A 71365-nucleotide genomic window follows, 5' to 3' on the forward strand; every position below is an offset into this window, starting at 1 on the left:
TTCCCTTCTAAACATCGCTAATTCATACTTCTTCATCTGCTCCCGTTCTATCTGTTTCTGATGCTCCATATCTCTCTGGTTTCTTTTATTGTCCTTCATCATTAATTCCAATTCTTTCTGATTCTCTTTCGTTTTCTTCTTCTGTTCCACTTCCAGACGTGTCATCTCCAGCACCTCCTTTATCCTCCAGTAGTCTATTGAGTCAAGATCCATAACTGCATCCTTACAAGCCTCTTTTGACCTGGGTGCTTTGTTACACAGCATTCTTTAATTTCTCTCCTCAGACCCAAACAAAGTTGTGGCGCTTGTTCTGCAATCAAATTTTGAAGCATTTCAAGGTGACTCACTGATTTTGTTCCGTTGTTTCAAAAATCCCACTAACATGTATCTCACACATTCAAATCTTACAAATTCTCCTCTCAGATACACAAACCATTAAGAAACCATAACTTCAAATCCCACACCACTGAGGCCAATTTGTGAATCTGCTCTCACATATTTAGCTCCTATATATTAGGATCATACTCTGCTACTAAATTTTGATCCCCACTCTCACAGTTTTAACTCCTGTATAGGAATATTTCATGGCTTTGGATCCCACCAGGCTGCCAACAAATTGTGACGTATCCTGGGCAAACCTACAAGCTCCTGTCCCCAAGTTCTCACTAAAGTCAGTTCCTCAGCTACTCCTCTAAGTCCAGACTAAAAATATATGCTACTGCCTATTCTACCTTTAAGAACAGCTGTCCTAACTCTGTTACGTATACTTCAATTATGCCTCTCATCTCGTTCCCCCTTTCCCTCAGACTCTCACAGCCGAATCTCTCTCCTTTCAACTGTCATTTTCCAACCGACGCTCTCTACCTGTCATTCAACTTTAACTCCACCCACCATTCCATTCCACTTCTCTGCTGTCTGTCCTTATTGCACTCACTCTTCTGTCACAGCCAAGCGTGTGCGGGGCTTGTGATGTGTGGTGTGGCCCTAACCAGGAAGGTGCTGCTATCCTGCCATAGAATCCCCACCACCAAAGCCTGAATCCCCACCTGAGTCACACAGCAGTGCCTCCAGTGATTTTTTTTCTTAAAAAAAATGTTTAAGGGTACTTTCATTTTTACTCAAGAAAATCACCATTTTATAGTTCAAATCGGGGAAAATAAATACAATAAATGGGCAAAAGTACAAAGAACATGCTTCGGTCTGAGACTCAGGAAACACTGGAAAAAGAAATGAAGCTGCCATCAGAGGTGGTAACAACGAAACTGACCAATCACCATGCTAGAGTCCAACTCCTACTTCACACATTAAACGCCCGCTTCTGTCTGAGACTCAGGAAACACTGTGACAGGAAATGAGGCCACCATCGGGGGTAGCAACAGAACTGATGATTCACCACACTATTCAACAGAACTAACGATTCACCGTGCTAAAGAAGAAACTAAAATATTTAAAAGTTTTAGTTTCTTCTCCCGTTAGATTCACAAAATGTTTAGGGGTATGTGTCCTCCCAGAAAAAAAGCACTGAGTGCCTATGAAGCAGCAGCAGCAGGTTCCAATTAGATTTCACTGAAAGCCACCACTTCCCCACCAGCAATGGAAGTTGCAAGGAGGGGGCACCACCTCTTGGGGTTCTGCTGCCTGAAGTGGCTGCCTCAGCCTGCCTCATGGCCAGGGCAGCCCTGGTCTCAACAAACAAAGGAATTGAGGAGGGGGTGAGATCCAAATGGGGTGGTTTGAGGTGGGAGAGGTTTTGGCAAGCAGGTGATGGTAGGCAAGGCTGGTGAGTGAAATGAGCAAGGACACAGCATAATAAATATATATATACACTTCCATTTCCAAAAGTGTGCAGGGAAGATGGGGAGGTGCTGCTTTGTCTTTGAAGCTCAGACATCAAGCAACTGAAAATTGGTCAAAACTGTGTGAGTGGCGTTTTCATCAATAATATGGCTCATCCTCCATCCTCCACACTTTCCCCATCACTTTGCTTACAGCAGAAAGTCTTATCTTACGGGGAAGAAACGGCTTTGTTACGCAAGAGCTCCAAATCAGCTTAAGTTGTGCAAGGTGAATTTGCCAGCATGGGATTGAATTCCCCTGAAAACAGTCTGAGAGCATACTCTATCCCTATCCGTTCTGATATTGCTGTCTATGTACACATGTACATGGGCACTTGCTAAAGCTGGTCGGGAACTGAGCCAAAAGGGAGAAGATGCTATTTTGTATTGCAAATGTGTGCCGCTGCATTTCTGAGGGACACCTGAAAGGCTGCCAACAACGTATTTGACTTGTGCATTCCTTAAGCCCCTCACACTGAAGGAACAAGTGCTCCCTTTCCACATGTGATGTATTTTGAGACAAAAGGTTTCTTTAAGATGTCCTCCCCCCCCCCCCTTGCAAGCCTTCAGGCTCCTCCTGATCCTTTTTCAAATTACAGAGATGATGGTATACCAGGGAGAATTGTGATTAGTCTAAACTCTCCACAGCTGCGAGGGATGGATGTAAAAATTCCACTTGAGGATCCACAACTTCTGGACTCAATTTACCTACATGACACCACGACCTAAACCAAGGGAGTGCTTGAAAAAGACTTGGAGAGGCATCAGGGCTATTCAGTTTCTTCCATAGCATCAGCCACTGAGGAGCTCACAACCGCCCTGCCCAACACGTCTGTCATTATAGGGCAGTGATATTATAGGAGCCTTGAGAGGTGGAGGAAGGGGAACGGAACAACAATATAAAAAGCTCCAAGTACAAGAGAATCTAAAGAGGGCTTGCAATTCATTACTTATGGTACCAAGAGGATTATAAAACACCTTGTAACTGAAAGGCTTCGCCTGTAGCTGTTAAGGACTGCAGGCTTTGCTTTTTCTTTTTAAAGAAAGAAAAAAGAAAAAAAAGGAGTCTGACGAATGTTGAGCGATCTTGGCAGCAGAAATCCAGCAATAGGTTTTCTGTCATTCTGCTTAGAAGAGACAATGATTCTTAGTTCAGAGGGGCTCTTCTGATTGTTTCCTTGGGTTACCAATCAAACACAACATAACAGAGCATTCCCTCTCTGTCACTTTTATGAATGAATAGAAAGAGACAATAGTGGCCACATGCCAAGGACTTTGAACACACAGCACACCAAACAGCATTTTATACCTGTACACATTTGGAATATTTCATGGTACCTGTGCAGGCCCAAAGAATAATAGTTATTATAAGGCTGATAAAATTCAAGAGAGGAGAATGCACATCTTTCTTAATTACACTTCCTGCATAAAATATGAAGCTGCACTGGTTTGCAAAGAGGATGGATAGATAGATAGATAGATAGATAGATAGATAGATAGATAGATAGATAGATGGATAGATAGATATGTAATATATAGAATGAAAAATGGTAAGAGTAACAAACATGGAGGTAATTTGAGCTAATTTGTTCCTCATAAACTATATGCTCCATCATCATAGCTTAATAAACAAGTGTAGAGAGAGAGAAATGTGTGGCCTTACTATTCAATAGTTGACCACCTTTCTATAAATTTGTCATTCTTAGTGTTGTATATTTTTAGTCCTGAAATGGAATATAAATTTAAGTCAACGGGGCAACTATATGTCATTTGCCCTGCTAGCAAGGTAGGCGGTGCTGTTGCTTGCCTTAGTATATTTCATAGAATCATAAAATCGTAGAATTGTAGAGCTGGAAGGACCCTAAGGGTCATCTAGTCCAACCCCCTGCCGTGCAGGAATGAGAAAGAGCAGAGGAGGCCACTTTGAACCCACAACCGCTCAGCCACGTTGTTTTATTTTGTATTAAAAAAGGAGTGCTCTTATTCTAAAAGAAGACATCACACAAATGTGCAGTTGCAAATGTGCAGGGATTAAAAAGCTGTGGCCTTCCAGATGTTGTCAGACTCCAAGTCTCTAATATCATCTAAGTGGCGTTTGCAAATAGTTGTACCCCAAAATTGATTGCTACAAATAAAGATGGATTCACATCGAACCTGGGTTTGAAAGGCATACATATTATAGCCATCTTAGTCCTATAGTAACTTCCAGGAGAAAATTCTATGCACCCTTGCAATCTTACACACCTGTCTACACACGTCCCACAGGCATCAGTGGGGCTTAGTCCCAGGTAAGGTTGCATAGGGCTGCAGCCTTGGAAAGTCAGTTCCATGGAGTACAATGAGGCTTACTTCCGAGTAAGCATTAGAGGATGCTCTGTGGTCCAAACAAGAGAAAGAAAATGTAGGAAGCTGACAGCAGGAAGAACAACTGCGATTTGGTGCAGAATAAAAAAGGGGGGGTGTGCTTGTCGTAAAACAAAACAAGTATCAATTCAAAAGAGCAATTTAAGAAAAAATGCTTATTGTAAAGCTATTTTGGGAATAAATTTATAACTGCCCTTGTTGGAAAGCCAAATCCCAGTGCTCTCTGTTGCACGGTGCATCCTTATACTGTACATGTCTTCCAAAAGGTTTATAACAATATTTTAACCATAGCTGTCAACGTTTCCCTTTTTTTAAGGGAAATTCCCTTATTCCGAACAGGATTCCTCGCAAGGAAAGGGAAAAGTTGACAGCTATGATTTTAACTGTGCTTAATCTTGTTAAATCATTTTAGGCGGTTGTGGCGGCGAAGCAGCCTAACAGGAGACATTGCACAGGCAGACGCTGCATTCCAAAGTGAGCTCAGTTGTTGTGCAAAAGGCAGCACGTATGTTCTGTAGTCGTGGCCGAGTGGTTAAGGCGATGGACTAGAAATCCATTGGGGTCTCCCCGCGCAGGTTCGAATCCTGCCGACTACGTGCGAGACAAAAAAAAAATAAATTTTGTTTACGCGCTTCGTGAATGTGACGTTCTGCTTTTAACTTTCAATCCCAGACTTTAAGGAATAGGTTTTGTTTATTTATTTAACCATTCTCCACGGCGGCTTAGACGTGGGGGCGGAGGGGGCGGGGCGCGCCTGCCCTCGCCCTTCTCCCACCCCCCCCCCGCTGCTACCATGGCAACGAGGGGAAGGGGGGTGAGAGACGTGAGGAGAGGCTAAGATGGCGGACGACCTAGATGAGCTGCTGGACGAGGTAGAGAACAAGTTCTGCCGCCTCTCGAGGCGAGACTGTTCGGAGCGAGGCCGGCCAGGCCAAGGGCGGAAAAGGAACCGCTTCCGCGAGGAGGAAGAAGAGGCCGAAGCCGAGGCCGCCGCGGCGGGGGAGAGGGCCAGGTGAGCACTGCGCATGCTCGCACCTTCCTCCCCCCCCCCCGCCCCTCCGAGGTGCCCCTAAAGGGGAGCGCAGTTTCAAAGAGAAGTATTAACGACAATTCCGGTTCCCTGTTAGCGTGTAGTACAAACTTCAGAAAGCTCCGAACCCTTTAAAAATAAAATCCCTCATTATCTAAGCGTGTTTAGGTTGCACTCACCAAGCGAAGTTACTATGAAAGTAGCCCAATTGAATTAAGTGATACTTCAGAGTAAGCATGCAACCGTTTGCGCATCTCAGGCTTTTCCCACCTTCCACCCACCCAGCCTTTGGGCAACCCACGCAGAGAAAAAAGAAAATACAGCAAGGGCACCAAAGAAGTGCTTCGGCGGAACATGCCTTTCCCTTGCCTTCTTTCTTGTGCATGTTGATACTCCTGGCCCGCACAGGAGCGTGTTCGAGCGGAAACCAGAACTGAGGGTTGTGCGCGACTCTTCCGCGTGTTCTACCTCTGTGGGTGCCGCTTAGTCTCTCCGTTCTACTCCCTCCCGCGTTTCCAGGCGACGTGACGCGCGACCACCCAGCTGTTACTGCTGCCAGATTCTTAACTTGCATGAACACCCCAGCGTTTCCCAAGTCCTTCAGACTATCCCCATCTCTGCATCTTTTTAACATTCTCCAACACCCCCTCTGGCTTATCTCCCAGACAGTCTACCCCTCTTCCTCTTCCACCAACTGCTCCACTGAATTATGTCAAACCCAGGGAAGATGCATCTCAAGCCACAGTTGCAGGCCACAGTCTGTGCATTTATTTATTTTATTTCATAAAACTTAGGCACCTCAAACAAACTAACAAAGCGGTTTACAGAAGATAAAACAGTAAAATAAAATATTTAAAAAATCACAACCCTGCTTTCAAACATGCAAAAGTTAAAATACTAAAACAGCTTAAAATTACCTCAGCTTCTAAGCAACTGGGCAGGCTTGCATAAGTAGCAAGTATCATGGATGAACAATCATTGCTTCCTCTCACCTTTGTGGGAAACTGTGTTTGGCCACTGTGCACACTGCGGATACTTGGAGACAAAACATGTCGTTTTCACGTGTGACAATTGCCCCTGGGGTTTTAAGTGTCTGAAGCAGCTATCCCCATACTGGCCAGTGTCTTCTAAATAAACTTACCAAGGGATGCTCCTCTTCCATTTCTTTCCAGATTTTCCAAAGTATTGACAAAAGGTGCTAGTGAAGAAGAAGACATAGATGACATAATTAAAGATATCATCGACGAAAACAGCTATGCCAAAAATCTTGTGGTAGGTCGACAAAGCAACCTCTGAGGAAAGGGAAAGTCGCGGGGGGTGGGGGGAGTGTCAGTCAGAACCTTTGAAGAAGAAAGCCAGATGAAAAGGGAAAGTGTTGAAAGTCTAGAGTAAGAGTAGACAACCTTCCCCCGCAGTCAAGGACGGGGTTCCCTCAGGAGTAATCAGTCAGGGCTGCATGGTGGTTGTGGGTAGAAGCAAAGCCAAGGAAGCAGAGAAAAAGTGTCCTGGATTCCCTAATCTGGAATAAAGCTAACAGTGCTTCAGTTGTCACATCAGATTAGAATTTCTAGTCCTATGCATCAGCCAGAGCCATTTACTCCAGTCCAGAACCCAAAGTTCACATTAAGAGAATGGGTACTGGAGGGAGGAAAATGCTGCCTGACTGATGGAGCAGTGTGGTTCCCCATGCAACCTTGCTGCAGCTGACTGCAGAAATGGGAGCCATTTGTGAAGCCCTCGTGTTGTTTGCTGTTTTTCTGCCCTCTGTCTTCCTCCTCTTCGAGTAGACTTCTGGTCCTTGTTATTTGGAAATAAAAGCAGGAAAGCTTTTCCGTGCTGCTGGTTTGTGTTAAGAGGTCCCCATCTCTCTCTCTCTTTATTAGAAACATAAATCTAAGTCACCTAGCCCTGCATCTGAAAATAGAACTACCTCCATTCAAGCTCATGGTAAGAGGTAAGTAAAAATTACATGAGTGAGAAATGCTTTGAACAGTAAACAGCTAATTTCAACTTAACTCTATTGACAGTCAGTAAACAAAAGAATGCATGGGTTGGATCAAGAGTGACTTAGTTGCACTAAGACTGCAAGCCTGTACACACTTACCTGAGAGTAAGTCCTATTGAACTCAGTGGGATTAACTTTTTGCAGTTAGTTCTCATTGAAGTCAATGGGACTTGAGTTATTTACATTGCACCATTGGGTAGGTCACTGCCCCAAAGAGCTTACAATCTAAAGTTCAGGATAAGCAAAACAACAGTGGAAGTGAAGGCAGGGGCAAATTGGAAGAATGGTATGGCTATTTCATTTACATGGGCATAGGTTTAGGCTGCAATCTAATGCCAGGTTATCAGAGACTAAGCCCCATCGAACACGGTATTTCCATATAGCTATTCCTAGGATATCACTGTTCGTCAGAAGCTAACTGTGTATGTTTTCTCAGAAGTAAATTTGTCTATGTTCAACATGGGAACGAGAAAGTTCTGCCAAAAGATCCATATAGGGTACATGTATTTTGAGGGTGGATTAGAAAGAAGAGTCTTACCCGGGATGCAGTTTCAAACTGCAGTGGTACCTTGGGTTACAGACGCTTCAGGTTACAGACACTTCAGGTTACAGACTCCACTAACCCAGAAATACTACCTTGGGTTAAGAACTTTTCTTCAGGATGAGAACAGAAATCTCATGGCAGCGGCTGCAGTCGGAGGCCCCATTAGCTAAAGTGGTACCTCAGGTTAAGAACAGTTTCAGGTTAAGAATGGACCTCCGGAACGAATTAAGTTCTTAACCTGAGGTACCACTGTACAGGACAGCAAGGAAGAAAGGGAAGATTCATTTGAATCATTGCTAACTTTTCACTTTGATTTCAATGGGACTTAAGTGTAACTAGCATAGAATGCATCAAACCCTATGTCTTCAGTGGACAGAATGTTATTGCTTGTTACATTATTGCTGGTTAGGGCAGCCAGATGCAAAAGAGAACAGGGCTCCTACATCTTTAATAGCTGTGCGGAAAATGGAATTTCAGCATGTGTGTTTGGCAAGCTACGCTCTACTCTTTAGCTTCTGGTCTCCCTAATGCTGACAGTTTTGTGAGTATGTGGGAGCACCAGTTGATGTTTATGAAGAAATGGTAGCATCAGTTCTTCTTTTAACCATATAGAATATGCCATGAAATGAGGGCAGGGGAATTTTAATAACTTTTCAGAACTTAATGCTCCATGTTGATGATGATGTTTGCTTGATTTCTAGCCCCTGTTGAGTTTTGTAGAAACCCTCAGGTTCTGGAGTATTTCTCTTACAGTTGGGTTTTTTGCCCCCAAGATACATGTATCATGCAGATAATAATATTGCCATTTCTTCTGAATTGTCCTGCCTTATAGTTCTACAAACAAAAGGTTTGTTGAAAAGGTACACATGCTCACTAGCGTAATGACACCTGAGAAATCAAATGATGCAAACTTTGCAGGCAAATGGTTTGGGGTGGGGTTTTTTCTTCTTCTTCACAACTATTTCAAGGCTTTCCAATTTAATTCTTGTAGATGTTGCCCTGTATATCTTGGTGGAAGCAGCGCGCCGCATGGTATAGGAACAAATATTTCTCAGAGGTAGGCATTTAAAAATAAATAAATACTGGCAATTGCATTATGCGACCTTCATATTTCTCTTACTGCTATATTAGGAAGGAACATACTGTAAGCTGCTGCTTTATACTGAATCAGACTGTTGGTCCATCTGGCATAGTATTGTCTACACGGACTGGCAGCAACCCTCTGGCGTTTCAGACAGAGGCATTTCTCAGTCCTTCTTGGAGATGGCTGGGACTGAACCTGGGAGCTTTTGCACCATCTGTGACCCTCTCCACCCCCACCCAAGCTGCTGCACACAGTTATCTCAGCCTGTGGTCTGGTAGCCACAAGGAGTCAGTCTGAGTTCACTATTCAGCTGCATCAGCCAGTGGCAAGGCAGGTGAGAAAAGCCCCCAGCGCATGCAGGATTCAGCCCATGTTTGTTTAGATTTCTGTATACCACTAGCATTCGTGTGTACAGATCATGCTTACCCATGTTAAAGAAGCATATGAATCAGAAACACAGAGGATCTTGGATATATGTTCACATAGTCTCACAGACATGATCCTCTAGCGAGGAGGGAAGTGGTGAGAGATCAGCTGTGATGTGCCATAAAGCTCAGTTCCCATAAGGATTTTTCCTAGGCTAACTTATTTCCGTAAAATGGAAGCACCCAAGCTTTTACCCATACATAGAAAAAAGGGTGAAAATTGAATTAGTAAATACCAGAGCTGCAGCCTTTAATCAACTGAGGTTTTATCTTATTGAATGGTAAGAACCAATTTTATTTAGTGGAGGTTAATTTTAAACAGTAGCACTGAAAGCTTAGAGTGTAACCGTTCTGTTAAAAGGTTAGTCTAGTTCTGGTGTGTTAGGATAGGAAATGTGAAACAGAGTATTCCTTTCCTTTTAACAGCTGTTTATTAAATTGTGAGTTTTTTCACACTTCTGTCAATATTTAAGAAATGCACCTATTATGAGATTGGATAATATGCACAAGTTTAATAAGTTAAGAAATTAGTTGATTGAACTGTTCCATGTGTTTAAATCTATAATGTTTGTAATCTTTTTTGGGCAGAACCTGTGATCAGCTGCGGTGTACTGCATGTGACTTCCGTGTTTTGCAATACGATGACTTTCAGTGGGATCAGTCATGTGATTACCTCTTTTTCAGGTATGCCTTGCGGGTAATATTGATAGGAATATTTGATGTGACCTATATGGTAGTGGGGTATCATATAAATGCTGTGGTCTGTACATGTTCGGATATCAACTTTACAGAATTGCAGGTGTGGATATTTCAGTACATAGTTTGGGGGGAAGCCTATAGCAGAAAGACCCAAAGGCTTTCATTTCAGTGACAAGGGTAGAGTGTCTTTGTCTTTGTTCCACTCTGTGGCTAACTGGGCAATGATTGGCTGTGTGGTTCTGAGGGAGTTATTGTTGCATCATCATCATCATTATTATTATTATTATTATTATTATTATTATTATTATTATTATTATTATTATCATCATCATCATCATCATCATCCCATCCATCTGACTGGGTTGCCCCAGCCAATCCAGGCGGCTTCCAACAAACGTAAAAGCATAATAAAACAAGAACGCTGTTGAAATTGAATATTTTTGATTGGTAGGAATAACATGCCTGAATTCCGCAAGTTGAGGACGAAGATGCAAACCAAGAAAGGATCGAGGGCCTACGCTTGTCAGTGCACTTGGAAATCAATAGATGAATTAACAGACCTCACTGTGGATCGACAGCTCCGCTGGGTTTGCAGCAAGCACGTCGAATGAAGTTGTCTTTGTCATCCACATGCTCATTTCTGTATGAAGACCATCTGTTCATTGCTCGGCATCACGAGTGATGAATTGAGTGTGTACACTTAGATCTTGATAATCCAAATACAAACTCTGGACTTTGCCTTGTCTGCAATTCCCTTGTGAACTAATGGAACTGGGGGGGCATAGTAAGCTGGAGACCTTCCTCGGCGAGGACCAGGCTGGCAGAACTGTTGAGTACTTCCAGTGTAGCAGGAAATGAAGCTGAAAGGAAGCAAGGTCTGGGTCCTAGAAGGCTTCCCACAAATGTAGAAGCGAGAGATACACCTGAAAAGAAAGAGAAATCTGTCTAAGCTAATACCTGGGTTAGAACACTTTTTGAATATGCATGTGGGATATTTTGGCTTTGGCTTTTTACCTGCAGATGTGTATGTAGGGAGCCAATCTTCAAATTAATATCATTTCGGAGTTGTTTTAGCAAGATGCTGAAGCTTGCTTTCAGAGCAAGAGCAAATAGCTTGGACAGTCCAGCAATGGGAAGAAAAATGACACGACAGCTCCAGCATTTTAATAAGCTCATTTCTAGTTGTGAGCCAGGTTCTTAGGCTGCAGTCTTCATGCACGTCATCCCAGGAATCAGCCCCACTGGACATGGTGGTACTTGCTTCTAAGTAAACATAACTAGAGTTGAGCTAGGGTGGAGCTCTTTCTGCTCCCTTAAGTCTGCAATCCTGTGCACACTCACTTGGAACAAAGTCCCACTGAATTCAGTAGGACTTACTTCTGAGTAGAATGCATTGGATTGAGCCACTCAAAGCTGTTCGTGTAAATGATATTGCGACGGAGCCTAAACAATTTTTTTGCAAAGATATTCAAAATCAATGTATTTCTTTGCGGGGGACAAGGGTAAACGTCCTATTAGGTGTAGGGTTATTCCACCTTCACTGGCACTCTGCAAGTTTTAAGTTATCAGAAAACTGTTGTTAGATGTCTATTTCAGTTGTCTTGAGACTGTCAATGCACCCACATTTTATGTTTTAATCTTTGTATCAGAATACCAACTATAATCAAAGTGGTTCAGAACTCTTGCATCCCCATTTCCATCTTAAAAAAAGAATTGAGCCGATGGGTGATGCCCAGTGTTAGTCAGACCCAGAGTGGACATATTGAAATGAACTGGACTTGCATAACTGAATTCCCTTGATTTCAGTGGATCTGCTCAGAGGATGACTTAGCAGGGTTGTATGATTTTGAGTTGTATGATTTAGCTGATCCTGAATTATTTTCTCAACCAACACGTGTAGCACTATTCCAGGAGTTTTTTCCGTAGCACTGAAAGTTTAAAAGCGCATTGAAGCGTAAACAATTGTAGCAAGTGAGTAGTACTCAGAATGTGGGAAACAATAGCACATTTGGGGGGGGAATTGTTGCTCATATGATCTCAAAACACATCATCCTATGCAAGGAATTTCTTTTAGACCATGTAATCTGTTTAGAATCAGAGTATAAATAACTTGGATATACTTTCTTTTAAACCAAAATATGGAGTCTAAAAGTCCACAAGGCAGAAATCGTTCCATCTAATTTCTCTGTAATGCTAGAGTTATTAAAAGTTGTATTCTTGGCATATCTGAATAAGTTGGTTAATTTTCATATATTAATTGTCTGTTGTATTTGTTCTTTTTGGCCCCCATGGTGTCTTGATAGCTAACACATGCCTGAAATGTTGAATACATGCATAGTTTTGTATTTATGAAATAAGGAATGTGAAACCCACTGAATAATTAGTAAACAGCACTATATAAATACTGATTATCATCATCATCATCATCATCATCATTGAGAGATGGAGTTGGGAGTGACTATAAATATTGGTTACTGATGGGAGGCAGGGTTTGGTGTGACTGATCCTAGCCAGATATAGCTGGCTGGACCTAAGGTGTTTTAGACCAGGAATGAGGAGTCCAAATGTTGGACTCCCAACTCCCATCAGCCTAGCCCACAGTCAGGAAAGTTGGGAGTTGTAGTCCAACAACATCTAGAGGGCATCCCTGACTTGGACAGTGGTTGACACAGCAAACACCACTAGATTCTATCATCTTTAAGAGCTAGTTCTGTGCAGTGTAAGCCAGGAGGTTCCTCAGATACAAATTCACTAGGTGACCTTAGACAAAGCACTGGTCCTACACGCACACCATCTGCAGTATGTGGAGAACAGCACAGACCAGTCTTATCAGGTGACTGTTGGAATTACTGAACTATTGTGCTTGAAGAACTTCAAAAGCCTAAAAGGTGCTATATACACTGTTGACCTGTGCATCAGTGTGTTACAAACAAGTACAGCAATTTGACTTCTTAAACAAGACTTCAACTTGGGGGGTGGGAGGGGATTAAAAAAAAGAATCTGATCCAAATATGGATTGTAGATGAAATAGAAACAGTAACTGGCAATTTAAAATGCTGCAGACTATATCTGAAAGATTTTAAATATTACACATTTTACAGAGCACAAGACATTAAGTATGATGTATTTAGGTGCCCATAAAGTGTTTGATCATCTTCATTGGTCCTTTTCATTTTGTGTCTTGTAAAGAATAAATTTTGGTAAATATTCTACACAGGTAATCGGAGCTCTGTATTGTTTAATAATGACAAGAGTCCACGTCAACCGATGTGTTTGAAAATACATAGGCGAACTGAACAGGGGTGTCCCCTTTTCCCTTTGTTATTGGTTCCTTCATTAGAACCAGTAGCTGAAACCCTTCGTAAGAATACAAAAATGTTGAGTGTCATAACAAATGAGCAAGAACATAAAAGAAAGCAAAGCTAATGCACTTTGAGAACTGAATCTGGGAGGGATGGTATTCAGAGTAGGATATTATATGCTTTTCATTTGACTTACCTGGTTGATCTTCTGTTACACGCTCTGTGTGGGTCACTGACGTATTATTCTTTCCTACCTGTATTACTATCTGATAATGGAAGTTGTACTTGATGTTGTGTTTGGTTTTTTAAATTAAAACACACGCTATAAATGCAAAGCACAATATTATCCCCTGCAGTCCTGTAGTTTTCATTCTCTCGATAATGTTGGCAGCTCAGGTCTCTGAAACCTGCAGGATTTAGGGGCTAAGTGGGCATGGACAGAGTTGATTATTTGGTTCTGAGCCATCTGTTGGGAAAGCAGTTGACCTACATAGGCAGTCTGAAGGGAGGGCTTCAACAATGCCACGTTTGAAGCCAAATAGGATTCTTTCCCCCCTCAGAGTTGCTGAAAGGGGGGCTTATTTACATATCTCATGGCGAATGAGATACCTGAACTGTTTGCCATGAAAAAACTCCATGAATGGGATTGCAAAACCTTCCAGCGACTATTCAGGGATAAGAGCATCCAACTGCCAGCAGGCCAAGTATATGAACTAGCCCCAGTATGATTCATAAAAATATCAACCTTTTCCATGTTTTTCCCAGCGCACTTTAGCTTTTGGTCAACCCGGCTTTGACCTGTACAAGTTGGTTTGCTGGATGCTTCAAATCAACATTCATACTAAGAGACCCCGATCACACTTAGAAATTGATCTAACACATTGCTAGCAACGTTGGTCTGTGTCCACTCCTGACTTTTATTTATTATTTTTATTTATTAAATTTCTATACCACCTTTCACCTGAGGATCACAGGGGAGTTTCCAACATACGGAAAATGTATAAGAAAGTCCTATTCAAAATGGGAACCTTAGAGTGTTTTTATAATTTTAATGCCATCTGCGAGTCTGGTACTTTTACAGAGTACAAGAGGATGGGTGTTTGCTCTGAGGAGCTTATAAAGGTCACATCTACACCTGCTTGCAGGAGGGGGGATAAAAAGCTGTCTCAGTGGGGCAAAAAAGTTCTGCACCCCTCCTTCAGAAGTAAAAATTTCCCCTGTTATGTCTACAGTGGTACCTCGGGTTACAGACGCTTCAGGTTACAGACTCCACTAATCCAGAAATAGTACCTCGGGTTAGGAACTTTGCTTCAGGATGAGAACAGAAATCACACAGCGGCAGTGGGAGGCCTCATTAGCTAAAGTGGTACCTCAGGTTAAGAACAGTTTCAGGTCAAGAAGGGACCTCCAGAACGAATTAAATTCTTAACCTGAGGTACCACTGTACTTTGGTTCTTCTAGTATGTAACAGCCCATTCTGCCTTTCATCTGGCTAAAAGCACACATACTAGATTCTACATTCCAGTCCACTATTTTAACGTCTTAGAAGGGTTTTTTTTTAATGTTCTCAGATCACAAAAAGGAGGATTGCTTGTCCATGTAGTTAAAGTAAGCATAGTATTCCTATTCAAAACTGCAGAGGGCAGACTTACACCAAGGTACCGTAGGTCTCTTGCATTTGTGTTTATTTGCACAGGAAGTCTTAAGCACTTCTTAAAAGCTGACCCAGAGCTCCTTCAAGCCACTCCTCTGGCTATAAACTGAGTAATATGAACCCAAGATATCAAAACCTAGTTTTCTGGATGTTGCATAATGCCTGATAAAAACATGTCAAACAATAGTTCTCCCCTCCCCCCTTCACTTTTTGACCTCAGATAGGGGTTCTCACCACCACCCCCATCTTTCCGTTGAGTAATTTATCAGTTACTGAAGCTGAATGTTGTCAGGAAAGACAAAAGAAAGTACATCTTCACACAGCACATGGTTTATCTCTGGAACTCAGCACCACAAGGTGTCATCAAACTGGATGACTTTAAAACAGCAGGGTAGGCATAAATAAAAAAGAACATTAAGATCAAACACAAAAGGGCAATATGAGGTGGGTGGGGAATCACTATTCTTATTTTCCTTTGCTAAACTATCCATTTCTTAAAATAAAAAAAAAAAACAGGTTGTTTTCATACAATTAACTGATGACAGTTGTAATTAAGTGTTTGCAAGTGACAACCTCCAGGAAACGTACAGATTACAGTGCTTTCAATCTCATAACGGGAGGGGGGTGCGATCCTGTGGTAAAATCGACTGGGCTGAGTAGCTTAGGATGCAGGAGATCTCTGTCTTGGTTGGCATTAAGTTCCCAACCCCGGCTTAGCTGAAGAGATGCCAGTGTAACTTGCACATCTTGGCTGAGCCAAAGCTGGACCAGAGAGAGAGAACTTAGTCTGGATCCTAAACCCAGCTCAGTCATGCAACCTGGCAAACCTGCATTAGAACATTATTTAAGGCTTGTTTTCCCTCTGTCAGGCTCAGGCAGAGCAGCAGCAGTAGCTCAGATGCAGAACGGGGTTTATGATCTGGTGTGGCATTATGGTGGCTAAACTTAACACCAGCTTCTTGTGCATAGGATTGCTCCCCCACTTTTTTTTTTAAAGGCGGGTCACGGGTGGATATAAAGAAGGCTGTAAATTAAAAACGAAATTGTGTGTCACCAACACCTGCTAAATCAGAGCTCTGTCAATTTTAGGGAAATTTGAAAACTTACATCCCTACGTAGAATCAAGCTGAGAAGTTTGCACAGAGATGAGTGAGAGGATCTTCATCTGCACATTGAATCATATGGGGGATTCGTTTATTTGGAGCATTTGGACACAATCCAGCAGATGCATATTGAAGACTGCAATTCTAGACACACTTACTTGGAGTACAGCCCATTGGATTAAATGGGACTTCTGAGAAGACGTGCATAGAATTGTTCTGCAAGTGTAGAATAAGCACTGAGGCATTTCCTTGTGCCATTCTATTTCTCCTAAAAACATAGTTACAGGAGAAACCTGTAATGCAACTTTCTCTGGTGTCATACTACAGAATTGTTTGGAATAAAGGGAATAAGGAAGCATCAGGCACATAACTGTAGGATTGTGGCATTTGTCTTCACTACTTGTGTTTCTTCTCTCTGGGTTCCTCCTGTTTATTTGGTTTGCTTGCAAAAAGCTTACATGGTGTTGTGTCCTGTCTCCAGTGATCATTAATTCTCATTTGCTCATGGGGTGGTTGTATGACAATTAGCCTTCATCCTGACCTGCTTGGGAGCTGTTTACACAGCTTCCCATTTGTTCATCCTACACTTTTCAATGTATTTTTTCCTGTCACTTTCCAAACTGCAAAAATCCCCTTTTTAAAAAGAAAAATGGTTTTGATGTGCCAGGGCAACAGAGCACTTACCGGTAAATCCATTTCAACTGTGCAAGCCTAAATATCAGGCACGTGCTTGGGTCCCTCCTGCAAAATACGGTCATTCTGGAGGCCACACACACACTAACATGATCCTTTTCAGTACATGCAGGATTCCTCTTGCATCAAAGGAAACACTTGTTCATATTTGTTAGATCCTCTCCATCTTTGTTGCCTTCCCTAATTCTACACTATTTCTCTGTTTTAAAAGCACAGCACTTTCCAGGGGCAGAAATTGTTGAAAGCATTGGTGTTTTTGCTGTAAGGGGTGGGTGCGGGGAACGACTGTGAGGTCTGTCATAATCCAGATGTGCAGGAAGTTACATCCATAAATCTCTGTGCACAATGAGAGGAGAATACAGAATGGATTAGAGCCTGTTTTAAATAATCTCGCAGCGAATTGTTTAAAAAATAGCATGGTATGTAGACTATTGCTAGGCCACCATTGGGGCAGAGAGTACGTTTGTTAAAGTATGCAAAGGACTGATGAAATCACTTGTATTCCACCAGAGCCATTTTGTGAAATTTGGGCATCAAGCCAGAGAGAAGCTGCCACTTTGTCAAAAGCAAGGAGAGCTGCAGTGGTGCTAGTATGTGTGAGAGAGCTCAGGGCTGCACACTGAAATAAACCCAATATAATCCCATGGATTAGTTTTAGTTTACATGAGTGTAACTGAGCACAGAATTTCACTTAAAATCCCATGACAAATCCTATTAACCTCAACAAAAATCCCGGTTAGGCTATGATACCTGTTAGACTTGGGAAGTTTAACAAAGGAGGTCTCGTTCTGCAGACTGCAGCTGCATGCTAAGTATTTAGAAGACTCAAGGCACAGTCCATGACACAACTTTGCATAAAATTTGCTTGTGCTTGTTTACAGATGCAAATATATGACAACTTTCAGAGGAGCAAAACAACAGTTCTTGCTTTTGCTCTCGGGGTGCCAAACTTTTGGGGCCAGAGAGGCGCATTTGTGGACACAACACACATGCAGTCTCTCGCACACCACAACCTATTGGCTACAGCAGAATGCTTCTTTCAAGTCTGATTTAACTAGAAGAGGCAAGGTGAGTGACAGTGAATGCCTCTGTAGGTGCAGGTACACCCACGGGCACCATGTTGGCAACCCCTGCTCTGAGTTATGGGTTGCCAACAGGACTTTATGGTCCCAAGACACTGTAAACAAATTGAGGTGGTAGGTTGAGGTCTTACCTGCATGGTGCTTTGCACTTCTTACAATCACTGCGTCTGTGGTCTTCCGTTTCCTGCACTCTGTTCCCAGCCCATGAACAGCGCAGGATAGCATCTCCCAATTGAAGCCATAACGTGACACAGGATAAAGTGCACGTTAATAGAACCTTGCAGTGCTGTGGCTGCATTGCTAACATTTGATCCTACAATCTTCACCTGCACTTAGCCAGAGAAAGAAGAGGACCATGAACAGGGTTAAGTATGTAAGTTGAGCCTATGGATTCCCTCTTCACAGAGCTGCAGCATACATATAATTGTTACTGTTGTTCTTCAGAGGGACAGAACAATATGGATAAAAACCCTTTTCTGTGGGCAAAATTATTCCCCTCCCTTCTGTTATGCTACTGACTTTGAATGGAGGCTTGTGGGGCCATAATACAGAGGTTAAAAATATGTATTCACTAATTGACTAGAGACCGCCTGTGTTCACATTTCATAGAATCAGAGAATTGTATAGAGTTGGGAGGGAACCTGAGGATCATCTAGTCTTGGCTTCCTTAACCTCGGCACTCCAGATGTTTTTGGCCTACAACTCCCATGATCAACTAACAGGACCAGTGGTCAGGGATGCTGGGAATTGTAGTCTCAAAGCCTCTGGAGGGCCGAGGTTGAGGACGCCCAATCTAGTCCAACCCCCTACAATGCACAAATATGCAGCTGTCCCTTATGGGGATCAAACCTGCAACCTTGGCGTTATCAGCACTACGCTCAAACCAACTGAGCCATTCAGGTTTGTCTTCCCTCTGCAATTTAAATCACGTTGCATCATACTGTAGCGTTGGTATTTATTCCCACTTCCCCAAATATGAGATGTTTAGGAGCAGCATTGCAGGGTTTCTTTTCTCTTGGATGATAGAGCGCGTTGGTAGCTTCCTAAATCGGTTGTTTTCAAATAAATAAGCAGAGCCTATTGGGAGCAAGCAGACTCCTAAGGCAGGCAGCGCAATCACTAATCCTGTATGAGGGTCCCATAGAGCCCCTGAACCTCAAAGATGCTTCAGCAGAACCAGTTCCATCTAAAAAATGAACATCTTGTCTCTCACCCCAACAATCACACAGCCAGTTCCCTCCATTTTTCTCTCTCTTTCACACAGGCACACAGGATCTCAGTCTCAGATCTCAGCGGCAAGTAGATTTCCCATTCATCTCCTTGCCACCACATCCTACTGAGGAAGCAATCAATTCCTCACCATCAGTAAGCACTTAGCTTAACAAAGGAAAACCATCCTCTTCCCATCTTGCAGCATGACCTTCCTTGCCCAGATATTCTCCTTCACCATTATTCTCTGATTAAAGGGAATGGAATTTGGCCTCGGCCAGTGCATGTAGGATCACGTTCTTGCGACTTTGCTGTTTACACACAGAACACTTGACTCTGAACACACCCAAGCTAAGCTATGCAAAATGAGCTTATAAACACATGACCAAAGTTAAGTCAGTTCACTGATTTAGGCCAGTGTTTCCCAGCTGAGTGCTCTCCAGATGTTTTGGTCTACTGCTTGGAGCTTATGGAAGTTGTACTCCAAAACATCTGGAAGACATTCAGCTGGGGCAAGAAACAAACCCACATTGGATCTCCAGCACTGTGAAATGTTGACTTGGGGTGTTTCAATGAGGCTTTTCAGATCATCCTTCTAATTTTCCTTCTCCCCCCACCCCCCTCTGCCCTCTGTGTATACAAACTGCTGCTATTTTTTGTTTGTTTCTTTACTGGAGGAGAGAGGTGATTCTACTGCAGGAAGAGCTCAAAATTGCGCCTTTCAATTGGAACTCTGCAACAGTCATAATTACACTCTGAAAGCACACTTAATGGCTAGGCTTTGGGCTCTCTTAAAACCAGACTGATGTCTGTACATGTTGGAAATCTACATAGCAAAAAAAAGCGGGTGTGTTAGATCAAAAGAGTCCCTAGAGACAAGGGGCACAAACCAGCCCAATTTAGCAGTAACTAAGTGGAACTATCTAACTGTAGAAATGGAATAAGGTTTGTTGATCTGCTGCTTTCAATGGGACTTTTGGTGGGATCATACCAGCCTAGTGGTTGGGCCAAAAGTGGTTTGTTCTAAGGTTTAATGGTGGAAAAATCCATGCAACATCATTCCAGGCTTTAAATTGTTGTTGTTGTTTAGTCGTTTAGTCGTGTCCGACTCTTCGTGACCCCATGGACCAGAGCACGCCAGGCACCTCTGTCCTCCACTACTTCCCGCAGTTTGGTCAAACTCATGCTGGTAACCTCGAAAACACTATCCAACCATCTCGTCCTCTGTCACCCCCTTCTCCTTGTGCCCTCCATCAACCCACTACTATCTTTCTCCTTTGAGATTCAATCCCTCATGGATGTCAAAGATTAATTTCTGGCAGTCCCCAGCAAGCAAATGCCACCTCTCCCATAGCTGTCCTTTATACAGGAGATCCAGTGCTAACCTTTCATTACAAAATGTCAGCTGTTTTCCAGCCCTCCCCTGTAATTTTATAGTTGAAGAGATTAACAGAGAGATGCCTGGTTCCTATCTGGCCACAACAGTTCCATTAAACAAGCTGGTCTTGATCCAGTTGTACTTTGTGGTATATATGAACACCAACCCTGAGTTGAGGATGTTCTTTCCAGTCTGTTATCAAGATTATCATCCAACAGAAACTAAACTAACATAATGACATGCATCGGACCTGAATACATTCCCCTATATGTGCAGATATCCCTTGCTGGACCAAGAAAAGAATACTAACCAAATTAAGCGTAACAGGCAGCACAGAAATTTTGGTGGGTCTATTTTGTCTTCATAAATAGGAAACATTGACTTTTGGGGCCATGGTTAGAGATTCAGACTGAATGGTGTACAGCAGCCACAATATGATGACCATAGAGCAGAAAGTAATTTTTGCACACATTTAAAATTAAGCAACGTTTTATAATTCAAAGCTCTCTTCTTGAATTTGCAAAGTTTGCTTTTGAAATCTGTTGTGTTGAACATATTAAGCTGCTTTAGGTGAATCTGAACCATTTGGTCCTACTCTGTCTACTCTGACTGGCAGAGGCTCAGCAGGTATTCCTCTTGTACCCGAGATCTTTTAACTGGAGATGCTGTCAATAAGTGGGAAGAGCACTGGAGAGATGAGGGAGACATCATATATTTTTTATTTTAAAAAAACTAAAGCAAAAAGAAACTGAGGGGATGATTACTACTGAAGTGTGACTAAAAATGCTTTAAGGTAAAAAAAAAGTAAAAAAAAATTGCCTGCACAGATTGTGCTGCATCATATTATAAAGTTGCAAAGTGAGAGCCAGTGTGGTGTGGTGGTTAAGAGCGGTCGTCTCGTAATCTGGGGAACCAGGTTCGCGTCTCCGCTCCTCCACATGCAGCTGCTGGGTGACCTTGGGCCAGTCACACTTCTTTGAAGTCTCTCAGCCCCACTTACCTCACAGAGTGTTTGTTGTGGGGGAGGAAGGGAAAGGAGAATGTTAGCCGCTTTGAGACTCCTTAAAGGGAGTGAAAGGCGGGATATCAAATCCAAAACTCCCAAAGGGTAACATTTGTATGCCTGTATCCTGAGTCTCTCAAGTCAAAGCCCATGTACAAAAGCTGCAGGAGGCAGAATTCCAGACTGATAGAAACTCAAACAAGTTGGAAAGTGGCAAAGCATATTCAAGAACCTCTAGGCTTGCTCTTGGCTTGAAATCCCAACCACATTTATTTTTTCCAGAAGGAGGCAGAAGCTATATTGATTGCTGAGGAACTATACAAAGCAAGTAGCACACACTTCCTTTTTCATATTTGCTAACTGCAGGGAAATGAAACATATGTCAGCTTGTGGTAGTTTTTTTTGCAGTCTGGGCTGTTTTGAGATTTTCCTCTTCAAGGAAAATCTGAAAATGAAACAGCTGAGAACAGGAGGGTCCCCTTTCGTCCTGTGGCTGTATGTCATCCAGAAATCCTCCCAAGATACTTGAGGATGTTAAACCAAGAAAACAAATCCACCCACCCTCCTCTCATCATCTCAGTTTTCCACTAGGAAACAGTGGGACCCCAATTTGTCATTCTTACAGCAATGCAAAACAAAACAAAACAAAAACAAGCCCAGCTTGCAAATCGCATTAAACACTGACGCAGATAACTGAAAATTTATCGCTATGGTTCCGTGGCACTCAGGAATGTGGCTAATGTCTCAAAGTGCTTCAGACCCACAAAGAAAAACAACTTTGAATTCAATGGGCCAGAAAGAAGCAGCTTGTGACCACCCCCTGGATAGAATGGAACATTCCGACTTCCAATCTCCAAAATGTTTTGCTCCCTTTCGTGTTCCCTTCTGTCTCAGAAAAATTCTCTTTTATAGTAAATACAGACCGGAGCTCCCTATCTATAGCCCTGGATTTATACACAGATGAACACAGCCTTGTAGCATGGCATGATTTGCATATAATGCTAAACGATGGTTTATTAAAAAGAGCAATCAGTAAAATAATACTAATGCAAAAATAACGAGCGGCCAGTGGATGAGCTTAAATGGTACCAAGTGTGCAACAAGCCAGCACTCATTCCTGCATTTTGTGCTCTGGGAAGGATTTTCATTTCAAAAGGATGTTTCCAGTAATTGTGGGTGTTTTTAAATAAATAAAAGCCACGAAACTTGAGATGCGTATTAAAAGCCACACGGGGAGAGCTGCCCTATCTTCGAAAGGCTATGATTCTCAGCACCAGTCCTGCCCCTGTTCTCATTTTCATCTTAGCAAAGTCTGATGCAAATTACTACTCTATTAACCACTTCACTTTCAGATGGAAACTTTGGAAAAACAAGAAGGCAAATGCTACACTGCAATTAACTGGAAATTACAGTCTGCAAGGAAGGGGAAGGGATCCTAATACTAGCCACTTAGCTGCACAGTGAAGAAAGAAGCATATGGCTTTAATAAGGAAAACCCTAACAGGATTTTCCATCAGTAGCTGGAGCCGTGCCTGGTACACAGCACGAGACATAGGAACAGACCAGAAGACAGCACAGTCCTTCAATGGTGCTAGAAACCTCTCGGAACTACAGGAGCAGAAGACAGATTTAGTTTGTGCATGTGTTTGTAGCACGCTTAATAATGAAGAAGAAATAGAAGAAATCTCTGCTACTCTTACATTATTTTAGTCAGGTGCAAGGCATCCCATTTTAACACAAGGTGGTGCTGGATGGCTCAGGGTTTCTTATTCCATTTAGGAAACTAGTGAGATTTATTAGACTATTGCACCCAGAATAACCAAAAACAAAGCTTGTCAGGACGCATTTGCCTTAATTGTTACAGAAGGCATTTTAGCAAGCATAATTATAGATGATTGTTGTTGTTGTTAACTGGAGTTCTTAAACGCAATTCACTATGAGCTGGTAGGTGGCCACAATACAAAAATAGTTAACAGTCAGAACAGGGCAGGCCCGAAAGATAAACACCTATCAGGTGTCTTTAGCACCTGATAAAAAACTGTACAATACAACAAAGGTGCCAGAGGTATCTCTGTGGGGAGACAGCTCTCCCATAATGGCACCACCTGAACTTCCAAGGGCAGTGGAACTGCCAAGAGGGTTCCTTCTGTTTATCTGAACACCTGAAAGGGTCTGCAAGGAAACAGTCTTTCAGAGAGCTGGCTTTCACCTTCCAAACATGGCAAGTGGCACCTGCCAAAATCCCCTCACATAAGAGCAGGGGCAGAGGGAGGGGCGGACAGTAGGGGCGGGCAGCCCCGGGTGTCACCACTGAGGGGGGAGACAGAATGCTGGGCGGCACTCACTGTGGGGCTTGCAGCGTGCCCGAGCCACACGTCTCTCCTGGGAGTGACACGGTGGCTTGGGTGCCCGCAGGCTACGCTCTGCCCCAAATGGTCTGCCTACCACCTCCCCCTCAGCTGTAGGGCAGCTGAATGGGAGGAGGCAGGCAGACTCCTCAGAGGCCCTGCGGAGCGCCCTGCCCCAGCTGGCCCTGCCCCACAGGCAGCTGGCCCTGCCCCTGGGTGCAGGGCACACAGGCCTCCAAGTCGCTCGATCGGCTTGCTCCACCGCTGCATAGGAGTCCTGCTGAATCAGGCCACAGGCCCATTGAGTCTGACATGTTTTTCTCACAGTGGTATGATGCAACAGGGAAGCTCGCAAGCAGAATCCAAGTGTAATAGTCCTCCCTGCACTTAACAATTCCCAACAACTAGCATTGCCTCTGACAGTGGAGGTAGAAAAAGAGCCGTGGAGGCTGTTAGCTATCGATAGCCTTACCCTCGCCTGTCTGATGGTTACAGTTACTTCCTTGGTTCTTATCATCCTAACTGAAGCAATGCCAGTGCTTTTCACAAAGAGGCTCCAAATTCAAGCTGCACAAAAGGTCTGGAGTAAGAGGAGTATTTCAGTAAACGAGTGCTTGCTTTCCTAGGAAGAAATGAAAACATTCATTCAGGCATGAGGGGAGATTGCTGCATTTTAGATACAGAAAACACAAAATGGAAAGTATCACTTTCTTTCCCAATAGGGGTTCTCCAGATATTTGCATCACTGTTTTAAAAACATAATTTTTTAGGAGGAAGGGTGTTGGGGGGAGATCCTTCATTGTTGAAGGATATGTTTATCTTCTTTCCCTTATTTTGGTTTTAAACCAGAGTGAACACATTTGAGCATCCTCTATCATGCAGAAAGAGACAAGAGTCACGTCTGCAATGCCTACCATAAGACGTTGGCCATAGCGCATCTTGTGCATCGTCTGTGAGCCAAGGAAAATGCAAATCCAGACAAGTTAACATCACTGTTTCAGATAGAGGACCGAATATGAAATAATCATTGCTAATCTGATAACTCTTTCCCTTCAGCTGAGTAGGGGTTATAGGAATGATTTCTAACATGGCAAAGGTATTTCCTCCCAACATGGTAACACCTTTCCAGTAAAGCAGACTGAACTCCAGTTGCACAAGACAGGTGCCCTCTGTGCCCTCTGCCAAGAGTGGAAGTAGAGCACACCCAATCCTAATTCAACTGCCCTCCTCTGCTTCTACAGAGTTAAGACACACCTGTGACTGAGTATGAACCCAAATCTCTTTCCTTTCCTTCAAAGCCTCTGTGGGGAAACTGGTTTTTTTCCTTTACAGTACCCAAGTTTACGTCTATCAGGTCTGAGCATGTCCTAGATAGCAAGGCTCATCTCTTTCATGTGTTCGGCTCGTTCTTACCCTAAGACAGGAAATTCAAAGACTCGTGGATTCCAAAGGGAAAGATTCAAACTTGTGCTTAAATCTGCAAGACTTAAGAAGTGCTAAATTTTGGCTGGATCACATTCCCGTATCAAAGAGTAGAGCAAATGAGACATAGGCCCCATCTGCCCTATACATTTAAAGCAAATATCACACCACTTCAAACTGCTATGGCTTCCCTCAAAGAATCCTGGGAACTGTGGTTTGTAAAGGGTGTTGGGAGACCCCGATTTCTCTTACATAGCTACAAATCCCAGAGTTCCCTGGCAGATGAATTCTTAAACCACTCTGGGAACTGCAGTTCTGTGAGGGGAACAGGGGTCTCCTAACAACTCCCATCACCCTTAACTAGTTAGTTCCCAATGTTCTTTGGTGATAACCATGACTATTTAAGCTGGTTTCATGCAGCTTAAAATGTAAAGTGCCGTTGGGGTTATAGCTAGAGCACTGGACTTAGCTGGGCAAAAATGGGGTTCAGACCTCTTCAGCCATTATACTTATGGGGTGGCCTCAACCAACCTACTCTCCACCAAATGCGGCCACCCCACATTACCAGCACATACACAGGAACACAAGTCTTCCCAGAAAGTTCAACTGAAGGAATGGTTAGCACCCCTCAAGTGACTGGTCTGATGTCCAGATCTTTTCACCTATCACACAATTACCCAATGAGTGGTTTATTTGTAAATAGCTAAAAGATAACCCAAACGTTGTGGAAAGTACTACCAAGTTGCATTCTCACCTTCTCTTGGAAAACACACACCAATTTCCAACTGAGCTCGCTCCTGGTTTCTTTTTTTAATCAATGAAGTGAGCACATTACCCAATTTACTATGATGCAGTGCTTTTTCCTGGGGGGGATGCAGGGGTACGCATACCCCTAAATATTTTGTGAATCTAAGTTTGGCCTCATTGAGGGGCAGTATTTCAATATGAGTAGGAAAATGAGAGTACCCCTAAACACATTTTTTAAAGGAAAAAAAGCACTGCTATGATGTAATGTACAACAAACCAAATTTCACACCTCCTCAAGTTTTTCTTTCCATTTTGGTATTTCACAACAAAATGACAAGATGATTTATTGTTGCGTGTAGTTTGCTTCCTGGAACCTGTTGGATATATATGGCGAGTTTCAGTTCTTTATGTTATTGCCAAATCAAATGTTGAGCCATTTAAAGTCACTTTGGGGCATTTTTAAGTTGAGAGGCACAACATACAAACTCTTTCTCTTCTCTGTGACAGTAGTTCAGATTGAAGGGAATGATTCCTGCCCTTTACTGCTGGTGAAAATTCAGTGCATGATCACTTCACATTACACTACTGATATGAACAGCAGACTTTCGCACAGACCGTTAATACCTGAAGAACCACGCAGTATTAAAACACAATGCTGATCTTACTGAACGTAGCGGTAGAGGAAGCAAACATCTTTCCATTCATTTCTGCCAGTTCAGCCACTTGATACTCACATACACTGTACGCTTCGTCCCTGACCTTTGTCATTTTGAATCCTAGTGCCAATATAACATTAAGGTCAGGACAGGTGCAGGCTTAGCAATAATGCTATTAACAAGACACTGGATGTCTCCAGCCCACCTTGTTTTAAATAGCAGCATTGATAAATAGGGGCAGAAACCTCAACTAGACTACACAGTGCTCATATGACTATTTCCTAGGGACGATAAGTTTCCTTAGCAGTGCCACAGATTTTGGTGTACATTAAACAAACCTTCAGGTCCATTCAACGGAGTGTGGTTTAAAAAACTGTCTTGCTGGCCTACACAAAAAAAGCCACCTTTGGCTTGCTTCCCTCCTCCCTTGCCATATACTAATTCCCACCCATCTTTCCAGTGTTATGAGGTGTGCAGTTTGCATGTGAGAATTGCAGGCTTGCATGCAATCTGACACTCAATTATAGGGTTCAGTTGATGGCAAGTCGCGGGCACACACCAGCTTTTGGCACCCCAATAATCATTAACACAGACAAAAGAGATAAATCAGGAATAAATTAACTGTAACGAAAAGGGAATTAGCTTATTGTCTGAAAATGGAAATTAGCACATTTACTAAAAATAAATATAACCCTACAGTTCATTCTTATACCGTCTCAGAAATAAATCCTACTGTGTTCAGTGGGCTTTATTCCCAGGTTAAGTGCATACAGAGTTGCAGCTTAATTGTTGCTTATCTGACCACGCTCATCTTTTGGACACGACACTTTAAAACGTTTTCCTTTTTAGATACCTTACAAGAAAAGTATAAAGACTTGCTTATTCAAAACTATTCGCATATTTACAAAATGAAAGCAGCCCAGACTGACAAAGTTACAAAACCATTTATTAAGCCCTTTTAAAGTTCGACTAACACACAAGACAAAAGTTTATTTTACACAATAAACATCCTGAACGGAACCACAAAGTGGCAACCTATTTTCACACTCCTAGTCCTACAATTATTTTCTCCTACAATGTGAATTTGGTAACAGCTTCAGGGATCAATTGCAGCATAATGTGAATTTCATTCACAGATAATGATGGGGTTAAGGTAGGTAGGCAGAACACATTGCCAAATGGGAGGATAAATTTTCTTGCAGGTAGAAAGTGCTGAAGCGTTTGTGCAACATTCAAAAATAATTGGGCAAATACATGTATGACATTCAATATTGACTATGCAAAATCTTTTGCACAACGTAGGATAAGAATGAAGATGAACTATATCAAGATGTACCTTATAGTTCCTATCTGTGCCATGAAAAAGAAACAATCTTCAAATTATGCTTTCAGTGGAAGAAACAGATGAATTCCATTTACAGCAAGCTCCTACAGAGGTCTGCTTAGAAGAAAGTCTGATTTCAGTATGACTTTCTCTCAAGTAAATGCACATAGGATTCCTTCCTTGAGATCACGTCTCAGCGTTTCAGGGCCATCCATTTCCTGACATCAACTGCACGTTATTGCTCATCTGATTTTTAGTGTTTTAATGATCTATAGCTTTAACAGGAAGTCAAACGCCTCGTTTGGACGCACTGCTAAGCCATGTTTTAGCATGACAAGTATGAGTCTCAACAAACATGGGGCTTGTGTGCTCTCCCAGCCACCTTCCAGCACTGCTGAGAAGTTCAGAAACTGTCATTTCCATTTTAATAATATTTTGCTGTGTTGTCCCAACCCAGAACAACCATGGGTAATCATTATTATTATTATTATTATTATTATTATTATTTGAAAAACAAGCCATCTTCAGATCATAGTGATCATGGCTTGAAGCTGGCTTGCTCTAACACACCATAGTTAAGTTTAACCACATTTTGTGCTAAACTGTGGTTAGCCTTAAACTGGCAAAGCAGGAGAGGGGAGGAGGGAATGCAGAGACCGATGCTCATTGAAACTTGTAACACTAAACTATGGTTTACAAAATGAAAACATTTTAACCTTCAAGTGCCTTCTTCCCAAATCCCCCAAACTGCTTTACAACTTGGGAATTCGAGGAGCAACTGGCTACATTTGGGGAGCATTTCTTAAGAGAAGTTCTCAGTAATTATGTGCCTTATTCTGGGCTGCCACCTGAATTAACGCCATGGCTCCTTCCTTCCCTGTTAGCACTCTTCAGTTATCTGTATATAAGATAGAAACCATAGCTGTAAATTGGCATAACCAGCGAGGAAGGCACTGCTGCTGCACATTCTCCAACAAATTCCCAAGCAACCCCCAAGTGAATGGTAGCTGCTCCACATCAGCTAATGCTGGGATGGGGAACCTACTTTCATCAGCCCCTGACTGCAGGGCCAATAATCACAGATGGGAGCTGGAGTAGAACACTGGGTGGTCACAAGTTCACCATCCTGCCCTGATGGAGTGCACTCCCCATCTCATTTTGCCAACACTGACTTCTGTGCTACAGTGGCCAGATTACAGACTAGGAGACTAGAACCAGATGCAGAATTGATTGTTTATTCAATAAATATAGCCCGGTTAGTGCCAGATGAGGCAAACAGTGCAGAAACTGTCACTTAATAAATGAAATTCTAGATACTATAACTTTTTTTTTTTGTACAAACAATATTCAACACTTTTTATAAACTCTCAGATGCTACTGAATTCCCAACACAATTCCATCAGGGGACTTTTACATAAACTGATTAAACACGCTACCGTTATATAAAAATAGAGATATGTATTGGGGTTTTACAAAACTTCACAGAGCTAAATCTGACACTTCTCTAAAAACGACACCGTCATAGAAAATAGTATTGTTAAAGGTAAAAAGAAAATACTCTATTGGAAACACTTTTTGCCCTAACTGCCCTGCTTCCTGGATTTATATATTTAAAATGAAGTCATCGGCATTTCATTTCTATCTCGAGGTCAGCTGTGTACAAAGGATGGATATTTTTTGCAAGTTCTCTTCGGGTGGCTGGTTGGGATGTTTCCCCATGACGTTGTGCTTTTAAAAGACATTCTAATTATTTTTTAAAAACCCATTGCTAAAGTTTAAAATGGTTAGCGTAAGTTCTAAGGAATTAATTTTATAAATATCAAATCAAAAACATTACAGCAAATACCATGATCTGAGACAAAATACAGTTCTCAATTATAAATACCTGATAGCTATAAACATTTAAAAATCTCACACAGTTTTGAAAATAGCAAGATATTAAATCCATTTGAAGAATATCTAATTTATTAGCGGTCCCCAAGTTGAGTAGTTGTATACATGGTGTGGGAGCTCAAGCTGTATTCATCAGACTCCACAATAATGTTTAATCTACCCTCATGCATCCTATTAGAGGTACTGGGGGCTGGGGCTGGGGCACAACTCAAATCGCCGTAACATACAGTCCTCACTACTCAGATCCAAGTTACACAACAGCAATTATTGTCAATAGCACCAACTTTTTCTTAGTTTGTTGCACAACAGAGGGTACATTGGATTAGTTTCTTCCTGCAACAGTGCAGTCATTAAAAGGCACTGCTTGGTATATGACTTCTTGCATAAAGTTTTAGAAGTTAATAATGTTACAGAATGCATTTATGTTAAAAGGGGTCATAGCACAGCATCAATTTCAAAGTTAGATGTTCTATTCAATCCTCTAACCAAAAATACCAGTGCTGGTTTAATTGCCCCCTCCCCAATATTAAAAAGAAGTGGTAGGATATCACTGCCAAACACACTGTGGGGTGCTTCTTGGTAGCAAAAGGAAAGAACAAAAACTGTTCATTCTCTATTCTTCCGCTGGGAAAGAAGGGGAAGGAAAGGATGATCATCAGCTCACCCCTAAATAGGAAATCAAGTATACAAAGCTGGAAAAAAAGGATATATTTGCAACAGTCTATCCCTGCAGAAAAGAGAGCAATGATATATCTAAGAGATTCAGATACTGAGGCACATTTGAGCTGAAGGTTTTTCAGGCAGATTTTATGGCTAGGTCAGGCCTCTCGGAAGAGTCTGCAACTAGAGGTTTCCTCATCCAGCAACTCAGGTTCAAATACCAATTGTAATATTAAGACATTCGCTTTCATTACTTAGTCACTGCTGTCATCGTCGTCGTCGTCATCTGACATATCATTTAAAGGAAGCTTCGGTGGGTGACTGTAGGAGTCCGATCTTGTAGGCTGACATGTAGGCATCTCTCCTGTGGAAAGGAGGTCATAGCAGAAGTCGCAGATTCGCACAGGCTTGGAGGACTGACTGGGAATAAGAAACCTCTTTTCGGAGCAGGGCCCACATACAACAAATCCACATTTCCGGCAGTGGTGTCGACGATTGACGGGGGTGAATTTTGCTTTCTGGCAGCGCATGCATACAGTGGCTTCAGAATCAGGTACCCAAACAGCCGCGTGTTCATTACTGGGAGTCTTCCCGCTTTTGGAAAGCAAATCAGAAACACATTTATTTATGTGGTTCATCCATTCAGATTTCTCCGTGGCAGTAGCAGCATACACTGCAAAAGATTTAGTCGGGGTCTTGATAAGCCACCCATTCCGTAGATCACCCTCATCCTGGATGGACTCAATAGTCACGTTTTCCAGTGGAATGATGTGCTGTTTGTTATATTTCTTCTTCTGGATGACAATGTTACCATACACAAGGATATCATTGAATAAGAAGAACTGCCTCGCTTTTGGTTTCTTCCGACACAGCTTTGTTAGTACTCCTTCACCAATCAGGACACGGCCTGGAATAGTCAGAGGCTGACCAGCGGCTCCAAAACAGTTTTCCACGATGCTTATTCGCCTAGTATTTGCTTCACTGTTTGCCAAGCGATCCACCATCTTTCACTAGTATCCTAAAACAAAAAGGAATAATGTTAGGTTGTTGCAGCTATTCAGCCAATTGCTGAAAATCAAGGAAGATGTGATCAGCATGCATTTTTCTGTCAGCTTCTCCTCTAGCAGCAGGTCCCACACCAAACCATTAAGCTGTTCCCCAACCCCCCCCCCCAAGCGTAGAGAGTTATTTTAAATGACAGGGGGGATTTGGTGAGCATTGTGGTGTTCGTACGGAGCCCCCGGTTGTCTCACGGACTGTTGACCCGTACACCACTAATCCGCTGCCACCAACGAGGTCCTCCCTGGTAAAATCACTTCAGTCTCAGTCAAGTTCTCAATTAATAACAAAGAGTGTATTTTATTTCAGACACAAACAAACTTTTACAGCATTCTAAACGTTGTTGCTCTTTACTTTCTTAGTCTTATTTCCCTCTCTCTATCTCTTCTACCTCCCCACACTCAAGAACCCAGTGCCCTAACTGTCTCTCTATTACCAGCTGCCTTTCCCAACCAGCCAACCCACTCAAACCAACCAACTACCCACCAACAACTCCCAACCAACTCCTCTCCGAACTCCTCCCCAAACTCCTTTTATAGTCCCACTGACTCCACACACACCTGGGTCCTGACTGTGCAACCGATTTAACTATTTCCCCTCCAGCACTCTCTCATATATGTTAACGTCACAAGCATCACTGGAAAAGAGTGGGGAAACCCTTCCTTCCTTCCCAGTTTTTGCCACCCTCTTGCCTGTCATTAAAGGAGACCAGATTTCCATAGTGGCTGTTGCTATCTGACACCCTCCACAGCTGTGGTTTGCATTTTTCAACTAATCAACAGCTTAAGCAAGAAGACTAAACACAAGAATGAGCCAGTACCTCCCCTTTTATTTTGCTTTCCTACCAAGGAATAACAAGGCAGTAAAAGGGAGGAGGGGCGGCTATTAGGCTGCTTTATAAAACTTTGCAGGATTTGAGCAACACAAGGCAAATTGATTTGTCTTCAGATTTCTTCCAAGAGATATCATTTTAAAATTGTAGGTTCTCCATAATAACACTGCTTTATTCCATTGACCTGAGTGGTCTCTTGCTGCATGTCCTGCATATGTTCGTTTTAACTTTGTGGCCTTTCCACAACTATAACTTTTGATCTTTGTCAACTTTTGATCTTTTCATCTTTTTTTTCTAAGTCCCAGTTTAGAGATGTGTGGTGAGATGACTTGAGGATGAAAGCTACGGCATACGAAAACAGCAAAAAAACAAACCATGAGCCAATACTGCTCATTTTAGGGAAGTTAACTCATCAGCACTGCACACTGCGTGGAAAGTCTTTTAACCTTTTGTCATGATACCCTTTTCCTAGAAATGTACTAGAAAGGCAGAATGCCAAATGGAAACTATGAAAACCATCACATCGTTCCAAGTTTAAATTTCTAATATTGTTGTGCTAATCTAGCCACCTTACAACTTTATGATATTTTCAGCAGTAGGCAGCACCAGCTTTCTGAAAGCCACTACTTTAAATACTGTTGTGCACACCCCAATCTCTGAGTGGCAAGGGACTCCAGGGGTTCCAGTGCTCACCCAGGGTTTGGCTTCCTTAGAATGAGGGTCAATTGAGACTGTGTTGTTTTTAGGATGTGTATTATATATACATATATACAACCTGAGCACAGGGTTTGTTTGTTTTTCTTTGAAGGAGGCTCACAGCATTAACACTCCAGCAGATCTTGCTTCTCCTTTAGGTTTCCAGTGAAGCCCCAGAGCAAGGCTAGCCTGTGTGTATCCAGCTTCTGGTATCAGCCAAACTCTCTCTCTCTCTCTCTCTCTCTCTCTCTCTCTCTCTCTCTCTCTCACACACACACACACACACACACACACACACAGAGCCACCTTGACATATCGTTCTGCATCCTATAATGACATGGCATTAGTTCAGATTCACGAATGAAATAAATTCAGTTTAACCTAATGTCTGTTATTTAAATAGCAAATACAAACAAGTCCTCTTCACATGCGCAGAGCTAAGCTAATACCCCTAGGCAATAATAAACCAACTTGCATTTAAAAATTAAAAGCATGCACCCAAACTGACCTTTGCTCAAGGGAAAAAAGAAGCTACAGAAAATTCTCCTTCCAGAGCAGATATGTGAAGTCCCTTGTATACTTGGTCCTATTACATTTAGAATATACAGATGACAGCCCAGGGCCCTCGTTTCTAGGTTTCTAACTATGCACTTGCCAAAAATAAGTCCTAAGGTGTGGGTGAAATCCATTATCATGACAAAACTCTCTGCTATACAGCTATATCTATACATTAAAAATAAGTACCTACATGAAAACAAGAGGAATGCCTAATCCATTCTTTAGCAGGTTAGTACCGTCCAGGCTTCCTCACACTACAATTCCCATCATCCCTGCCCACTGGTCCTGCTAGCTAGGGATCATGGGAGTTGTAGGCCAAAAACATCTGGAGAGCCGAGTTTGAGGAAGCCTGACCTAGTCAACATGCAGGAGAAGTGGAGGAGAGTGCACAATCACAGGGCTTGCTGCAGCATGTTCCCATTGCACTAAAATGACAGTTAGCACCATGGTAGGGAGCTGGAAGTGGCTGGAAGGCTGGATCCTGAGTTCCTCCACTCTCCATAGGTCAACTTTGACAGCAGGCAAGGCTGCCACCTGTCAATCACTTAACATCATAATTATGCCCACCTGTCAAAAAAGAGTTGCTGTAACTGCCAGTCAGCTGATCGGCAGTTACAGTGAGCTCTTCTGAAGTCCACTTATATGTGTGGCTTGGATTCCAACCATTCCTTCAAATGGACTCCAAAGAAGTTTACAATGAATTCCTTGAAAGGTGCCTGGGCCTGTCAATGAAAGTACAATCAAGGTATCCAGTCGCATTCCTTCACTTTGCAATCATAATTCATGAACATTTACTGAGGGTCTGGAAATTTACCTTGTCTTCTTATTTCAATGCTCAACTTATCATGCAAATCTTGTTTTAAGATATACCAGTGTTATAAAGAAGGCTTATTACAGCAAACAAATGTCACAAATTGGCTTTTAAAATTTTACTTGACAGTGCTGGATCAGATTCACTATCATTCACGTTTAAAAGGACTTAGTTAATAGAGTCATTGAATTTAGCCATCAGGGCTACAGAATCAAATTTCATGTCAGAAATTAAAACTTTTACACTTACTTGTTGCGGGAATAAGAAATGGGAAAACAAAACAGGAACTGTGACCTGAATCCAAGTATCACTTCCTAAAGAAATACACATAGCCAAATAAGTGCATAAAATCAGCACTTGAGGTGGACTTCCACTATCAGCTATAGCAGTCAAGTCTGCCTCTTTTAAATAATTAAAAAGCACAATTTGTGGATGCATCTGTATATGGCTAGATTCCAGTAAAATTTTTACATGAATGTAACAGTAGGGTTGCTTTAATACTAAGTTAAAATTATATTAATGCCATTCCCACAAAATGTGACTATGTAGTCCCACGAAGCTACAGGAATCAGTAAAAATGCTTGCTCAGCCATGAAGTTCAGCAAGTGACCTTGGTCCTCCCACTTCCTCTCAGCCTGCCAAGGTGATTGTGAGGGGGGGGCGGAGAGAATGAGAATGAACTATACGTACTGCCTTGAGGTCTTGGAAAGATGGAACAGTATAATAAATTAAATTAAAAGTAGATGTGAATCTGTCAGAAACTCTGTTAGACTAAATATCTCGAGATGTGCCCTCTAACCTTATAGAATAAAGGTAAAGGGACCCCTTACCATTAGGTCCAGTCGCAGACAACTGGGGTTGCGGCGCTCATCTCGCTTTACTGGCCAAGGGAGCCGGCGTACAGCTTCTGGGTTATGTGGCCAGCATAACTAAGCCACTTCTGGTGAACCAGAGCAGTGCACGGAAACACCGTTTACCTTCCCACTGGAGCAGTACCTATTTATCTACTTGCACTTCATGCTTTCGAACTGCTAGGTTGGCAGGAGCAGGGACCAAGCAACAGGAGCTCACCCCATCATGGGGATTCAAACCGCCGACCTTCTGATCGGCAAGCCCTAGGCTCTGTGGTTTAACCCACAGCGCCACTCGCGTCCCTTATGGAATAACGGAATGGAATAATCTATGCTAAATTATAAATTTAGAATTCTTTCTGTGGGCTATTTTATTTCATAAAACATTTTATACTACCTTTCATCCTTAAAAAGAAAGGCAGTTTATAACAAAACATCAATGCAACTAAAAATCACATTAAACTAAATAAATTAAAACATTTAAAAGCCTGGTGCAACAAAAATTTCTCAACCTCCCACCTAAAGGTTGGCAGAGGAAGGGCCAGTCTAGCCTTCTTTGGAAGAGAGTTCAACAATCATTGAGCTGCCCCTGAAAAGGCATCCCTGCTAAATGCACCTGACTTGGTGGTGGAAACCAAAACCTTTGGTCTGATCCAGCATGAATTTTGTGTTTTTATGTTACATCAATTAGGTCTTCGACAATAACCAGCTTTACATAATCTGCTATTGCTGTCGTAGGACCTGTGGGATTTCCTGGGAAGATTCCCTCAGCATTACCCACAAGAAGATTGCTATTCATTGAAGACTTTGCAACAGTACAAACTCTATAATATAACAAGCTCATGATTCTCAGCTGACTTAATCTTCCGTGCAAGAAACAGCCTTTTCTTAAATAATTTTACCCAATCATGACTTAAATATAAAATTATTCAGTATGGTGCAGAGCCGAGGCATGATGCTAACTAGATCGGCACATGAAGCAATTGTATTTTGCCCCCAGTTTCCATACAATGTTTTAAAACAAGGTACATTTTACTGTTTCACATGCAGAGCAATGAGACTACATGTGAATTTCATATCACTTTTACTGTACATTGTTTGCATTCTGGAATGGCAAGACGCATTACTAAACTTCTCCTTAAGAGGATCTTTCAGGAAAGCACATTCATCAGATATGCGCCCCATCTAATCAATGCCATCACAGCCCTTTTTCTGTACCTCTAACTCCTTTACTGCCAAATGACATACACTGCCAAATGACATACATGCAGTCCAACAACTCACTAGCTCAACTGAAATGATCTAGTCCTCACCAGACTAGTGTCTGGAGAAACAGGGTAGTCTTTGAAAACATAGAAGATGGTCATTCTAGCGTAAATTCTTATCCTACTGGACCAACCAATCCATCCATGACAGGATATATTGGTTACTCTCAATGCTGAGAGCCTGGATAGGCATCCCACATATTTTCTCTGTATCACCCAATAACTATACATCTCTCAGAATAAGGTTAGATCATACTTCCCATACAAATAAATTAATTGGTAAAGCATGCAACAAGTTTAATGCACATATGAAAATAAACAGTGGCATCCCCCAAACGTTTGTTATTTGGATTTGAAAAAATTCAAATTGACATGGCATCTAATGCTTTTGCTCCAATATGTTTTGTTGTAAATTTTCACTTTTTGTAAACTAAAACCGGAGGCTGGAATATAAACCACCCAAATAAATGAAAAAAGAATATGTAAATAACTAGTTAAAATGTTCTGGAAATGAACTAACTGTACCGTGAAGAACAGAATTCAAGCTACGAATGCAGCACACTGAACAATTTTGATGATGTGGAGGAAGTCCACGTATTTAACCACAAGAACTCGAGTTAGATTCACTATACTGTTAAATTTATCCAACTGTTACACTATTCTGTTTTACTCGGTGATCCCACCGCATAGTAAAGCTTTTACTGTAAAGTGTTTCAGTTCTGTCTCACAACCCTCACCCTTTACTTCTCACAGTTGACACTGCATCTTTCACTGTGCTTCATGGAAAACTTTAGAGATGCAAGGTGAATCTAATAATCAGGTGCATGCATACTGCTTCCAAAGTCAGTATATAAGAAGAGTCTTGCCAAATCATCAGCCTGTATGCCCCAGATAACCCCGGTTTCCTTACATCTGAACCAGCACTAACCATACTTACACAAACCCTAGGATGTTTCAAACTCTCTGTTTGCAAAGCTAGTTAAAACTGGTTGCACAATTTTCTTAAAGTTGTGCCCTGTCTGTGAAAGGTGTAAGATAGCTCACCAACACTTTAAAAAGATGGTGTTCTCTCTAACAATATAAAAACAATGAGCAACTGAAAATGCGTAATACAGGCAGCATGAGTTATTGGACAGATGCAGAACACATAGACACACGTCAAGGATTTAAGTGTCTTTTAAAATGACTATGTTATTAATTAAAGATCTGCTTGACATCGGACCAATAGAATTACGGTACACTGGTTTCTTGACTTTATATAAAACAAATCATGCTACTTCAAAACAATATCCATAACAAAAAAGAGGGGAAGATTTTGAACTGGCATGGTGATCCTCTGAATCAAAAGAGTATCAGGAAAGTGTAAAGCTGTTTACTGCATATTGTGTTTACCTTTATTACGAAACTAGCGTCTCCAAGCATGGAATCAATCGTCCTGCCAAGGAGACATTTAGTACAAAAAGATCCTTAAGGAGATGAATCCTGCCTCAGTGCAGCTGAGGTTTGGCATTTAACAATCACTGCAGCCACTTCCAATGAAGAAACCTCCACAGCACTCTTGGATAAAGATAAAGGTCCAGTTCTTTGCAAAAAGTGTTGCTGCTTTATCCTAATGTTGGTTTATTGTCAGTTTTAGGAAGGCACCACTGTCTCTTGTGCTTTCTTTCATGCAATGTCAATTTCAGAGGAATGCCCTAGCCCAGAGACCAGCGGCATACTATACACAAGCAACATAGATGGGTCTGGATTGGTGGAGTTGGGGGGCACAAAAGGTAGAACAAGCTAAACTGGGAGGAGTTGAGATGTTTTTGTATAAATATCCACAGGACACCAAATAGTTTTCTCTAGATTATGCTATCCTTATTCCTAAAGAAAATAAGAAAGACCAAACTTTTCTTGCTTTACGTTTAAATTAAGTCCAAACTTTCCCACCAGACACAGCTGTAATTAATTAGCAAGGTTTCAACACACAATCTCCTTAGTCCAACAGGACCAAAGTAAACTAAACCTATCTAAATTATGCCGCATCTCACAACAGTTGCAGTCCACTAGGAATGGCAATGTCACTCTTCCTCCTTTGATAAGTAAGGTAGATACTACAGCCTGACTCAGGGTGCTTTGTTATTGTTCAATGACCACTTCAAGAGCACACCTTGTTTGTATAAGAGACACAGCTAACTGAACTGGCCATGATCTAGACTTAAATTTGGATTACTAATCATCACAAAAGTGCATGCATTCAGAAGATTAGTTAGCCAGCGACTGATTCATGAATCCCTAGGCAACTCAAAATAGATAAGAAGGTTAAGCCACTCTCTGTTACTCTGGAGCATTAAATCGGGAGTGTACTCATTAACAATTATCAGTCTGAGAGGTTATATAGAAAGGAGATGAAATCTGAAGCAGCCACTGTCAGCAAGGAAGTACTAATCCTCAAAAGACAAATGTGCAACAAAAGAAAGTGAAAGAAATAGGTAAAACTACACCAAAGAATTTAATCCTTTGGAAAATGATGCCAGTAGCAACTGAATATAGAATATAGAATATTAAAAATAGGTGCAATATGGCCCCTATTTCAGCCTTGTGGCCATAGGCAACAACGGATTGCATGTAAGTAAGTACTGAGTAAGCAGCCCAGGTGGATGAAGTACTTTGTTCCATCTCTGCACCCAGCAGAGAAATCAAGCAGGCTGTCAGAGGAGAGAAGCCCACTCAGCTGCACCCAGCACAGAGTTCTTGGCCTCTCCTTTGCCAGAGCCCTATGGGCTAAAAAATTTTTGCAGCATACTTCTGCACACGGTCCGTAACTCAAAATGCAAGTCAGCATTCACCATATTTTAAATACCTGTGTCTCCAACACCAAGCGCAAATTTCTCTATCCAACCAGGAACCGCTTCAGAAAATGTGGTTCACTCTTAATTGCATAGGCAAGAGAGACAGAAAAAGGTGACTCATAGTCCTCTACAGCAAATCTACAAGCAAAAAGTTTTTGTTGTATTTTTACTAATAAGTAATTTATTGACTTATTTCTATCCAAATATGAGCCCTATCCATGGAGGCGTCCATTAATTAAATGGCAGAGAATAGGAGGTTCCCTTACTGGAGGTAAATAAGAAGAAAATGAATTTGATGACATTTATTGATTGCACATGCAAAGTAGCACGTGCAATCAATAAATGTTTTTGAATTCATTATCTTCTTATTTACATCCAGTAAAATAACTTCCTAATTTCCCCTACACTACTACCGTGAGAAACTAAGAACACCACATTTTAAAAAGAAAAATGTGCCACTGGAAATACCTTTTAAGCTGCCACTTGAATAACTAATATAACAGAAATTGTTGCACGATCTAACAGCTTTCGTTCCTCTTTGAAGTATATTACTAACTAACTCAGGGAAGGAGGTATCTAGTTATAAAGAAAGTGGCAGCATGCTCTCAAAAGCCTTGATAATTTTGTAAGTTTTAGCTTTTAGTCTCCATTTTCCCATAGTGCTAAATCAGGGGCAGAAAAAGCACACACAAATGTGACAAGCATGCTTTAATCCTCACAGCAACCAAATAAACTTAATGGAATGAGTCTACTGAAAGCTTCTGGAATGTAGTCAATGAATACTGATGAAATTCTTAATCTGAGGTTCGAGGCAAGAACACAGAAGCTTATCTTGCCAAACATATTTAGAAAGTCAGGGTTTTAGTCAGTATTTGGAATGTAGCCATTTTTCTTAATAATATTTACTTTACATAGTAGCCAAAGGGAACCGAAAGGCAAGCCGTATCACTTTAGAAATTATCAACATTAAAACAACTTACACAGTTGGCAAAATGCAATGCTGTGTGAGCGGCTGCTACTCGTGTAATGAAACTTCCCCTTCCTCTTCTCCCTTTGCAGTTCATCCCTCCCCTCTGGCAGGGTCCACTCTGGTGAAGTTTTGGGGGCGCATGTGGGAGTTGCAGGAGGGTGGTGAGGAAGATGTCTGTTCAGCTCACAGACAAGACACAAGTGGATGTCAGAGTGGAGGCTGGTATATCAGGGCAAATGGGGCTCTGGCCCACTAACCTCAGCCTGCCCTCACCCTGTCTGCGCTTTGCTACTTACAACCAGCACAGGGGACGGCACTGCCTTTCAGCTTCCTTGCCTTTAGCTGATGCCTTTGTAGAACTCAACAGGGAAGAGGTCGGGGACAAAACTCGAACAGCTGGCTCTGCCTGTCATTGACTCCGACCCCAGCTCCTGTTTGGGCTCTCTGCCTTCCACCCTACCGGACATAAGAGGCATCAGCCATTGATGGATGTCACCTAGTACTGGGAAGAGATGTGTTTTCTTTTTGCTGCCTTAAAGGCTTAACCGGCCCCTCTGAACCTTGGGGTCACCGTTTAAAATGAAAATGAACTGTATTTTTTTGTGCATAACATGCCTCCGTGTATAAGACGCGCCCTATTTGGGGGGACTCAAAATTAAGAAAATTAGAGGAGATTGCCCCTGTGTATAAGACTATCCCCCTTTTAACAATATTTTTTAGTAAAAAAACCACACCCTAGTCTTATACACAGAAATGTACGGTATGTATTTATATTAGAAACGCAAGAGGATCTGTTTTATTAATAGACAAATTCATGGAGGAAAAAGCTATCAATGGTTATTTAGCCGTGATGGCTACGCAATACCTCCACAGTTGGAGGTAGTAATGCTTCTGAATACCAGTTGCTGGAAACTGCAGGAGGGAAAGGGGGGCTGCTCTTGTGCTCATGTTCTGCTTGCTGGTTTTCCCCAGGCATCTGGTCGCTCACTGTGAGAACACGATGCTGGTCTAGAACAGGATGGGCCAGTGGCCTGATTCAGCAGACTCTTTATGTCCTTAAAAAGGCAAGTCTTTGCTCCCCAATGAAACTAAATTTGGTGCTCTTAGGGCTGGGCCCCCAAATCTTTGATGCAGCGGCTGCAACCAATTTTGCTTTTTCAGCTCTGATGTTAACGGCCCTAACTAAGCTCTTTCACTATTCAACATGTTTATTACTTACAAAAATGTATTTCTGGAATATTACGGCAGCACAGGACCCATTTTAACAACACGGGTTTGTTTCAGATAAATCAGAGCGATGTTGGCTCTGTTTTGTCTTTTAAAAAATTCTCCTGACAACTGGCCATATTCAGATTATGATGTCTCTGCTTAATTAACAAATATGTTCAAGCCTTTTACCTTCACATGCAGCCTCTTCCCTCCTCATTGAAATTAAGCCTCAAATTAATCATTAACTGGGAAAGTATGCCCACCACGTTCAGAACAAGTCAATAGCTCACAGATAAGTTAGATATTTATTTGAGATCCCAACTTGTTCTGAACTAGGTAACCATAATTTTCCATTTCGGATTATGTGGTAAACTACAGATAACTGTAGACTTCCAGGTTTGATTGCTGCACTCAGAGAAGGAAGAATGGAAGGGGTTGTATGCTTTGGCAAAATGTTTGCAGCTTATTAAGCCAATATATGATAGTCCCAAACAGGTTTGTAAATGTGTGCAGTTATTTCTGCAGTCATCGTATAATTTTAAAAAGCACATAATAGGAGGAAGCACATAATTTTTTTATCTCTACGAACAGGATTTTCAGCTGCCAGAACAATCAAATCATAAGTGTACAAACATGTTCAAGTAAACAGCTAACACAAAAGTCCAAATATAAGAAATGAAGCCTGCACTTAGATCTGTATTCCTCCAGGAATATTAACCAACTAATGCATGCTCTCGTGGAATTCAAGACATCATTTCAGGTTTGTGACAATTCAGGAACAAATCTTTAGTTCTATTGTTAACATATGCCCAACTGGAATGCATGAGCCTTAAAATCATCCACTCCCTCTACGCTTCCTGTGTGGCTGTGTAAAGACTGCAACCATTGGCTTGTTTGTCACTAGATCTGGCAAGACAACATTTATAGGACATGCTTTTACTATTTTATGCCTCCTTTCTCTAATTTTCTTGCTTTTTGTATATTGTATGAACATATGAACACTCTTAGTTGTGGCTTTTCATCTTTTACATAAGACTTTCCCCTTTTTTTGTTTTATAAGGGGAAAACTTATGGGGGGGGGGCTTATGTAAAAGAGTTCAAAAACTTCATCTGAACCAAGACTTCTACATGTAGTCACAGCAGCCTTGCCGGCCTGGTGCCCTCCAAATGCTTTGGACTACAACTTCCATCAGGTCCAGCTGCCACAGTTGTGTTGGCTGAGGCTAATGGTGGTTACAGTCCAAAACGACTGGAGGGCACTAGGTTAGGAAATGCTGGCCTACATCCTTCCAAGATTTTGTGGGCTAACAAACAAAGAAACTTTTTTTTTGGGGGGGGGAATATGAAGTACGTCACATACTGATTTTGCGCGTAAGTCTTTTTTAGAAATAAGGAAAACATAAATGTGAAAGGAGCTCCTATCAAAACACAAAAAATGAAGAATCTTACACTACAGGTTCAAGGCCACCTACATGAACAAGATCAAAACTCATGATTGTGAATGCTGGGGCGAAAAATTAATAACCAGGACTGGCCCAATATCTCAGCTGGTGAGAAAGCCAGTTACACCTCTGTACATGCAAGCATTCATTTCCTGAAAAGGAAATGTCAAATGTATTATGTTCAAGATACATAGGTAGTAGAGAAAACACATCCATTGTTAAACAGACATCGAAAAAGCCTCTTCGGGCAGCAGCCTACCAATATATGGGTAGGTTATGAAGTGAACTGGATATATTTCCCTCCACAGATGCATTGGCAAGCATTCAGCATTTCACTGCTGAACTATGAACAGAAGTATTTACTGTATTAAATTTATATCCTGCCTGTCCTACCAAAGGAGCCCAGAGCGGCGAGTACACCAGCAAAAAAAAAATCTAAAAACAATTCCAATACAGATGCAGACTGGGGAAAAGTCCTGCTTAAAAGGCTTGTTGGAAGAGGAAGAAATTCAGGAGATGCCAAAAAGCCAACCAAAGTGCCACCTATTATTTAATGGGAGGACATTCCAAGGGGCAGGTGCCGCAGTTCTAGAGGTCCAATTCCTATACAGTGTGGAATGGACATCCTGATAACATGGTATTTGCAGGAGGCCCTCAACAAAAGAGCACAGTGACTATATAAGGCAGTGTTTCCCAACCTTTTTTGGGCAAAGGCACACTTGTTTCATGAAAAAAATCTCGAGGCACACCACCATGCCAGATGGGGAAAGGTCACTTTTTACTTATTCACTTTTTGAATAATAAGAATTATACGTCATGGGGGGGCAGGATTTTAGAGATGTTTAGGTGGGGCATGGCCCCAAAAAAGGTTGGGAACCACTGTTCTAGAGCAAGTAAAGCTACCCCAGAGGGGGAAGGGTGGATTGAAAAAGTGGAATGAGGACAAGAGCCTATTCTTGCCAGGCTGCTGCTACACCCACTGGTCTTCCAATTGATCTAAATTGGGTCGCAGTGCCAAGTGCAACCGTGCAAACTATATGGCCAAAGATTTAAGAAGCTGGTCCCCCAAGTGCAATGTGTTTGGGTTCAATGTGGAAAAAGTTGACAGCGGCGGGTCTGCACTTGGAGGGCAGGAGCTCTCCAAGGTTTCCAAGGCAGGGATCGACGCTGGGAACTGATGTGCCTGGGATCCTTTTCGTGCAAAAACACACCTACACTCTGCCCGCTGAGTCACGACGCGGAAGCCTCTGTGGTTGTTTGATGCTTGTTCAGCATTTGGCGGTCATTCTGGGGGGTTGGGGGTGTCTGGAAGAGGGGCAGCCCCCCGCCAAGCCCCTCGAGGCCCCGTCTCGGCTGCCCCTCGCCTCCTTCCCACGGCTCCCGGGGCTCCTTCCAGAGAACAGGAAGACCCGCGACCTGGGGCGTGTGTATTCCCCCCCCCCCCAGTCTCGGGCGCCTTCCTCCCGGGTGTTCAGCGGGGGTCCCAGGGGTCGGTTTCCCCCTCCGGGACGAGGCGCAGGACTCCCGCCAGGTCCGCCCGGCACTCCCAGGAGCAGGCGGCCGACAGGTGGCCGGCGGGCGCAAAGGGGCCTCCAGCGGCGGGAGCTTTTGCGAGGCCAGCTACCGCCGCCAGGCTGCTGCTGCTCGCCATGGCAAGCAGGAAGCCCCCCGGGCTCTGGGCGCCGAGAGGATGCTACGCGGCGGGACCATACGCGGGCAGCGGAGGAGAAGAAGAAGGGCGGCGGGAGAGGGGCGGTTCTCGAGGGGGGAACTCAGCTTCCCAAGATCGCGGGGCTCACCGGACGGTTCTTCCCCGCAGGAACTTCCGCCCTTCCGCAGCTTCAACCGTAGACGTATTAGCATATGATAGGATGAAAGCTGGCCATAGAGAAAAGGCGAAGTTTGGCTGTCCGCAGCCTGGATTCCCGGGTATCTTTCGACGTTACAGCCCTGTGACGTCAGCGCCACGCAGGCAGCCAGATGGCGAGAGCCCCGCGCTGGGCGGCCTCTCCTCTCCTCGCCGCTGCCGCCCCGCCTCTCGCCGCCCGACTCGCCCGCCTCCCTCCCACGGCACACCAGGCAACGTTCCGCGGCACACTAGTGTGCCGCGGAACACCGGTTGGGAAACACTGATATAAGGAGTGAGACAATCCTGGTCTCAAGCTGTACCGTATTGGCCCGAATATAAGCCGCACCTTTAAAACTGGAGGGGGGAAAGAAAAAAGAAAAAATACCCAAATATAAATCGCTCCATCCCTCGCTGCTCCTGGCTACATACTGGGGGGGACTGCACTGTGTTGCCGGCGGCCTTTCCCCTTCCTTGCTCTCTCCCTTCCCGGCCTTGGGGGAGAGGCCGCACTCCTGGCGCTGTTTGCCCTGTGCTCCTGGCTGCAATACCATAAGGTTGGAAATATAAGCCGTACTTTAACTTTTCACGGTCGGAATTTGGGGGGAAAGTGAGGCTTATATTCAGGCCAATATGGTATATAGCTTTAAACACCAAAATTGACACTCTGAAAGTAGTCCAGTAGCTAACTGGAAGTCATTGCAATTACTTCAGCAGTGGTCTAGCATGGTGGAGATACCCTGTAGCTGTCCTATTTTGCATTAGTTGAAACTTTCAGCCCAACCTCAAGGGCAGTCCCACATGCAGTACTTTGCAGTAATCCAACCTGGAGGTTACAAGTGCATGGATGACAGTGCTCAGACTATCCTGATTCAGGAATGGCTGAAGCTGATGAAAGGAACTCCTAGCCACCTAGGTCACCTGGGCCTCTTGAGGCAAAGATGCACCCAGTAACACTCCCATAACTACTCTTTCAGGGGGAATACAACTCCATTTAGGGAAGACAAATTCTCTGGACTCAGGAATCACCCATCCACAGCACTTCTGTCTTGCCAGGATTCAGTCAGTTTGTTGGCCTTCATCCAGCTCACCACCAAGTCCAGGCACCACTCCCGGGCTTACATGGCCTCTCCTGGTTCAGGTGTTACAGAGAAGTAGAGCTGGGGATCATTAGCATACTGATGACAGCTCACCCCAAATCTCCTAATAACCATTCCCATGGCTTCATATATATGTTACACAACACTAGGGACAACTGCACAACTGCTAGGGGGCCAAAAGACAATCACCCAATGCTACATGAAACCAACCCTGGAGAAATATAAGTCACAGCTAACTAATGCATAGAACCACAGAATTGTAGAGCTGGAAGGGACACTGACAGTCGTTGTTACTGAAGAATGGATGAAACAGTTTTCTGCAGAAAAATAAAGCACATCACTGCCACCACATCACTGAGTGCTGCACCTACTATCACTTCTGAAGCCCTGCCAGCTTGTGCTGGCCGGTCCAGAAGGTGAAGGGAACTTGCTGCTGCTTCTTTTGCTTCACACAGCTTTTCTCTTTAAATTCCCCCTTCTATATTCCTACACGGAAGGAATCAGTTAAGCCAGTTTCAGGGAGGATGGAGCATTCTGACCTGGAAAAAAGGGACCTTGAATCTATCAGATCCAGGGCTGCCCCTGTCCCATCCCTGCCCCAGGTCATCCCACTTTAGGGCCTAATGCCAGCTACTGTTGGCAGAAGAACCACCACTGGCAAAAAAGAGAGAAAAGAACCACCAACTGAAGTTATATGCACATGGAGCCATCTGCATGCATGGGAGGGGTCTCAACAGTCCTCTATCAGCCAAGTTCTTCTCCACCAGTTGAAGTGCCTCCCCTCCTTCCTAACCCTCTCTAATCAGCTGATCTGGGAGGAGGTGTAAGACTGCACTGCAAAATATTTACGCAAATAAAAAAACAAGGTCATCTGAATGTAAATATGGAAAAAGAAAATGTACTGGCTAGTTTGAAACTGTTAGGTCTCATGGCCATCAATATAAGAAACAGTAGCTGACTGGACCAATATATTCCAATGTAAGTTACAACAGCAGGAAAAAAATAATATTTTCAGGTAATATATTTATCTTACCTGATAACAGAAAGCAATTTTTTATAAAATCTGAATAATGTGGGGGAAAGGCTTCAAAATCACTTCAATTGACTTACCACTTCAATAGACTTATCACAATCATTATTGTTTAAAAGCCATGTTTAGCACTGTGTGACTTTACACCTATAAAACTGTTTGCCTCATTTTTAAGTGTTAGACTTGTCTGTGTTGTCGATAGCAATTTTCACAAGCTGCACTGAGTGCTCTTTTAAGGGAAAAGCAGGTATGGGTTCTCTAAATAAATAAGCAAATGAAATCCCAAATGCAGACAGGTAACACAAGAAAAGAACCAGCCCTTCTTACTTCTGTAGCAGCTAACAGAAAGTTGGCACCCTCTCCAGGATGCCATGGCATTAGAAACTTAAAACAAAAAACCACTGGCATGAACAACATCTCAGCCAAGCCCAGCCTATCAGAAGAAAACTTAGGAGAGCTAACTTCCTTCCAACCGGAATCCACTTGCTTTGCTAACCCTTGTTGACAGTCACAGGAAGTTCCCTGCCTTCTGATGCAAAACAATCACGCACCATCACGAAACTCGCCCGGGAAAGAGGGGAAACGCAACGCACGCAACTTTTGACAGGCAGCCTTTAAAAGCAAAGAGACCCCCCCCCCGCAACCCAATAAAAAAGAAATCTCATAAATATGGTATTTTTAAAAACAAAACGAAACACTACTATTCCAGCGCGAGAATAAAAGAGAACTGAGCGGGAAGTCGATTTTCTCTGGAGAAGTGGGAAATGATTTCCGTTTTGTTTACTGAGGGGGAGGAGACCACATACGCCTCGTTTTACCCCAAATCAATGGCACGCTGAGGAGTGGGAGGTGCGCACACTCCCCCCTGCACACACAGGCATCCACGGGGTGCCAATTAGGCTGCAGCCGCTTGATCTCAGCCCCACACCGAACGCAGAAGGGGGGCGGCCGCTTCTCACTTTTGCCAGAGTTTGAGGGGGAAAGGAGCTTCGGCTACCACTACTTTCGGAAAGTGTCACTTAAAAGGGGAACCGGTTTAAATTTTACGACTCTGGGAGGCCGCCACGTCCCCTCCTCTTTGCTGCTGCCAGGCAGGGGTCCCCCATCGGTGCCAAGTCGTGTGCCGCCGCCTGTGCGCGACGGAGTCAGGGCGCGCCCGAAACCCACCGCAAGCACAAACACACGGCCCCGACGGCGCCTGGGACGCCGGCTCCCAATGGGCAAAGCTGGAGCCGCCTTTCCTCCGGAGGGAGGTTCCGCGGGGCCGCCCCTAAGTCAAGGGACACCGTCCGGGTCTTTGTGGGGCGCCTCCTTCTTCCCCCTTCCCAGCACCGCCGCCGTCCTCGCTCCCCAGAACAGACGGGATCCCAACATGGCCGCGGATCCGCCAGGGACCGGGAGGAGAAAGTTTCCTCCGCACCACCTCCGCCGGCTCTCGGCTTCGCCCCGAAGGGGGACGGCAGGCTGCTCTCTCCCCGCGCACCCCCGACCCGAGCGCGCCGCTTACTGAGAAACCGAAGCGCGCCCTCCCTTCGCTCCGCTTCCCAGGTCCGCAGCTTGTTGCTTCTCGCTCTCCCTCGGTTTCCTTCAGCCGCCGTTGCTAGTCGGGCTACTGCCGCCGCCGCCGCTGCCCCGCCCGCCGCTCGTGCGCGTTCACACACACACACGCTCTCTCTCACACAACACCCTGGGCCGGCCTCCAAGCGGCGAGGAGGACGAGCCTCGGCGGCATCCCGCCCCAGCTCGATTTCCCAAGAGAGAGCCGAGGGGAGGGGCCGGCGCCATCTTGGGAGAGGCGCCCGTCGAAGCCGGGGGGGGGGGGATGCGCTGCTGAAGGGGGAGTAAGGGTCGAAGCCCTCCCTGCTGGAGAAGGGGCGCACGGGAATGTGCTGGGGTTCACACGGGACGCCCTTCGAGCAAAGCCTTGGGTCATTCTTCCCTGAAGCTCTCTGGCCTCTCCCCGCGCAATCCGAGCGGTTCAAAACCTTTCTTCTGCCTGAGGTGAAGGGCAGTGTGGATGCAGCACACCTCGCATTTCCGTGCACTGACACGGAGTGGGCTTCGCTTCGAGCCTGGAAAAGGGACTTCTCCCGCTGCACCTGAGGCAGCAGGATTGTCTCTGGTTACCTGGCATACGTAAGCAGCAAGGTCCTGCATCACCTGTGCTGCTCCCCAGCACTTGCCACTTCACTTTGACCAGTATAAGGGGAATAATTTGGATATATTATCCGTTCATTGTAAAAGAGATTCGGAGGATCTAACACGCACAAACTATATGTGACTCCCCTCTATTTTAACTTGTAACAAAAACGTTTTCACCAGATTGGGTTGTGATTGCTGTGTCCGTTGATGTTACGAATGTTGTTATGGCCTTTGATGAGTGCAATCAACATTTTGATGAGGAAGAAGATATATAATAAGGCTGTTTCTGTGCTTGTTGGAGCCGCTTGTGCCCACACATCTATTATTAGCACTGAGGATGGGGATGAACATGAAACACCTTGCCTATCAAGTCTTCAGTGCAATACTTTTCTTTGATAGGAATTCGCCTCCACAAAGGCTTGACTGCTGTAGCACCTGGATGTCTTCCGGTAGGTCTCGCTTAGAATGTGTTTGGAAGTGTTTTTTAGCACTTGGGCTTTAGGCTGCAAGTAAAATTTCCTTCACACCAGCATTACTGCACTAGTCATGGGCATAGCCAGGATTTTTGTTTTTTGGGGGGGACAAAACCTCAGTTATTCTTTTTATTAATGGGGGGCAGCTGCCCCTCCCTGCCCCCCTCTTGGCTAAGCCCCTGCAAAATATAGTACTGCAAAATATTTCGCTCCATCCTCCTAGGAAGTGCAGCCGGGAGAATCCGCACTGGTAGGTAGGCCACAGAAAGCCCCGAAACACTATGGGGTTGAGCTATCCACAGTCCACTGAATCCCCAACATTGGGTCCATTGCTACACTAACTCCAAGTTGGCAAAACAATTTGCCTGTCCTCTTGCACTGAGTGGTGTAAGACGCAGGGCTGCAGATGCAGCAGTGACCCACCCATCCACTCCATTAAGCCTGGCCAGGGTTTGAATTGCCATCCCAGTTTGTAGCATTTGTTTGTTTGTTTATTTTCCGCAGGCTCAACTGGTGGACCTGAGTAATAACAGACTGCTGGAAACTAAGGGCTTCCACACCTCCTTTTAAAAGTAAAGATAACAGTAGCTTACCAGGTAAAGTAGGAGAGGTTGAATGTACAGAGAACTTACTCACTACTTTCACCGTGTGTGTGTGTGTGTGTGTGTGTGTGTGTGTGTCAAATCTTCTCTAAGACCTGTGCAGAATTTGATGTAAGACCTCATTCTGTCTCTCCCTTTGCAACCAAGACAAGCATCTATTTCACATACAGTGGTACCTCAGGTTACATACGCTTCAGGTTACAGACTCCGCTAACCCAGAAATAGTGCTTCAGGTTAAGAACTTTGCTTCAGGATGAGAACAGAAATCGTGCTCTGGCAGCACAGCGGCAGCAGGAGGCCCCATTAGCTAAAGTGGTGCTTCAAGTTAAGAACAGTTTCAGGTTAAGAACAGACCTCTGGAAAAAATTATGTACTTAACCCGAGGTACCACTGTACCTCGGTTGTTATTTCTGTAGTGGATTCCATTCAAAATGACTGCTGTTCCACACTTATTTGCTGGTTTACTTACTGTATCTGAATTATAGCCTTCTCATAAAGGGATAGATTGTGCTGTATCCCATAATACTACTCTTCCAAAAGTAGTAATACTGGGATTGTTATCAGTTGGGATATATCTGGATTCAGACCTAATTCAGACCTTTCTGAAATTAAGAAGTCTAATAAGTTTGAATATATTGATCTTAATATTTAGAGCGTTATATCGTGGAATTGATACAATGATAGTCCCTTCCCCCCCAAAAAAAGTCTGAGTTCAACCTGGTTCAGGGTATATGACAATAATTTGATTACCAAGTCAGTTGTCTTGGTGGTCCTCTTGCATTTGACATAAAGGAGGAACCACTGTCACATCTATGTACAAAAGAAGGCTTTACATAAATACAAAAAATATTTAGGGGACAAACGCCTACAGGGACCCTCCCGCCCCCAAAAGGCACCCCAGTCCAATAAGAATTCAAAATGCTCAGTGGCCACAAAATGTTGACTAACTGGGGAAGGAATGGAAAATGGAGCGATAATGGAGTAGAGTATCGTGGAGGACAGCATGGCCTAGTGGAATACTGAACAGGAACCCTCCATACTTTAATATTTTGTTGCAGGTCCCACTTATAAACATTTAATATTCAAATTATTCTGTTCAGTGCATGTTGTGGCAACCGCAGACACATGACACTGTGGTCTACAACCACAGTGACAATACACACACACACTGTGCCTCCAGTCTCAAACCACAGGCAACCCTCACACCACCAAATCCACAACACACATACCCATTATTCACCACTCACAAAGCAAAATTCTTAACAGAATAATAATAATAATTTTAATAAATAGAACATCTTTTTGATGATTGTGATCAATACTTGATTCTAGGAAAATGCAACCTTTCTTTCTCTACTAATTCATCTACCTAGCCTCAGTATTATTAAGCCTAAGCAGGGCTTCCTGTATCCCCTTGTTCCCACTAACTGATTTTGTCCTGCCCTTTCAATGCCTTTATGTCGCTCAGTTGAGTTTTCATGCCTCCACCCCCCAAAAAAAATCTGCCTTTCAAACTTTTCCCTAAAATGATTCATCAAAGTTTGCTTTATAATATATCCCCTTGTGCTCGTTGTGACTGTGGTAATTTCATTTTCATTTTTCCCTGTTCATTTTCTTTTCATTTTCATTTCCTCAAGCAGAATCTAAAGGAATGAGTTAAACGTTCTTTTTTCCGGGGGGGGGGGGATATGCATCTTGATGTTGGTGGTTCACAGGGACGCGGACTTATAAAAAATATTGGGGGGGCCCGGGAAAGCTCATGAATAATAAATAAGCTCATGAATATGCAAATAAAGTGGCGCCGCCTCCTCGTGAGCGAATAGGGGAGAGCGTGCTGCGCCTATTAAGCTCCAAAGGAAATTGGGTGGAGCTTTTGCTCGGGAGGGAGGGCAGGAGGCATGCAGCCCGCCCCTCCCTGTGCATTTTGGGCTGGGGGAGGGGCGGCGATGGCGCTCTGCTGGAGGGGCGCCGGAGATTATTGGGGGGGCGGAGCCCCCCCAAACGAATTTTTGAGGGGGCTCGGGCCCCCTCAAGCCCCATGGAGTCGGCGCCTATGGTGGTTCAAGTTTACTTTGTTTTTATGATTGTAATATATTCTTGTTATGGAATTTAACACAGCTCTTTGCACTGGGTTGTTTCACTGCTCATACAGCTACACTTTTTATTTCTGGGAAACTAAGTGCTTGAACTTCAAATCCAAACTGCATATCAAATGCAAGACAAATCTAATGAGCAATCAATTTTTGTTCTGCTTAATCCTCCAGCAGAAAGTGGTGGCTGGGCTGCCTAAACCAGATGTTCTCATAGTTACTTCTATGTTCAAGCTTCAGGCTGTGAGTATCACTCTTATGTAGCCAAAAGGACACCACCTACATACAAGAAGTGGGGTATCAGCAGGCTCAGAGGAACCCAGAGTACAGTTCAATGAGAAATAATGATGTATGCTCGGTAGTCATGGAATGCTCACTGTACATTGGGGAGAAATATGGAAACCTGTTTGGGGGAAATGGAATGGAATGGAGAGTTTTGAACAGAAGCAGTCCATGTAGCAACATTAATTATTATTAATAATTGTTAACATTATTAAAAAGCATTAAAAGCAAGAGTAGAACTACAATACAACATACAAAAATAATCAACATTACATTGTACAAATGATGTCACTTCTATTATGTTCTAGTGGCCTGCTGCAACAGCTAAGTCTTACTGAACATATGGTAGTGTGGAAGACAATTTGATCTCTTCAGGGAAGGAGTTCCATAGCCTTGCAATGTCCCCCTGAGCCATATTGCCTGAGGACAACACAAGCGAAGCAGCCCCTGCAGATCACAAAACTCACGCTGGCTAGTTCTAGGCTGGGTTCTCCTTGAGTCCTAAGTCATGTATGACTTTGCAAGCTGTTTGCAGTTCCCACTTGTACAGTTTACAATTAATTACATATTCACAGAACTTCAGTTTGTATAAGAACTTCAGTTTGTATAAGAACTTCTTTCTCATAAAGCCCAGAAATTCAAAAGCCTTATATTAGATGCCTCACAGTTTTGCTTTTTTCTGATCTTATGCTCTCTTCCGTTTCACTTCTCTTCCAACTTCCTTTGATGGTTTCCTTTTGAAAGCTCTCAACCGGCAAGATAAAACGCTCTTTCAGCCTTATATAAACACTTCCACCAGCACACCACTTAGTTGACTGTGCCTTAAATTTTACAAAGCTCATAAGAGCATGGTGCCATGAATATGGTTATTTTTATGTCGGTGATTTAGAGATCAGCCTTCTTGAGACTGGGATATAGTTGTTTCACGCACTTCATCTCCTATTATGGTTCCTTCCATCACCACCACCACACCTTTTTAACTATGTTTATCAAAGTAGTTTATTGGATACAACAGAAGATATGCAAAACATAAATTCAGCTTTAAAAGTCAAGCCAAAAAAATTACATCATAGCATATCAAGTACACAGCTTTTGGCAACAGCATACTCTTTACCATGCTTTTTAACATCTATATGAAGCCGCTGGGAGAGATCATTAGGGGGTTTGGGCTGGGTGTTCATCAGTATGCAGAGGATACTCAGCTCTACCTCTCTTTCAAATCAGAACCAGTGAAGGTGGTGAAGGTCCTGTGTGAGTGCCTGGAGGCGGTTGAAGGATGGATGGTGGCTAACGGATTGAGGTTGAATCCTGACAAGACAGAAGTACTGTTTTGGGGGGACAGAGGGTGGGTGGGTTTGGGGGACTCCTTGGCCCTGAATGGGGCAACTGTTCCTCTGAAGGAGCAGGTGTGCAGCCTGGGAGTCAGTTTGGACTCACAGCTGTCCATAGAGGCGCAGGTCAATTCTGTGTCCAGGGCAGCTGTCTACCAGCTCCATCTGGTACACAGGCTGAGACCCTACCTGCCCGCGGACTGTCTCGCCAGAGTGGTGCATGTTCTAGATATCTCCAGCTTGGACTACTGCAACGCGCTCTTTGTGGGGCTACCTTTGAAGGTGACCCAGAAACTACAACTAATTCAGATTGCGGCAGCTAGACTGGTGACTGGGAGTGGCCGCCAAGACCACATAACACCTGTCTTGAAAGACCTACATTGGCTCCCAGTATGTTTCCGAGCACAATTCAAAGTGTTGGTGCTGACCTTTAAAGCCCTAAAAGGACTCAGCCCAGTATACCTGAAGGAACGTCTCCACCCCCGTCGTTCAACCCGGACACTGAGGTGCAGCGCCAAGGGCCTTCTGGCGGTTCCCTCACTGCGAGAAGCGAAGTCACAGGGAACTAGGCAGAGGGCCTTCACGGTAGTGGCGCCCGCCCTGTGGAACGCCCTCCCATCAGATGTCAAAGAAATAAACAACTATCCGACGTTTAGAAGACATCTGAAGGCAGCCCTGTTTAAGGAAGTTTTTAATGACGATGTTTTAATGTATTTTTAATCTTTTGTTGGAAGCCGCCCAGAGTGGCTGGGAATGGGCGGGGTATAAATAATAAATTATTATAAATTATTATTTCCACTGATCCAGAAAATAGAACAATATAAAAGAGGATCAAATAAAATCAGAATGGAAATATTCAGCAGTTATTTGTTTTATGATTTAAACTTTGTGTTTGTGTGCACCCCCACAAAAAATGTATTTTTCAAACTTCAACCTGGATATTTATCACAGGATGAAATATCTGCAGAAACTCCAATTTCATTGTTTTATGTGTCACCACCCACATTGAGGTGGTGGTGGTGGTTGCATTTTGCATAATCAGTGGCTGCATTCATTTAAAAGCAATTGTTTCATTGTAATTTTATAGAAGTTTCCCCATCAGTACTGATGTACTATATTACAATACTAATTTAGTGGCAACATTGTGCACTTCTAACCAATATTGCAGAAGAGTCCAGTGAACAATAAACTTCTGTAGAAATGAACAAAATGTGCCTCAATTCAAGATACTGATAAAGAGGAAGATTCGCTATTTGAGACAAGTGTTTGAACTTATCAAACTCCGTGGCACTGAAAGCAGAAAGATGATGTAACATTTTGCGTAATTTTGCTGAAAATCCTTGAATCATTTCTTCATAATACATTTCAGAAAATAACACTATTTTATAAATAGCCATCCATTTCTCCCATTTAAACCACGTAAGTAAAGTAAAGTATCCCCAGCACTCCAGTTTCATTAAGCTTTCTTAGGTAAAACAAATTCTAAAGGGGTTACTATCTTATTACTATCTTGCAGCCAAAGCAGCACAAAGTTTTGTGGCACTTTGGAGACTTAACAATTTGTACAAGCAAAGACTAATGAGGTTATTTACAATCAAGCGTTGTATACATTTTATGAAATAAATAAAAACAATAAAGCAAATTACTTATGCTTTCATGGACAAACCCACTTTGCCAGGTGAGTGAAGTGAAATCTAAGTTGGCAAGTGCATAAAGGAGAAAATTGTACTGTGGGAGCTGAATGGCAGTGAGATGCAAATGTCATTAGTAAACTGGCATAAAGCCATACAGTAAAAGGCGGTTGAATCCCAAATTTCATCTCCATCCTTTCTATTACTTACTAGAATATGATCTGAGCTGGCCCAATATATTTTGCCGCATGGAGCAAAAGTGTTCCACCTCCCATCTGCCATCATGGCAATTTGGTTTTATTTCAGCACTGCTGACAGGAGAGAGTCCTCCACAGCATTTGAGAGTAGCCCACTAGCTTAAGAGCAGGAGGGCAGGCCATGTGGTATATGTAGATCTCCCTTCTAACTTTACTCACTGGCTTCTCTGCTTCCTGCTCACTGCCTGTTCCAATGCTGCAGTGCAGCACCATTGTGCAACACATGAATGGAGGAGCACATGACCTGGGCTGGTTGCCTCTGCCTGGCTGGCTGGCTGACTGACTGCTTGCTTGCATAGGCAACTTTCCTAACAGTGTGAGGTCAGAGCATGTCATTTTAGGGGGTGGGTCTTAATTTTTGCAAATTTCTGCAGTGAGAGGTATTAAAAATATGTTTGGGGGGGGTAAGGAATTCAAATCTGCTTTTGTGTTTTGTGAATGGACAATATTTAGCTTGGTAAGTCGACATTTGATGAAGAAGCACATAAACTATTCTTGGAGAAACAAAGAATTTTAATTTTACCTTTTGAAAGTGTCAGGTAATATAAAATATGTATAATATATAAATGAAAAAATAATATATAATAGGACTGCAAGTACAGTGGTACTTCAGGTTAAGAACTCAATTCGTTCTGGAGGTCCGTTCTTAACCTGAAACTGTTCTTAACCTGAGGTACCACTTTAGCTAATGGGGCCTCTTGCTGCCGCCACGCCGCCACCGCCACGCGATTTCTGTTCTTAACCCAAGCGTCTGTAACCTGAAGCGTCTGTAACCCGAGGTACCACTGTACTTGGCAATCATTTTTAATTATTTCTGTGCAATTTTACATACATATTATTTACCAAGCAAAACTACCATTATATTAATGTAACCAAAATATCTTTTGAATGCCCAAGTCATGTTGCAAACTTTTTAGCACCCCTCATTGTTTGCAATTTGAAAGTTGAAAAATTCAACACACCTTCCTGTGAGGTGGTTTGGGAAATGTGACCAGGCGAAACAGAAAGCCCAGCCTGTAACAGAAAAGCATCACTGCCACTGATATACCAGTTCAGGAAAATGTAAGGAGGAACCCGTAGAGAAATGACCATGGACAGCTACCATGTCCTTCAGCATCCACCACATGAGGAAGCCCTTTCAATATGCCTCCAAGAGTACAGCAAGACCCAGGTATGAGAGCTCTTGTTCTAGATAACATGAAGTATTTTGGTTTTGTAGCTTTCATCAGTGGAGGCCACCACAAACTAAGAACATGCCAGGTAAGCAGTTTATCTTCTGATATATCTGAGTTGTTCCACCAAGCACCCTTGCAAAATGGTGCTGGTTCAGCACCTCATCATAGTCTAGCATCCTCTTTGATCTTAGATTATTCCCTCAGGCACAGTTCTTCAAGTTATTAATGTTATTCTTAAGAACACACTCACTTTTTAAAATCCACTTTCCTGTACCACTACCCCGCCCACATTTTCTCAGTGAGCACAGTCATTTGTTGTTTTTGTCCAGAGAAATTAACTACATCACCATTTCAGCCGTCACACTCTCATTGATTGCCTTAGAATCTGGCTTGGAATTTCTGCCATATTCTCTTATTTCCTTTTCACCTCCTGTAATTTGGGGCAGCCTTCTTAGGTTAAAGGCCTACATCAGAAACTGAAGCTATGTCTGATGCTTTAAGGGAGTCTTAAAAGTTTCGACTTACTGGCAGCAAGATCTTTGGTCAGATCTCAGCGGGGCTCTTCTAAAGTTAATCATTGGCATCCTGTAACAAATAACCAAGGTGGTTGTATATGTGTGGTGAACTATAAATCATAGGTCAGAGTGTGACCAGTACTGGCTTAACTCAGATTGTGTTGGATTCGAAAAAGTAAGGCTGTGATCAATCATCCAGCAGGTCTTATCAGCATATATACAGCTACATTGAGACTTCCTCACTCATTTCTGTTCATAGAGAACTGCTGCTGCATTTCACACAGACTGCTTCCCTTCAAGGGAGAGAACAGCGAGCCCTTGTGTATGCAAGGGACTTGGGACTGTAGCCAAGGTCCAATGTACTTACATCTACTATTTGTGCCAGAAATTGTGTTTGCAAGCACAACTGACTTGCTCATTTGCTGGAACAAGGAACTATCTCAGAAATGAGCTCAAGAAGTCACACGAATTATCCCAATCAACAATTTATGTCACATTTCCAAACTCAGCCTCTATCAATAACATTGTCAGTAGAACTGCCTCGCCCATACATGTTACTGCTCCTAATGTATTTCAATGCTCTAAATCCGTGAGAAGGCTTCAGCTAATGTATCTCCTGCCCTGGTCCTCAACCCTGACCAATGGCCATGCTGGTTGGGGCTGATAGGACTTGGATTCCAACCACATCTGTAAAGCCACAGTTCGCCCATCACTGATAACGATATAAAGGGCCTTTGGGCAGAAGGGGAAATTATTGGCGAAAAGAGTGTGGTAGGTTACTGGTTCTGTATGCCTTCTGTTTCCTTAGAAATATTTTCATAACATCCTAGAAAAATGAGCATGGTCTCTCAGGAAGAATATGTTCAGCAGGCACACATATGGTGTTTGGTTAGAAGAAGGAAAGACAAACAGGTCTGAATTTAGAACAATCCAATTAGTATAAGCTTCTCAAACGTCCACACTTCCAATTGCTGGCATTTGTCTAAAGGTGCACCAAAAAAACCCAAAAAAATTCTTACAGGGAAAGTACTTTGATATGAATAAGATGCAAACCACATGTGAGTGTAAATCTAAAAACAAATGTATGTAAACGTATGTGTGTAATACGACACAGTACACAGGATGCACTCGTTTCCTATGCTGACGTATTCTCCATATATTGGTTTTTCTAATTGCAGTATAGCTAAAATGCTCTTTATGGTAGGTTATACATTCTATGCACACTGCCTCATTACTTGTATGATTTTCCCCCTTCATGAAAGACAGACAGATTGGGAAAATCCCGTTTCCTTGGTTCATACAGCTCACCAGATAGCCTTGTGCCAATCCCAACCTTTTAGCCTAATTTACGTCTTGGGATTGGCGTGGCGATAACTCGCATACACCTCCCTCAGATCTGGATCCAAACAGGATACACTAAGATTAAAAGGGAAACTGTGCCCTGTCAGATGTTATGGACTCCAGCTACCATGAACCGCAACCAGTATGGTCAGTAATCAGGGGCAATGGGAGTTGGGAGTTTGAATGTGAGGTTCATAATTTGTCCCAGTAAACAAGGGAGTTATGTACAGAGATAAACTGTCTAAATGGATTTCAGTTAGCAACAGAAGACCAGTGAATGCAATTTAGTATGTGAAAGATGTAAGCATAGTCCACAAATAATGTCAAAGGAAAATCAAAATAACATTTTACATAGATTAATTTTGGGATAAGAGAAAATATAAGAAGCTGTGTATACAAGAGGCAAAAATTGGAACACAGTGATTGCAGGAGAAAATGTGAAGCAATCAGGTAAAGTAGCTTTTATGTAAGATTGCAGCATGCATGATTAAAATTAAATGCACTCCAGCCACAAACCCACCTAAACTCCAACAACCTAGTTAAGGTTTATACACTGCATGCTGCATAGCAGATAGAAATAAAGGTTAAGGAAGACAGGTTGATCCCCATGTGAAATTTTGTATAAATCAGCCCAATATAAGACCCAAGAAAAAATAATTGTGCAAAATGAGAATATTTAAAAATAGAGGGGTGAAATCTTTATAGGGAATAAATTAAATAAGGAGGAGGGGAAAGCAACATAAAAATTAAACTTATTCAAAGCTGCCTGTAGGCCAAAGCCCAGAAAAAAAATCACAAGCAGTTCAGAGAAGTTAAAAGGAAAACCTCCCAAGCATTAAAAAACTTAATCCGACCTGTACAAAGGACTATGGAAAGCTCAGCATAGATGCACCTAATCCAATGGAAAACAACTACAAACGGCAAGAATGAGATATAAAAGCAAAGCTTTCTTTGAAATGTGAATTTGAAAAATAAACTTCACTTTGTGTTGCTGCAACTGATGAGCTCCAAAGAACTTATCACTGTATGTATCTAACTCTATATATTATTCACACTATAGGCCATTCTAGCATAGCTTGAATAGTAGCCATTTATCCATCCTTCCCTCTCATTTCAAAATCCAGAGGCCCAGTCTGAGAAAAATACCTGTCCTCTCTCCTGCAACAGGCAACAAGGCAACAGTTTGTGAGCTACTGTACATTTCCGAACCAAAGATCTTGCATGCCACTGATGGCATGGACTCCCCCAATATAAGAGTAGACCTACAGCATCTGGAGGACCACAGGTTCTCCATCCCTAGTCTAAGGCACACAACACTGAGCAATTTAGCTGGTTCAGAAACATATCTGTCTTTTTCTTCTGATGCATGCAGCCCAAATTGTGCTTCTGTTAAATTATGCAGTGGGACATAAGATATACGAAAGCATATTTACCTAAGTTTTAGCACAGAGAACATCTGTCGAGGAAACGTCTTGAATTATGTTTCCAGGGAAGCAGCCAGACATTTAAATCTGAGAATGGAGCCGTTTAAACTGTATGAATTGTCTTGACTGGTTCTGTAAACAAATATGCCAAGTAGCTTTGGCATCTTTTAGTCACTAGAAAATGAGCAATTATGTCTTAATTACTCCCCTACCCCTGTATTCTTGCATTCCTCGCATGCTTGTTGAAGGGTGGCAGTCTCAGCTGAGTGAAGATGGATGGTTGAGCATATTATTATACCATGATGACATGTGCTAAGAATACACTGTTCAGGTGCACCTTTCTGCAACATGTAACAGCAGCTCCTCAAATGCATACACGTACAGACACTTCCATCCTTCTTCTATAAAATTAATGTCACGCATTCATGGTATAGCCAGCACACTCAATTCCAAAAGCTGTACCACAAACAGAAGTGATGTCCAAACATTTTGCTAGCATGTCACCCCTGAACAAATTCATAGCTAAGTGTACAGATACAAATGTCCATTTTGGCTCACCTTGCACACTCCAGTGCCTCATGTCCTTGCCAATTGTAAGGTCATGGCCCTCACATTTCGGACAAGTGGATGTGGGTTCAAATGCCACATACCCTGCCCTGTCCCTACATCAATCAATCCATCCATCCATCCATCCATCCATCCATCCATCCATCCATCCAAACCACCTTAAGGGATTTCGTGGAAGGTACTTGACTGGGAGAAGACGAAATTGTGACCCATTGTGAACATACAAAATCTTTTGAATATACATGGGTTTTCCCAAAAGGCCTGTAATTTATACTTCCTTAATATAGTAGCCATCCCCAACCCTATCTGTTGTCTATGCTCTGGTAACCTCTAGGTTAGATTACTGCAACGCATCATACGTGGGGCTGCCTCTGAAGACGGTTCAGAAATTTCGGGTGTTGTAAATTCAGCAGGCAGGTTGCTCAATGAGGCAAGTCACTTTGAGCATATAACGCCAATCCTCGCCCAACTGCACTGGCTGCCAGTTAGATTCCAGACCTAGTTCAAAGTGCTGATTTTGACCTATAAAGCCTCAAATGGCTCAGGACCACAATACCTAAGGCATTGCCTTTTCCCCATATGAACTGACCCAGACTCTGCAATCATAATCTGAGGCCCTTTTTTGTGTTCCTCCTCCACGAGAGGTCCAGAGGGTGGCAACACAAGAACAGGCCTTTTCTGCAGTAGTTCTGCTTTCCCCAGGGAAGCTCACCTGCAGCCTCTGTTACACATCTTTAGGTGTCAAGCAAAAACATTCCTCTTCTCTCAGGCCTCTGGCTAATTAAACTATGGCCTTTTTACTGACGGGGGGCTCTGTTTTGGTGGGGTTTTTTTGCTGCTACATTGTGTATTTTTGTGCTTTTATGTTGTAAACCACCCATGATCCTCGGGTGAAGGGCGGTATAGAAATTTAATAAATATACAAAATAAATAAAGGTTGGATTCATATTGGGCCGCTCTAGTTTCAGTGGTGGCCAGAGGGGCTGGGAGAACCAAAAATTAAAGAGACATACGGTGGTACCTTGGTTCTCGAACGGCTTGGCTCCTGAACAAATTGGCTCCCGAACGCCGCAAACCCAGAAGTAAGTGTTCCGGTTTGCGAACGTTTTTCAGAAGCCGAACGTCCGACGCGGCTTCTGCTTGAGTGCAGGAAGCTCCTGCAGCCAATCGGAAGCTGCGCCTTGGTTTTCAAACCGTTTTGGGAGTCGAACGGACTGCCAGAACGGATTAAGTTTGACAGCCAAGGTACCACTGTACTTCTTTTCCTCCTGCAGGGCTTGGTGGAGGTGCCCCATTCCTGGTGTAATGTAAACCTTGAGTTCACTTAAAGTGGGTCTCCTGGTTACCAACATCAGTATGACTGTGCTGTAACGAAGAGCAAAACCATCATATACCGTATTTTTCGCTCTATAAGACACACTTTTCCCCCTCCAAAAGTTAAGGGGAAATGCGTGTGCGTCTTATGGAGCGAATGCAGGCTCCATGGCTTCAGCAAAAGCAACACGAAGCCTCTGAAGCACAGTGGGAGTGCTCCCGCCGTGCTCGGGAGGCTTCAGGCAGCTATCCCTGAAGCCTGGAGAGTGAGAGGGGTTGGAGTGCACCAACCCTTCGCTGAAGCTAGGAGAGCAAGAGGGATCATTGCGCACTGATCCCCCTTGCTCTCCTGGCTTGGCTTCGCTGGAGAGGCGCTGCGCAGCTTTCCCTCGCACGCAGCGCCCCTTCAGCGAAGCGGGAGGAGAAATGGCAGGGGCTCAGTTTCTCCTGCCGCTTCCCTGAAGGGGCGCTGCGCAGAGAGGGATAGGTTTTTTCCCCTCGTTCTCCCCCTCTAAAACTAGGTGTGTCTTATGGTTAAAAGGTAAAGGTACCCCTGCCCGTACGGGCCAGTCTTGACAGACTCTGGGGTTGTGCGCCCATCTCACTTAAGAGGCCAGGGGCAAGCGCTGTCCGGAGACACTTCCGGGTCACGTGGCCAGCATGACAAAGCTGTATCTGGCGAGCCAGAGCCGCACACGGAAACGCTGTTTACCTTCCCGCCAGTAAGCGGTCCCTGTTTATCTACTTGCACCCGGGGGTGCTTTCGAACTGCTAGGTTGGCAGGCGCTGGGACCGAGCAACGGGAGCGCACCCCGCCGTGGGGATTCGAACCGCCAACCTTTCGATCGCCAAGCCCTAGGCGCTGAGGCTTTTACCCACAGCGCCACCCGCGTCCCTGTGTCTTATGGTTGGGTGCATCCTATAGAGCGAAAAATACGGTATATATATTTTTTAGAAAAGGATAGTATTGTGCTGAAGATAATCAAATGTTTTTACTTTCCAAATGCATGTTTTAATTAAATACTGCTAATAGAGAAAGCACAGAGGCTTTTGCATATGTGGCCCTAGGGGGGGAAAGAGATGGACGATGACAGCGTTGCCAGAGGAAGTGGAGTGGGCAGGCTGACTCACTCAAACAGAAGGGGCTGATGAATGAACTAAGGAGGTACATCCTCACCTGTCACATGCTGCCTACAATGCAATCTAATCTAATGGGAGTTCTATATATCACTCTCAGAAAAGAAGCAGAATGTTTTATTTGCGGGTAGAGCAGCACACCTTCCAATCTCACAGCTCTGTTGTTGAATATGATAAGATTGTTGTGGCATTTCCTCCTCTCCCCCCCCCCCCCAGCATACTGTATGCAAAATGAGAGATGTCTGAGTACGCTATCGGGGTTTTAGCATATTACTATATGACCTCTATGACCATATAATTGCACATGGTGATTGCAAGCTGTTGTAACTGCTTACATCCTGTTTACTTATTTCTCAGCATTCTCTCCCTCTCCTCTGCTTACCACACCACATTTGCTTCCTGACATCACAACAGATGACATCCTTTTGTCTTTTGCAGCTACATATCATCCTATAGCTGGATTTTACACACCTGCTAAATGTTCTCCATTAGCACTGGAATGTTTTGTCTGCTTTCCCTCAGTATTATATAGGATCCACATACCTTCCACCATTTATTTCTCAAGCCAAGCTAGTTTTATGGAGGGTAGGAGCACACAGAGAGCTGCAATTCTACAGAGTCACGCTGTTTGTGCTTGCAGCTCAGTATTGGCTAAAGCAGCAGCATCTAGCCTCTAGCCCTCCAGATACAGTGGTACCTTGGGTTACATACGCTTCAGGTTACATACGCTTCAGGTTACAGACTCCGCTAACCCAGAAATAGTACCTCGGTTTAAGAACTTTGCTTCAGGATGAGAACAGAAATCGTGCTCGGGCGGAGTGGCAGCAGCAGGAGGCCCCATTAGCTAAAGTGGTGCTTCAGGTTAAGAGCAGTTTCAGGTTAAGAATGGACCTCTGGAACAAATTAAGTATTTAACCCGAGGTACCACTGTATTGTTGGTTTGCAGCTCACATTGTTCCCGAGCGAGGTAGTCGGTGTGTGTAGTTTCACAGAACAAGTGATATTATTATTCTCTTGCATCAGCTAGTGTTTTCCCAATGTTGGAAGTGGGCTTTTGAGTTATACAAAATTAGCTGTCAGGCATCAGCTGTCAAAGCAACATATTTGATTTTACATGCACAGCCCAATGCTAACCCAGTAAGGCTGAGCCTTTTCTAAAAGTATGTGCATACTTCCTGGCTTAATTTTCTCACCACCTTGCCCTGTTGCAATTTGTTATGCTTCATTTATGAGCGATCATGTAACTGGAAGGACAGCATCCACTTATCATTGTCCCTGGTTAAATTTCCTAACCCCCGTGATTTTAAAAAGCAGGCTGGCCATTTTCATACTTTTTATTTTTGCTTGGAGCACAAATGGAAGAGGAGGAGGCCTGCATCACTGAAAAACTTGCACCCAGCATCTTGGACATTTGCCTCTCCAATAAAATAACTACCCCATGCTTTATCAAAGACAGTCAAGCTGCCTCCCTGATGACCAGCACAGCATGCTAGTAATTCATCAGACTTATCTCTCCCAGCATTGGTCACTGGTGGGTTTTGAACAGCCACTGGGTCTCACCTTGATCTCAGCTGTGTTACACCAGTAGCACCACACCCATCACATCATTTCCTTGTTAAAGTTGTTAAAGTTTAACAGAAAGACAAGCAAAAGTCTAAAAAGCTACCTTGCACATCTCAGACACTTTGCTATCTCTAATACGTACTTAGTGTCTGACTTAGTGTACCACAGTCTGTGGTACACTAAGTCTTTCAGATTTTTCTGTTAACTAGAGATGCCAGTGAACAAACTTTTCCTGCATGCATACAACATGCTTTACTACTGCTACTGTGTTTTGGCCTCTACCATGAAAACAGTGGTAGCGAACCACAAGGAAGGGTGACCATATATGGGGGGGGGGATAAGATGGAGCCCATGTTCCACTTCTGGGTTAAAAGCTAGATCTCCACATTGTAAGAGAAAGGTTGAAGGTTATTGCAGTGTTTCCCAACCGGTGTTCCGCGGCACACTAGTGTGCCGCGAGACGTTGCCTGGTGTGCCGTGGGAGGGAGGCGGGCGAGTCGGGCGGCGAGAGGCGGGGCAGCGGCGGCATCTCCTGCTGGATGCAAATCCAAACATGGCGGGCGCCTCCCTCGCTCCTTTGTAGGCGGACCATCGAGAGAGAATGAAAAGGAGGCGAAAGAGCAAGAGAAGGCGCCTGCGCGGAAAGAGGAGCGAGCAGTGCGCCTGCGCGCCGCGGCGCCTGAGTGCAGTGAAATTCCGTGAAGGGGGGGGGGCTGGAAAAGAGAGAAAGGAAAGATTTTTCATTTTTTAAAAAAAAAAAAAAAAGGAAGAGGGAAAGAAGAGAAAAAGCGGCAGAAGCTGAGGGGAAGGTTTCCGTGAGGGAGAGAGAGAGAGAAACGCGGGGCTGGCGGGACCCCTCCTCTTCCGCCACGCGTCGCCCGCCACCACCTCAGAATCTCCTCAGGAGCGGCGGCGGCTGCTCCCCCTCGCCCCCTTCCTCCCCCCCAGCCCCCTCCCAACCCCCGGACGAGGGACGCGAGGCGGCGCCGCTGAGAGGACGGGAAGGCCCCCGGCGGCGGGGTCGGCTTGAGCAAGGAGGGGCGAGCGCTAGCCGGCTGGCTCTAGCCCGGCAAGAGGAGGAGGAGGAGCACGCCGTCACTTCCACAGCGGCCGCCCCACACTCCCCTCCCCGGGCACCGGCGGGGAGAATGACGGAGCTCCAGTCCGCGCTGCTACTGCAGAGACAGCTGGCAGGTCGGTCCGTCCGTCGGTCGGGGCAAAACACACAACAGCGCAGGCAGAGGCAGGCAGGCCCGTCTCTCCCTGCCCCCCCTCGGACCTGGCCGGCCTGGGGTTTGCACCCCAAACATTCATGTCCACCCCAGCTACACAAGCCACACCTTGCTCTCAGTTCGATCTGTCAAATAACTCACCTATCATTCACATAAAGAACCTAGTCTATCCTCAAACGTCAGAATGTACCTCCTCTCTAGCTTCCCCCACTTCATCTAGGCACTTTCAGCCCTTACTTAACCCACCCCAGCCTGCTTACTCTTCCTTCATTTGCTATAAAAACTAAATACAGAGAGAGACTGAGAGCTGTTGACGAAGAGCTACGTGTGTGTCTTTCTTCGATTCCAGCCAGAATATCAGCTTTGTGTTCAGCCAAACAGGCCCAGGTTGCGCACTGAATAAAGTATTTTATAATTTTTCATATTTCTGTTTACTTACTATTTCATAATAAAGTAATTATAAAATACTTTCTTTGTGTTTATTTGATTCCTATTAAAGAGAGTTACTTTATATATAGTCAATATAGGCACAGAGTTAATTTTTTAAACATTTTCTAATGGTGGTGTGCCTCGAGATTTTTTTCATGAAACAAGTGTGCCTTTGCCCAAAAAAGGTTGGGAAACACTGGGTTATTGTTACACTGAGTAGGAGTGTAATCTAAATGCTTCATTTGCTGTTCTGTAAAATTCTCACTCTACACCAATAAAATGCATGCCAGCTTGTGTTTTGCAAGCTGTGTACACATTACAAGTTTAGAATGCAGGTAGGTCATTCCTTTTCTCAATTTGGAACAATGTTGGTTTTGAGGGAAAGAATATTTCATAAGAAACAAGATAGGCGTGGATTGTGGCTGATAGTCATGTGTACACCACTTCCCAAGCTAGCAGGAAGAGCATACTGAAAGCAAAGTGAAGGGGCCTAAATCATACCTGGTGCAGTCAAAACATTTGAACACCTGTAGTTTCCTGTTTGGAGTATTTAAAAAAACCCTCTATGGAACACCTTTCCAGATTTAGCTACCAGTAGACCTGTAACATGCACTGATGTCATCTATTAAAGGAATTTTAATATTTAGGCTACAATCCCAACCAATCTAAGGGACATGGGTGGCACCGTGGTCTAAACCACTGAGCCTAGGACTTGCCAATTGGAAGGTTGGTGGTTCGAATCCCCGTGACGGGGTGAGCTCCCATTGCTCGGTCCCTGCTCCTGCCAACCTAGCAGTTTGAAAGCACGTCAAAGTGCAAGTAGATAAATAGGTACCACTCCAGCAGGAAGGTAAAGGGTGTTTCCATGCACTGCTCTGGTTTCGCCAGAAGCGGCTTAGTCATGCTGGCCACATGACCCAGAAGCTGTACGCCGGCTCCCTCGGCCAGTAAAGTAAGATGAGCGCCGCAACCCTAGAGTTGTTCGCAACTGGACTTAACTGTCAGGGGTCCTTTACCTTTACCCAACCAATCTGCAAGGATTATAATATGACCCACCTATTTGTGAGCCTGCACTGGGGGGAAAGAAAATGATACAGTGTTAATTTCTAGCCCAATGCGTTTTCTCATCTAAAATCATTTTGAAAGTGATTTTGGACAAAAACAAAAACTATACTTAAATAATAATAAAAAGTTCAACAACGTGGACCAGCCAAAAAACTATTTTGAAGTTAAAATAACAGCTAAGGAAGTACTTGTTTCTGCTGGCAATATTGTTAATGATATTGAAGAGATCAACAACATTAAAAAACAGTCCTTCAGGGAGACCAAATGCACACGTGGCTTGATGGCAGGGTACCAATGGCATCCTTCAGGATATATCCGAAGTCCCCGACTAGTATGAAGCTAGGCCCTATCATTGCCAGTAATTTTATCATGATCCAGGTTGCCATTTTGTTCCTTCCTAAAGCTATCTATTTCTCCTCCTCCGTCTGCTTTGGTGTGCCAAAGCACAAAATAAAATGTCCAGGTTTTTATTAAGTAGCATTAAAAAAATTATCTTGATAAAGAGCTCCCTCGAAACACGTTGGAAGCCACATCCATCTGTTCAGGTGTCTTTTTCATTTTTTTCCAAAAGCTGTAAGTGATCCTATTTTATATGTCTGAGAGTAGGGAGACAACCTGGAAAGCACAACTCCTGCTGAGCTTCTTACACATAACAAAGGAAATAAAATATGTGGCTGGTGCCCTAAAAAAAAGAGAAAAAAGAATACATCCTCTTTCAAACTAGCGGTGTGCCACATGAAAGAAGCACATCCCTATGCACCTATGAGCCCCAGTGAGACTTGCCTAGTGAGACTTGCCTACTGCTGTACATCTCACTGAGTTCAAAGAAACTTGCTCCCAAATAAATGAGTATAGTGAATATGCATAGGATCGCACTGCAAATTTACATTTTTTTCTTTTCACTATAGACACTTGAAGAGTGGGAAACCAATCCAGCTGAGGCCCTCGCTATTCCAGAATGTCAGGAAAGCTCTTCCTCACAAATCAACCAGGATTAACACATTCCAAACAATGTAGAATAAGCAGTCAAATATCTCCTGCAATTAGCCATTTCAATGAGATACAAATCATTATGCAACAATGCATCAAAGCACTGGTCCCCAAAGCACAGCTTGTAATGGCCTTCACATTAAGTTGTTATTTTGGGATTTTCCAAGTTTCCTTCGGTGCAATAGGCCCTCTGATTGAAACTGCAGTAGGATCTTCCGCTTAGACAAATTCATTATGTGGCACGTTGTTCACTAAAAGCACTGGATGCTGTTACACAACAAAGCAGCTGTGGGGATTAATCCTGATTAAAGTGGGGGGGGGAGGCGAGAGGGGGATTACATGCAGAATTTCATTCAACAACTCAACGATTGCTACAAAGAAGTAACGTGGAGAAACAGATAGATGTCTGGGTGAATTGTGTTATACAGAACTGAGATATGTTGTGCATCTGGGGCTTTGCTACAAACGGTGTACTACTGCTCATTTGCAAGATGCAAGGGCACCAATTCTTCCCTCCACCCCTCCTATTGCGACACTACCTTCAACTATGGGTAGCTTACGTATGAAGAAGGAGCAGCCTTGCTGCGGGAGCAAGTCCGCTTGGTCCCAAAAAGCTTCCAGCCCAGTCCATTTAGGAGAAAGAAATTACTTTCCATATATATTTTTGTAAATAACATATGGACCATGGCCAGGTTATGGTGTAGTCAAGTGCTGGGGAGCCTGTGGTGTGCCAGAAGTTGTTGAACTACAATTCCCAATACCTTGCTTGAACCATTTGCTATTCTGGCCAGAGCTGGTGGGACTTGGAATCCCACAACCTCTGAAGAAGTTTGGCCTAAACACACAAGATGGAACAGGTGGCAAAGCTCTGCAAGCCTGGCTCTGGTGAATGCCTGGATTGGAGATGGATGTGCTTCATTGGCAGAACACATGCTTGGCATGCAAAAGGTCCCTGGGCATCTCCAGGTAGACTCGGGAGAGACTCCTGCCTCAAGCTCTTGGCTAGAAGGACCAATGGTTTGATTCCGTATCAGGCAGCTTCCTATGCTAAGACCACCTGGGAATTGCAAACAGCAGGATAATTTTTTTGAATGAATGGAAATGTTCAAGCTGATGCACAAGGCAGTGGAGATTCCCAAATACCGCAATACAGGTTAGAGGCACATTGGCCTGGTTTGCTCAGCATAGTAGGCCGCATGCAGGCTGCTGGAGAGGAGCTCACAGCTGCTTTGCTCCTTTTCCCAGTCTTTTTTTACTCCTGAACTAGGAGAGCAAGTTTCCCCCCTCCCCTTGGCTTCAGCTCATGGTTAGTGAGGACAGAGCTTAACCACAAGCCTGGGTTTGGACAGCACGCTAAGTCAAACCCTGGCTTAGCTCAGCATGGCATTAGAATAAAAGAGACATGCATCTGTGAGCCCCTCTCCAGGAGCCCACACATTCATGCAGTCCCAATAAGCCAGAGGGCTTTCAAAAAAATAAATATTTCTTTCCATTTGTTTGGCTTACTTTGTCAAGCAAACCAGGTTACTATGACACAATTATCCTGACCAGTGGCTGCCAATGGTGTTTTATTGAGATTATTTTGGTTTCTAAAAAATATCACCCCAACTTCTAATTAAGACTAGTGAATCAAATTGCAGGACTGGAAGTTCAGCATTGTGACTCACACTGCCTATGAAAAGGACAACACAGTTAGAAAATGCAATGTTGCAGTGCTTCATTCTTCCACAATTACACCAACAAATAAGCATTTACATACAAAAGTACTTTCCTTACTTCTGTACTGTTACATTGTAAAGAATGATGCAAAACATTGTTTCACCATTAGGAAGATCGCATTAGGTTAGTCATACTGTATATGAATATCCAAGCACTCATTTAGCTCTGGCTTCTACATACATGTAAGCCATACTCAGCAGACACACCCTGGGAAGAGAAAAATAAGAGATTATATACTGTCGTAACACTCAGAAGAACAAACCCTGTAGATGTCAAGAGTAATGTCTTTAAAGAGGAGTCATATGACTGTCAGTGCTGATGAACTCTTGCATTGTTTGCACCAAGGAAACAGTTAAAAGGCATAATGTGGCTGTTAAGAGTCGATTGAAGAATGTGACCGACATATCCTTCAAGTTAAATGTTTGAGAAGGCTCCCCTCTTGTCCTCCTCTTTAACAACCTTCTGACAGATGGTTGCACAGCCATCAGCAAATGCTCAATTAAGGGTTTACTTTTAAGATATTTGTTTTCACTGTTAAATAAATTTAGCAATCCCATTTGGGGGACTTTTATCCACTGTCTGATTGGAACGTTTTGCATTACTTCCAAATGCCCTGTCTGTGAAAGCAGCTACCTCAGGACAGGTCCAATGCACATAAGTGGTACATCCCAACGTTTTGGCAGCTTCTCCAGAAGTTGTCTCTTTTTAAAAATCTTGTTTTTTGTCATTTTTGTGATTTTGTTTTTATCTGTTGCTAGCCACAAAAGGAAAGGCAAGACACGGTTTAAATAAACAAATAGCTAGCCAGGGTGTTCAACATAAGCAGCACATATGCCAGGGAAAAGAGCCCTAGGAATTGGCTCCCCTGCCAGCGATCAGTCTAACCTAGAAGTCTAGCCAGTGTGGTGTAGTGAAGAGTGGTGGACATCAATGGGGAGACCTGGGTTCAAATCCTGGTTTAGCCTATAAGTTTACTCTGTGATACTAGATCAGTCTAACTCTCCTAACATGGTTGTTGTGAGTATAAACATTGGGCAGGGAAGGAGAAGAGGGTGAAAAACTATTACCGTATTTTTCGCACCATAGGACGCACTTTTTCCCTCCCAAAAAGCAAGGGAAAATG

General features: G+C 43.4%; 3 protein-coding genes and 1 non-coding gene across 10 annotated transcripts; 3 read left to right on the plus strand and 1 right to left on the minus strand.

Moving 5' to 3' along the window:
• The first annotated feature begins 4713 nt into the window (after window positions 1–4713).
• On the plus strand, window positions 4714–4795 carry TRNAS-AGA (transfer RNA serine (anticodon AGA)). The gene has a single exon. It is a non-coding gene; the product is annotated as a tRNA-Ser (tRNA).
• A 201-nt stretch (window positions 4796–4996) lies between these two features.
• Window positions 4997–13634, plus strand: CFAP418 (cilia and flagella associated protein 418). 2 transcript variants are annotated; one of them, XM_028736455.2, is made up of 6 exons: window positions 4998–5211; window positions 6402–6501; window positions 7113–7183; window positions 8770–8835; window positions 9876–9971; window positions 10438–13634. In XM_028736455.2, the coding sequence occupies exons 1-6, from the start codon at window positions 5039–5041 to the stop codon at window positions 10595–10597; spliced, it is 666 nt and encodes a 221-aa protein (XP_028592288.1). In that variant the 5' UTR covers window positions 4998–5038; the 3' UTR covers window positions 10598–13634. The 2 variants fall into 2 exon arrangements, with proteins under 2 accessions (XP_028592290.1, XP_028592288.1); XM_028736457.2 differs by lacking the exon at window positions 8770–8835 and having other exon boundaries at window positions 4997–5211.
• A 13874-nt stretch (window positions 13635–27508) lies between these two features.
• Window positions 27509–48738, minus strand: PLEKHF2 (pleckstrin homology and FYVE domain containing 2). Of its 3 annotated transcripts, none has more exons than XM_028736458.2 (2): window positions 48471–48738; window positions 27509–31478 (listed from the first exon to the last, which is right to left on the minus strand). In XM_028736458.2, the coding sequence occupies exon 2, from the start codon at window positions 31462–31464 to the stop codon at window positions 30715–30717; it is 750 nt and encodes a 249-aa protein (XP_028592291.1). In that variant the 5' UTR covers window positions 31465–31478; window positions 48471–48738; the 3' UTR covers window positions 27509–30714. The 3 variants fall into 3 exon arrangements, with proteins under 3 accessions (XP_028592291.1, XP_077788966.1, XP_028592293.1); XM_077932840.1 differs by lacking the exon at window positions 48471–48738 and adding an exon at window positions 48131–48262; XM_028736460.2 differs by lacking the exon at window positions 48471–48738 and adding an exon at window positions 34173–34642.
• LOC114600407 (uncharacterized) lies at window positions 48380–55761 on the plus strand. 4 transcript variants are annotated; one of them, XM_077932836.1, is made up of 3 exons: window positions 48380–48511; window positions 50083–50174; window positions 52445–55761. In XM_077932836.1, exon 3 carries the CDS (start codon window positions 53668–53670, stop codon window positions 54601–54603), a length of 936 nt encoding a protein of 311 aa, XP_077788962.1. In that variant the 5' UTR covers window positions 48380–48511; window positions 50083–50174; window positions 52445–53667; the 3' UTR covers window positions 54604–55761. The 4 variants fall into 4 exon arrangements, with proteins under 4 accessions (XP_077788962.1, XP_077788963.1, XP_077788964.1 ...); XM_077932837.1 differs by having other exon boundaries at window positions 52861–55761; XM_077932838.1 differs by lacking the exon at window positions 48380–48511 and adding an exon at window positions 48789–49554.
• Window positions 55762–71365: the final 15604 nt, after the last annotated feature.

Source organism: Podarcis muralis, chromosome 8 (assembly GCF_964188315.1).
Source record: "Podarcis muralis chromosome 8, rPodMur119.hap1.1, whole genome shotgun sequence".
In the NCBI taxonomy this organism is placed as follows: domain Eukaryota; kingdom Metazoa; phylum Chordata; class Lepidosauria; order Squamata; family Lacertidae; genus Podarcis; species Podarcis muralis.

Coding starts and splice junctions, on each gene's coding strand:
- PLEKHF2 (XM_028736458.2), bottom strand. CDS start 31,464: ATGGTGGATCGCTTGGCAAACAGTGAAGCAAATACTAGGCGAATAAGC.
- CFAP418 (XM_028736455.2), top strand. CDS start 5,039: ATGGCGGACGACCTAGATGAGCTGCTGGACGAGGTAGAGAACAAGTTC. Junction 5,212..6,401: donor GCGGCGGGGGAGAGGGCCAG/GTGAGCACTGCG, acceptor ATTTCTTTCCAG/ATTTTCCAAAGTATTGACAA. Junction 6,502..7,112: donor GCTATGCCAAAAATCTTGTG/GTAGGTCGACAA, acceptor TCTCTTTATTAG/AAACATAAATCTAAGTCACC.
- LOC114600407 (XM_077932836.1), top strand. CDS start 53,668: ATGCTTTTTAACATCTATATGAAGCCGCTGGGAGAGATCATTAGGGGG.